General features: G+C 34.5%; 4 protein-coding genes and 1 non-coding gene across 7 annotated transcripts in view; 3 read left to right on the top strand and 2 right to left on the bottom strand.

Moving 5' to 3' along the window:
• LOC112734361 (homeobox-leucine zipper protein ATHB-6) overlaps positions 1-2,226 on the bottom strand; it is a 2,392-nt gene extending 166 nt beyond the window's left edge. The window contains exons 1-3 of one of the 2 annotated variants that reach the window (XM_025783634.3): positions 1,448-2,226; positions 777-1,153; positions 1-695 (exon numbers count right to left, since the gene is read on the bottom strand). The exon at positions 1-695 is cut by the window's left edge and continues 166 nt beyond it. In XM_025783634.3, coding sequence (XP_025639419.1) covers positions 117-695; positions 777-1,153; positions 1,448-1,517 — 1,026 coding nt within the window. In that variant the 5' untranslated portion in view covers positions 1,518-2,226 and the 3' untranslated portion in view covers positions 1-116. The remainder of the gene's footprint in view (positions 696-776; positions 1,154-1,447) is intronic. The other variant, XM_025783635.3, reaches the window with a different exon arrangement.
• Positions 2,227-21,477: 19,251 nt separating this feature from the next.
• On the top strand, positions 21,478-23,202 carry LOC112734360 (uncharacterized). Its single transcript, XM_025783633.3, has one exon. The coding sequence runs from the start codon at positions 21,953-21,955 to the stop codon at positions 23,075-23,077; it is 1,125 nt and encodes a 374-aa protein (XP_025639418.1). The 5' UTR covers positions 21,478-21,952; the 3' UTR covers positions 23,078-23,202.
• A 556-nt stretch (positions 23,203-23,758) lies between these two features.
• TRNAQ-UUG (transfer RNA glutamine (anticodon UUG)) lies at positions 23,759-23,830 on the top strand. The gene has a single exon. It is a non-coding gene; the product is annotated as a tRNA-Gln (tRNA).
• Positions 23,831-24,132: 302 nt separating this feature from the next.
• Positions 24,133-27,791, bottom strand: LOC112734359 (uncharacterized). 2 transcript variants are annotated; one of them, XM_025783630.3, is made up of 7 exons: positions 27,512-27,791; positions 27,320-27,436; positions 27,027-27,253; positions 26,730-26,941; positions 26,308-26,410; positions 25,862-26,232; positions 24,133-25,784 (listed from the first exon to the last, which is right to left on the bottom strand). In XM_025783630.3, exons 1-7 carry the CDS (start codon positions 27,663-27,665, stop codon positions 24,155-24,157), a joined length of 2,814 nt encoding a protein of 937 aa, XP_025639415.1. In that variant the 5' UTR covers positions 27,666-27,791; the 3' UTR covers positions 24,133-24,154. The 2 variants fall into 2 exon arrangements, with proteins under 2 accessions (XP_025639415.1, XP_025639416.1); XM_025783631.3 differs by lacking the exons at positions 27,320-27,436; positions 27,512-27,791 and having other exon boundaries at positions 26,730-26,933; positions 27,027-27,156.
• A 37,337-nt stretch (positions 27,792-65,128) lies between these two features.
• On the top strand, positions 65,129-68,171 carry LOC112734357 (uncharacterized). The gene is made up of 2 exons (XM_025783628.3): positions 65,129-65,744; positions 66,512-68,171. Exons 1-2 carry the CDS (start codon positions 65,664-65,666, stop codon positions 67,604-67,606), a joined length of 1,176 nt encoding a protein of 391 aa, XP_025639413.1. The 5' UTR covers positions 65,129-65,663; the 3' UTR covers positions 67,607-68,171.
• Positions 68,172-72,089: the final 3,918 nt, after the last annotated feature.

Raw genomic sequence — 72,089 nt, 5'->3', positions numbered from 1 at the left:
TTATTACCATATTACCCTTCTCTCTCATTCGTGCCGCCACCATCTTCCACCATTTTCATCTTTTTCTTTATACATACATCATCTTACATCTCTTATTTCTCTCAGTTCCTTCCCCTTCAACTCCACTCTTCCGAACAGTACCACTGAAGGGTTGGTGCTTGTTCATCGGAGAAGAAATTGCACGTCTCATCTGCACTGAAGAAGTTGTGCTCCTCCATCTTCACGTACTGTGTGGCCTGGTACGCCTTCTGGAACTGAAAGCAGCTCATGGATGATGGCGACTCGTCATGCTGAGACATCAAAAGGTTCGAACTTTGCAGAACCCCACCACCACACGAAGATATCGCCGCGTTGTTCATGGGGCTACAGCTGCTGTTGTTATTCTCTTCGTTCAAGATCGCGCTTGAATCGCTATCTGAAGAACCGTCTTTCAAGTCCCCACAAGGGAACAGCGATATCGATGCTGCTCCTCCCACACCATCACCGCCCTCACCGTCGCCCTTGCTGTTGTTGTTGAAGCAATCGTAGCTCAGGTCCTTGTTGGAGTCCGATCCAGCAATGGCGGCAGCGGTTTCAAGATCGCAAGGGTTCTCCTCCGAGTCTTGCAGCGTTGTTATCATCTCCACTTGTTCCTTCTTCACCGAAGCATCGCTTTCGGTGCGTTCGTCTTGCATCCTTGATTTCAATCCCTTAATCTGCATCAAGGTTAAGTGTGATTATTATATGCTACTATTGGTGATAAATAATGTTTGGCCATAATCGAAGTTGGTGGGTACCTCTTTATGCAAGGCTTGGTTGTCTTGTTGGAGTTTTTCGAAGTTGAGTTTAAGAGCTTCGTAATTGGCTTTGAGAACGCCGTAGTCTCTTTCTAACTGCTTGGTTTTCCACCTGGCTCTGCGGTTTTGGAACCAAACGGCAACTTGTCTTGGCTGCAACCCCAGTTCTTGTGCCAGCTTCACCTTTCTGTCCGGTTCCAGCTTGTTCTCAACTTCGAAGTTCTTCTCCAAAGCCTTCACTTGTTCCACGCTTAAGCGCCGTTTCTTCTCGCCGTGGTGCCCCGATTCTTCGATGCAACCGTCTTCGTCCAGTCCGTCCAACATCGATTGGAACTCCCTTCCGTACACCTGCTGTTTGTTCCTTGGACTGTGTTCTTCTATATCAATGCAAATCCGAGACAGCATGGTTAGTGTAACAGTACTTGTGTTTTCAAACAAACATCACTATTGGTACGCAACACCCCAAAAAGGAAAACAAAGCACGATTGAACCTTGTGATTTGGAATGCAATACCCAAGGAAAACAAAAAGGAACAAGACCGAATCAAACACATCTCAACTTATAGTAAAACACTTTGAATGCTTTTGACAAGATAAAAGCACAAGCACACGATAGGCTATGGATCTGTCTGAATTACAAAAGTAGATAACAAAAAAAATTTAATAATTAACCTGTTGTTGATGATGGACAAATTGTCATGAGAGCGCCCAAAGAATCATCGGAGCTGCTAAGTCTCTTCATGATGAGTTGTGTACTTAGGAAAAGCACGGATCTTTAGAATTAGACCGATCAAGGTGTTTCTTTCTTTTAAGATTATGATGATGGGTGATCCCTTTTATTTTCTTTTTGCAGTCAAATGTATGTATATTAAGATGGCAGAGAAGATGAGATTATAGAGGAGAAAAGGGGATCTTTATGTTATATTTACTTAAAGGGTGCCATTGAAGAGGAATTGTAGTGTCTCAAAGAGAGCCACAAGTGTAAGAAGCAGCTACTATACGAGAAGCTATCTCCATAAACACCAAAGTAGTTGTCCTTCTTTCTTGCCACTTCTACTTCTCCCTCTTCATCACCCATCAACCCCACATACACACAAGCACAAGTAATTTAATTCATACAGAAACACGAGTGAGGAATGATCTTAAATTCAGAGTGCACCCTGGTCTCTCTCTACCATCATTACAACAATCAAATTTTGATGGGCTAGAAAGGAACACAAGATAGAAGATTACAGAGAAGAAGTGAGGAAGAGAAGGAGAGAGAGAGAGGGGTGAACAAGTTCAGAGCCCGGGTGAGTTGTGAGTTTCAGTGTCTTTAAATAAAGCAAACCATAGGGATGGGTTAAAGTCTGACTACTGGGGTTAGGTGCCTCATACTCGGGTTCGCTCCTCTCTGAATATGAAAATGAAATGAAAACTCAAATTCAATGCAAATGCAACTTTACTGCTATACACGGTTGCCGGTTGCTCCTCCTATTTTTATTTTCGTGTACAACTGTACATAGTGACACTTGGATTTAGGATCGGCGCGCCTTTCCTTTTAGCTCTCTTTAAGCCGACTAACCAACATTTCTCTTTCCTCACACTCTCCGTTCAGGCCGGTGCACTCATACTTTTTTTTTTAAAAAAATGAGGGAGGGATTAAATTGAAATTAGAGTAAAAATAACCAGCTATAACTAATAGATAGAGATATAGCTCAATAAACACTGGAATCACTATCGCCTTCGGCTTAAACACGGCTACGCTTCACTCTATCGCTAGTGAAAGAAGATAGCAATTTCTTGTCACTTTCAGTCTAACCCGAATTTACTTAGTTAGTCGGAACTTGCTTCTTAGCGTGTAGTGGATCCACCAGGCTAGCTTTCCTGTAGTAGAGTGCGGGGAGAGTGACCATCAGGGCTTTGAATAGTTTATGAGGATCTTGAAATATACAGTGCCCTAAGATCCCAATCCTCAAGCGAATGGCTTATACTCAACTTCAATTCATTCAGTTAGGGCCCCTTGGTGTATTAAACCACCAAATAATGATAGCTGGGTTTGTAGGAAACTTTTTCAGGTAAAAGAGTTGGCTATAAGATATATTATACTAAAAGTTGGCAATAAAATTAATACATCTCATCTCTCTGGTATGACTTTTGGCTGCCTATGGGTTCTATAGTGGAAAGTTATGTATGGTGAGCAGATCATGGGGGAGTCTTTTGTTCCCCAAAATAAATGTAAAAGTTACAAACATACTTTTTTTTTAATTCCGGATGGTCCCTCCCTACAGTTGCAAATCAAGATCCGCAAGAAATTGGGGAGTGTATCAGAGCCATAAGGCCCTTGAACAGTGAGCAATAAGATAGAGTTATATGGATGCCTGATCACTCAGTTTTCCATAAAAAACACCTGGAGGTTAATCAGAGCTACTATGCCTTGGTTGAATTAAAACCGGAGATCTTTTTGAGAAGGAACTCAGTCGTGGACTGATTCCGACCCTTTACCAGAAGAAAACGGAGGAGCGGTATGGTTTCTATTAGAAAGGCTATTTCTTGAGTATCCAGAATAGTCTGTAGCGAAAAGCCTTCCTCATAGCAAGGCAGGAGCTAGAAGCAACTCGCCAGACTCGAACTGGCACGGCTCGCATCAAGCCTATTCTTCCATCAATAGAGTTTCTTTTGTTACGCAGTTCGAAAGCCTAAGCCTTTTGACATCTGTGGGCCCGCCGGCTAAACGAAAAGAGTCCTCTTTCTGGACTCTCCCTAGACCTCTGTCTGGCCTAGGGGACATCTTTAAGCTCTAGAGCTCCTGTCTCCTCACTAAAAGCGTAACTGGCACCAATCTCCCTTTCATCTTAGGGGCGACTCTATACCTTCCCGGCGCATCATTACATGCCCTCATTAACCTTCTGTAAGGCAAGATTCCTAATGGTGGGAGAGCCCTCTAAACCCACTTTCCCCCTCCCCCCGCTTAGCGGGGGGCCTCGCAGTCGCCTTTGGCTCGAGCTACTTTTGCTTTTCGGTAACAGATAGCTTGCTGCCCAAGTCTACCTCCGTAAAAAAACCAATCACCTCTAACACTTACAAAGACCTCTGAAGCGATCTTCTTATAGTAAGTAAGTTTAGATTAAGCCAACCTGCTAATCCCTAGATCTAGAGCTAGAGAAAGAAAAAGCAAGGCAACTTCCGTGACGAGTCAATTCGGATTGGATTAGAGTCTAGATCTTGGTGGGAAGTCCAATATCCAGTCATTTTGAGATGTAAGAAATGTCGCGCCATAAACTGAAAGGATATAATAAAAGGTGTATCCTATAATAGCCAAAGCAATCCATGATGTGACAAAGTGGATAGAGCTTTGAAGAAAGATAACACTGATGCTATACTATACATTGATCTTACCGCAACGCCTTTCCTTGCTTGCCTAAGAGTTCTTGCTTCAAGTTCACTTGCCTTGCTTCTTTCTTCCTTGGATGCTGTTGCATCATTAGATAGGACTTTCTTTGATCGTTCGCGCACAAGAAAAGAAGTCCGTAAGGTTGAAAAGGGATTTGTTTTTAACTCTAGCTCTGACTCAACGTTGGGATTCTTCCTTTTCAACAAGTTCTTTCAGAATCTGTTGATATGAGATTCAACCGATAGCGGATTAATGAAGTGCAGTCGATGTGACACAATACAACGTCAAGCGAATCTGCTCTAATCTCACGGGTAGGTACTTAACAGGAGAGAGGGATCCGCGCTAGCCTATTTCGCGTTGGGAAACTCTACCGAAGTGTATGTGTTAAGGATATAGTCATTTCACCGATACGGATAACCGACTTGAGGAGGAAGACCCCTTTCATTTTTGAAGTACCTAGGGGTACTAATACTAAACAAAGGCAAGTTGGGAAGGATGTTTTTCCATTACCAAAGAGCCACAAAGGCGGATTAATAGCCGTCGGAATCCAACAAAGCAGTGTAGGATTAGGATAAATAGCTCCTAAATCCACTAACTCAGGAAGAATGCCATCAACTCCCTCCATCCAACAGCCGGTAAGCAAGGAATATTCCCAGTCAAACTGCTATTACCTGCTCGTCTATCCTCCAGGACAATAAGTATTTTCCCATCAACAGCCAATACAAAAAATTTCCATGATGGCCGAGGCTGCTAACAACCGAAAGAGGGACTGATAGGAGTTTGTTGCCGAAACCGTCTCGCTACCACATGTTTCCCTTACCTACTGGAATGAAATACAGGAATTAGAACCAGAAACTGCCGGGATGAACAGATGGAGGTATTCACCCAATAGTAGCTACCCCACCACTGGGTCTTGTTCCCCTACAACGCAGTGGTTAAGTTCTTTCTTTCCCCGATCTACTAGCTACACAGGGATTCACCAAATAAGAGCTACACTACTTCGTTGCCCTTATTGAATAGCCCTTGGTGCCTTAGGAATTTCGTATAGTATAAATCATCCGCATATCCTCGATACTCAATTTACTTTTACATCTCTCGTGCCACACAAACGGAATTTACTTAACTCAGTCAAAGAGAAATACAATTCGAAATGAGCGCACCATGAAAACGTTCTAATCCAACTCTGTCTGCTCTAAAGCATCCAGGCCATAAGCCAAGCATTGAATTCTTACCCCTTGGCTAATCCAACTCTAAACCTAAACTTCGGATTCAATCCAGCCCCAAGCCGGGGCTACCCTTTTTTTTACCTACCGGATCCAACGATTCGAGGTCTACCCGCCCTAATGACCGAATGCGGTGGTCATTAGGGCGGCACCCCGGTTTTCTGAGTGCCACCCGTAAACAGTTAAAAACAGAAAGTATCATGATACGTCGTCCACGGGGTTTGGGAAGTGCCTTTGCTCCCTTTCCCAATCGTGGACGCGGTGACCTAATTCCAGATCGAGTCTGAAATCTCGACCTTTAAGGCTAGAATTCCATTTCATTTGTTCGAGAATTCTTAAGATTTGCTGCAGTTTGAGCGGAGAAACCGTTTCCAGTCTAAGATCGTCAAAAAGCTTCTGGAGCATGTCCTTTCTTGGTTTCCTACCTTTTATTATAAAGAAAACTTTTTCAATGCGGTTTTTCAACCACATCGGATCAGGGGCTTCCGGCACCCCCATGGGGGGATTGGGAGCCTGTTGTGATGTGTGATGGGCCTACCACATTCTCCCCTACTCCGGTAGCGTTCGCCAAATCCACTCGCTGCCTTACCGAGGAAGGCCCTATTTCTTCCCTGGGATCACTGTCTCGTGCCTCCGGGTTTCTTGAAGCGGGCTCGGCTTTGCTATTTTCCGTACCCTCACCTGATGGTGACCGGTTAAAGTATTTTAGCCAACTCTCCGAGCCACTGTTCCCTGAATTTGTCCCAGTTACCATCCAAGGAACCACAGAGGCTCCTTCGGTAATAAGGAACCTAAATCCTAAACAAATAAGGAAGGAAAAACACCCGGGGAGTACCAACTGACATAATGCAAAGGAGAGGGACCGACCCCCCACCCTTCGCCTAATTCTTTTGAATCCCGGCCCGGTTTTTCCCCACTAACCAATTACGTTACGACCACTTAACAAACTTGGTTGACGAACATGATTTATGCGCCGCTAATGTAGCGGCTTGTCGAGCATTTGCAAAATTCACACCATCCATTTCAAATAGGACTTGTCCCGTAGACACACGAGCAATCCAACCCGTAGGATTTCCCTTTCCTCTTCCCATTCTGACTTCTGTAAGTTTCCTGATAATAGGGATATCCGCGAAAACTCTTACCCATATCTTACCATTTTTTCGAAATTGTCCGCTCATAGCACGATGGAGGTGTTTTTCCCGGTTATTTTTTAATTGACGTGTTTTACATGCATGTGAGAATTTTTTTCTTTGATTTAAATACAATCTGTTAGTGATGTTTTGTCAGAAAAAGATTTAAAAAAATGAGTAACATGTTAGAAAAGTGTAATTTACTAGTAACATTTTGTAAATTTTATTGCATCCTACAACGGCGTAAAACAAATTTTTTGGGCAACTTTCGGGATTACCCCCCTTTGGTAAAATATTTTAAGAAAAAGTTGGTTATTTTCGTAGTAAGGAAAAATACATGAAGGTGTAGCAGGTAGTTTTAAATCAAATAGATTCTAAATACAATAAACACTACTACTCTTAATAATCTTCCTTTAAGAGTACGTAGCCAGCATATCGGTCATGTTTAATTTCCAGGTGCATGCATTGCCGGAACTTGGTAGGGCTGGAGATGGCAGCTATTTTATCAAAGGTTATAATAGTTTTATTTGTCATAGCCAAATTACCTTGCTACCCTAAGTTTTTCTCCATCATCCGTCACTGGGTGCCTGCGAAGTTATCTTTTTTGAAACCATGAAAAAATAAAACATGTATTGAATACAATCTTATATATCTTTTAGAAAGAATAAAATAGTAATAAAATTATTATTGTTAGTTCTAAAATAATTTATCATGCAAATGTGTTGATATCTAGATATCAAACTTAAATAAGCTTAATAACATCTATCTTCGGAAAAAGGGTAACATGTAGAAAATATTTAGGTTTATAAGGCTCTTTTGTTGAAAAATCAACCAAGTAATCTTTTAAATTACTATAATTATCTTTCTTTTTCTTCACATTTGTTCTCATCCCAAGTAAGAACTAGAATAAACATAGCGGGAAAGATTCTTTTAGTTTCGATTAAATATAACAATTAGTTGAACTTCAATTCAAGTAAGGTGGAAACTCAGGTGAAGTCGACTTTACGTGAAGTTGATAAGTTGATACCTGAGAGTTATTAGATGATTTAACTGATTTGACTAAATTTTCATCCAACGGCTCTCAAGTATCAACTTCACGTGAAATCGACCTGAGTTTTCACCTAATCATACGTCTTCTTTGCTATATTGATTTTCGCATCAAATGCGAATTCAAAGTTCAACCCCATCAGCAATCGCTTGAGCTTGCAAGTAAAGCCAAGTTTTTAATTCAACGCACAATGAATCGTCATCAGATTCACCATATGAGAAATAATGGGGAAAAATTAGATGTGTTCTGAACCCTAGTATAGCTAGCTACCCAACTAACGTATTAGACTTTTAAGCCATAATCAAATTTCCACAAATTAAATTAAACTGTATGTTGTCTAGCTAATTGAAGTAGCTTCCTCGGTAAAAGTCTAAAATTCTTATCACGTATTACTATCGATCATGGTAACTGGTCCAGGTTGGAGACATTGCTAGTCACAGCCGAAATTTCTAGTGCTGAAGGAACCACCCTCGTTTGACTTTGGATCGTCTATAAATCGTAGCATCCTCTTATCAAGTGTGACTTTGAAAACCTTATACTCTAATTACTAATTACTTATCAAGAAGGTTGTCTAATTTTAAATCGTAATAACTTAATTGTTGGAATAGATATCTTGTCTTATCTGACTTCTATTAAAAAAAATGTTCTTCTTCTTCTTCCACATTGCTGCCAATCTTATTAATTGACTAATCTTCACGAACTAACTTGTACCCATTGTCAAATGTATATTATTATACTCGTTAAAACAGATCTCTAGTAATAGTATGTATGTTATAGGTCAGTAGGCATATCATTTTTTATGATAAATAATGTTCTTTCAAGTGAATTTACTTTCAAATGGCAAGTAAGCACGTTCAAGAAGGATTGGTTGGGTTGATAAATTCAACCCTTAAGTTTCAAGTGTTGAAGAAAAAGAGTTATTTATAGCATAAATCTTTGATATCTAGTAATTGTTTTGTGTAGATGTGGGAGGTGATGGGAGAAGAAGTAAGCAGGCATGAGAGGGAGGTGATGCATGGACAAGTGTCTGCAATTGGCAGGGGCTTTGAAAGCAGTTACCGACCACTTCAGTGACAGAGAGGGTAAAGGGTAGGGGTAGGGGTATGGCCGTCACAATCACTGACCCCACTCCCTTTCGCAACAAAACAAATCCTCAAAGACAATTTTGTGGCTTCTTTTCTTTTAATGGGCCCTCTTTTTGTTTCAATTGCAACAACACGTGTGAAGCGGCCCTCATTCATCAATTCATCAACCCCACCAAAAAGCCCACCTCTTCCCCACCAATTTATTCATATCTCTTATCTAAATCCTTCTCATTTTTTATGTCAATAAAAATTGCTTCCACTTTTTTTATCACTCTATGTACTGAAGAAACCACGTACGTTTCTTCTATCTCTCTCTCTCTCTCTCTCTCCCTTCTCCATCCAAATCCAAGATGGGACTTGAGTGGAATACAATGTTACTTAAAACTGTACTCAGTAGCACAGTTAAAGCTCATAATTGCTCTCATAAAATCCCAAATCTGTGAAAACATCTAGAAAACGTGGCAAAATAAAATCCTGGTTAGGTAGCAGGATCATTTCATATATCCAAAACGAAACTAGCTACTCTAATAATAAATCCGATAAGGAGGCACTAACATGTAACTAACTAACTAACTAACTAACAAAAGATGAAATGTGTCAGAGCAATATGCATGGATATGCATAGTTTTGCAGCATTCTCTGTCTCACATGCAAACATTTGAGGTTGCGGGTACTGAGGGGATTGAAGAATGATGATGAATTGAAGAAGGCCATGTTATGTTGGGGGAACAGACATGTCTCAATCGTAGACAGCTATAATAAGGGAAGAGTCTCCACTCCCCACTTCACAAATCACAACCTTGTTCTTCTTGTGCTTGTGGACCTATCATTTTATGGAAAAACACCCTTTCAACTTTCAACATTATTACATAATTAATAACAACTCATAGGCCCTTCCGAGAAGGTGTCATCACTTGTACAAATACAATGACATGTCTTACAAAACCCATGTGAGCTTGATATAGATAGACACAGTGAGAGGAGAGCCATATCCTAAGAATATGGATGGATTCAAAACTCATGGGACACACTCATTAGTGTCGCTGACTTTCACATAAAGGCATCTCCTTAACAACATAACCCTCTCTTTTTATTTTTCTTTCATATTTTTTACCCTCAAGGGATATCCCCAGGAATAATCAAACTTTTAATCTTCCTTAACACATAGATACAACTTGTTACTTTCAGCAACCTAATAATTGCATACAAGACCAATGCTAGAAAATTGATGCATATGTGACTTAAAAGATTTTCATTATTTAAGTAAATAGAAGAAAAGAAGTTTATAGGGGGTGCAAGGTTTTCAACGCTGCCAAGGCTGTATTCACACCCGGCAAAATCAAACAAGAGAAGAAAATCTCATGAGGCCATTAGTTTCAACTTGTTATGTGAGGAAGACATCTAACTTGTTGGACCCCACAGGCCACAGCCATTCAAATTGGTACAAATTGGTAAGAAAACTCGTGCAAAAAATTTTGTCTACCAACCAAACTGAGAAGACAGCATGAGTTTAACCCGGAGTGCAACTATTTAAAAGATCAGAAGAGAACAACTCTGAGTTGTCAAATGCATGAATATAAATTTTACAAGTGGAGCTAATTAATTAAAGCTAAGGACAATTTGATACACAAGCATCTCGCGTTAATACAAACAAGGACTATACTTAAAGAGTGTAATGTCGGAAGTCTAACTTAATAACTACATGAGTGACCAATAGCTGATTCCATGAAAACTAAACCAAAATTAAAATAAAATAAAATGAGAGAATGAGACAATCACATGGCTTTCACAGAAACTGTTGTAATTAGTAGCAATGGCTGTAGAAAGTAAGAAAGAGATGGATTTTTGTTTTGGTAGCTAGTAGGGGCCTAAGAATTGAGTTGCTTTGCTTGTGCTATAGAATCCAACAAATATACACAAGTAAGAAACAAAGAGAGAAAAACAAGAAGCAAGAAAAGAAAAGTTAACAGAGTGGAAAATTAAAAATGAAAAAGGAAAAAGGGATTTGATTAGGTGAAAGGTTTCGTCTGACAGCGCATAACCCCTAGTGGTAGGCAGCTTTCTCTTTTGTTCTTTCCTTTTCTAATTCGTGAGTGCTATCCAAAGAATATAACAAAAAGTTATAGGGGCAACAGAATCTTGACGATGACCTCCTTTTCCACTACTATGTCTACTTGGTACTTTTTTTTCCCCCCAACACACAAAAGTACAGAACATCTGCTTAATAAAACTGTTCCATTTGGATGAAGCAGGTTTGCTTAGGTAACCAATGATTACCACTAACACAATGCCATGCTACTGCCACACGTCTAGATCTCATATCATGGCTAATCAGTGATCAATAAGACCAAGACTTTGTGTCATTCCCACTAACTGTGCTCTATTATAACTTGTAAGTCATATGCGGGGAAATGTTACACATTCTATGTTTGAATATACAGCTACTATAGGAAGAGGGATGAACCTTGATACTGAGTTGTATTTGTGACAAAGGCAAATAGAAGCATATAGCTTAATCATGAATTATATCATATGATGGCAGACATTAAATATATGCATAATGATGCTAGTGGAGAATGTTTCATATTGTGTAAAAAATATGGCAATATATATATATACAAAACTCGACATTCCTTTGCAGTTTGTGCAATGTCACTGCCAAAATAGCATAGCCTCTGTTGGTGGTGTCGCTCTCTGGTGTTGAGTCTTCATATCCAAACTTGTGTTGATCCTTCACCAGACATACATTCTTTGTACATAGCGCGTCTCCACTCTCCACTTGCTTCAATTGGGTTAAATCTCCCATTGATGATGACACACAAAGACAATGCAGAAAAACTCGAATATGGTTTTTCAAATCATGATACCAAGTTAATAAAGAAACAAACAGGGAATGTGTGGTTTGTTGATGTAACTGTGGGAACAACTTAGAGCTTGCAATGAAACAGAAGGCAGGGGTGTCGGAGGACATGAACTAGGTAAAAGCATTGCCTTCGGCCACAAGCTACCTACTTATGACGTGGCAAAGGAATTACTACAGCACTCCCTCCTGATTCTCGTGAATATATATGGTGGTATTGGAGCACAGGTAAGTAGATAATGTTGTTTGTTGCTTGTGTTTCTTTCAAATGAAAAGATTCCAATAGCAGTTGTAAGATTCCTTCTTATCCGGCATCGACTTCTGACCATCTTATCTAGAATATTTGAAATAATTGAGAAATATGCTTCTTTGTTACAGATATTACGAGATTTTTGGGAGTTCATAGAGTGAGGCTAATGCAAACAACTCGAGAGATCATTGGAAATTAAGCATTTCAAAATTTGCTACGTAATTAAATGATATTATTATGAAGGGGATAATTAATGAAATAGCGCTCAGTTCTTGATGCTGTGATGGTGTGATACATGGTATGTCTCAAGTCAGTGCCTTAATTTTTTGGGTAAATTGCATCTTCCAAATTTATTACTTTGGGTTAGTAATTAGTATTAATAATTGTAAATTGTTAAACAATAATTTAGTCAAATCTGTAAATCATTTAAAGATTCTCCACTATCAATTTTATACGATCTTTTACCTTAGTATAATCATGATATGATACATTAATCAATTCCTGGTGAAATTTGTTTCAAAGAAAAAAGATTGAAAATCTGCCATTTATCCTTGCAGATAAAATGTAATGCTTGCTAATCTGATAAAGTGATGCATGGCCCCTATTGTTACACATGTATAAGGAAAACTTGAACATCTCTGAAATAGTTGGTAAGCGGTAGACTTTAATATATATATATAAGATTTTATAATTGTTTGACTATTGAATAATAAATTATAGGACTTAATTTTTATATGTTATAAAAGTGTTACTTTTATTTAAAGTGTGATTAAACGAATAAATCATACATTTTAAAAACAAAGATCATCATAAAAATATGTTTTTGACATCTTTATTGGAATAGTTACCTAGAGAGACAAAAAAAACCAGCAAGAACTTGCCTTATTTAGCATTCATTAATTGTCGCAACAATTAATGAATGCTAAATAAAGCAAGTTATGGTTGTTTTTGATTAATTTTCTTTGGTTACTAAATATTTCCGATATATAGGCACAACTCCGTTGGCCAAAAAAAATATAGCTAAAGATGATTAAATATTAACCTTCAAATCCAAAAGTAACATGTGTTAAAAATTACGGATATATGTATAAATTTATTTGGCTATTTATTTGAACATTGTCATTTTGCAAATTTGTAGCTAAATTTTTATTTCTTTAGAAAATAAGAACTACCAAAATATCGTTTTGCTCGAATGTAAGTTGGCACTATTTACTTGCAAGGAGTGTAAATGTTTTTTGGCATTGAATGAGGCGGTGGTCTAGCGTGATGAGGGGATACAAGTTAATGAATAATTTTTATTTCTTTAGAAAATAAGAACTATCAAAATATCATTTTGTTTGAATGCAAGTTGGCACTGTTTGCTTGCAAGGAGTGTAAACGTTTTGTGAGGTTGAATGAAGCGGTGGTCTAGTGTGATGAGGGGATACAAGTTAATGAATAATTTGTTATTTCTTTCCAAAATAAGAACTACCAAAATGTCATTTTTCCCGAATACAAGTTGACACTGTTTGCTTGTAAGGACTAAGGAGTGTAAACGTTTTCTAATGTTGAATGAGGCCGTGGTCTAGTGTGATGAGAGGATACAAGTTAATGAATAATTTCTATTTCTTTTTAAAATATGAACTACCAGAGTGTTGTTTTCCCCAAATGCAAGTTAGCACTATTTGCTTGCAAGGAGTGTAAACGTTTTCTGACGTTGAATGAGGCGGTGATCTAATGTGACGAGGGGGTACAAGTTAATGAATAATTTCTATTTCTTTCTAAAATAAGAACTACCAAAATGTCGATTTTTCCGAATGCAAGTTGGCAATGTTTGCTTACAAAGAGTGTAAATGTTTTTTGGCATTGAATGAATGAAATGAGTGGGATGACGGGATATAAGTTAATGAATAAAATATAAAAAATTTAAATGCATGTATTATGTATATATACTTACTGTGGTGTAAGACAAAATTTAATATTTTTGTGGACTTGTGGTGGAGCATAGTCATTGTTTTGAATTTGATCGATAAGTTATTGCGGTTTATTAGTTAATAATGGTGTTCGTAATTAGATTGGAAACGCTATATTACCAACTACAACAATATCATTAATCTTTCATGTTTTGCTCATATTTGTTTGTTGGTGTCAATGTTAAAATTAGTCAAAACTCAAAAGTGTTGTGAAATAAATAAATAATAAAAAAAAATATAAAATAAAAAAGTATAGATATAAGATTTTAATGTTGATATTCACTAATATTAATATCTTAATATAATAGAAATAATGATTCATATATATTTATATATATATATAGCAATGTGCATAGAGACAAAGAAAGAAGAGTATTTTTATATTTTATAGTGTGTCACATTGCCTCAACCTAGACTTCTATTTATACAAGTGCAATATTAACTTTTTCAAATCTTGAAAAACTTGCTTAGTCTTCCATTCAATGTTTATACCATCCAAAAGCATTTGATCGGAGAAACAAGCTATGCTGAGTGGATGCTTAGTAGACATCTATATTGTAACAATTCCTTTTGGAGGTCTATTAGGAATATGCCTCGTTACAATTTTACTAAAAAAATTCAATGAAAAAAATAATTTTAGTAAAGAAAAAAGAGTACAATATCCTTTGTAATGAGTACTGCCCCATTAAAAACATTGTAAAAAAAAAAAACTATTAGAGACAAAAACCTGACCAAAAAAAAAAGTATAACCTCACCCTCTTGTCGACATTATTTAATGTATTGGAATTGACGCATCTCAATCCGATGTACCAATTTTTCAAAGGAGGATTTTAGAAATGACTTTGTAAATAAATCTGCCAGAGAGGATCTGTTGAACATCAATTGTTTCTTGATTTTGAAAGTCATGAGTGAAGAAGAATTTAGGAGAAATATACTTTGTTCTATCACTTTTGGTGTATCCACCCTTAATTTGAGCAATGCATGCTGTATTATCTTCAAACAGAATATATTGGATTAAATTCTTGAGCAAAAAACACTCGCAACTAGCTTTATGTATCACTAGTATTTCTGCATGATTAGAGAATGTTGCTGCAATTGTCTGTTTCGTGGACCTCCATGATATAACTGTACCACCATATGTGAACAGGTTATCCTGTTTGAGATTTTTCTTTGTGTAAGTCAGACAAATATCCTGCATCTGCATAACCAACTAGTTGTGACTTGGATCTATATAGATAAAACAATCCCACATCAATCGTTCTATGAAAATATCGAAAGATTTGTTTGATTACATTCCAGTGTCTTCTGATTGGAGAGAAAGTATACCATGCTAAAAAATTCACAGTAAATAATATATTGGGTCGTGTATTATTAGCAAGATACATTAGCGCTCCAATGGCACTAAGATATGGTACTTCAGGACCAATGATATCTTCATTTTCTTCTTTAGGACGGAATTGATCATTGGGGTACTTAATGGATGTAACTTATCCATATAAAATCTCTTCAAGATCTTTTCTGTGTATGTTGTTTGATGAATAAAGATACCATTTTTTATATGCTCGATTTGCAGGCCAAGACAAAATTTAATCTTTCCAAGATCTTTCATCTCAAACTCTTCTTTTAGAGCTTTTATAATTGTTGGAATCTCTTCAGGGGTTCCAATGATATTTAAATCATCAACGTATACAGCAATTATAATGAATTCAGATGCAGATTTCTTTATGAAAACACATGGGAAGATATCATCATTCTTAAATCTGTTTTTGGCTAGATACTTAGTAAGACGGTTATACCACATTTGTTTAGATTGCTTTAGACCATATAAAGATTTTTGTAATTTGACTGAATATAATCCCTGCGAATATTCATTGGATGGTTTAGATGTCTTTAGTCCTTCAGGAACTTTCATATAGATATCACGATCCAATGATCCGTATAAGTAGGTTGTTACCACATCTATTAAATGCATATGTAGTTTATGATATCGGATAAACTAACCAAATAATACAATGTTATTACATCCACTACAGGACAATATATTTCTTCATAATCTATATCGGGTCTTTGTGAAAAACCTTGTGCCACAAATCGAGCTTTGTAGCGTACAACTTCATTTTTCTTATTTCGTTTTCTCACAAATATCAATCTATATCCAACAGGTTTTACATCTTTTGGTGTACGGACTACAGGTCTAAAGACTTCACGTTTTGCAAGTGAGTCTAACTCAACATTGATAACTTCTTCCCATTTTGGCCAATCATTCTTTTTCGATATTCTTCGACTGTTCTTGACTTAAGATCTTTACTTTCATGCATGATATTTAATGCCACATTATATGCAAATATTTCATTGACAATTGTCTTATTTCGGTCCCATTTTTCTCCTGTAAAAACATAATTTATTGAGATCTCGTCATTTTCATAATTTTCAGGTACCTAAACGTTTTCTGGCGTCAAAACTATATCAAAATTTTAGACAATGAAGGTGACTTTACTATGTCTTTAGCTTTTTCAACAGGAATAGTATTTACCTCTTTTCTTTTTCGAGAATTTTTGTCTTTGGAACCGACAAGTCTACCACTCTTCTGGCGTGAATTTATTTCAGTGGCTACTTGTCCAACTGGTACATCAATTCGAATTGGGGCATTTTTAGCTGGTATATAAGATTTAATTATCCTCTTTGTATTAGAAAATGTATCAGGCAATTCATTTCCTATTCTTTGCAAATGTATAATCTTTTGAACTTCTAGTTCACATTGTCTTGATTGAGGATCTAAATGCATTAAAGATGATGCATTTCAATTAAGTTCCTTTTCAAGAAGCTTATTCTTTCCCCCTAATGTTGGAAAATTTGATTCATCAAAATGACAATCTGCAAATCGGGCTTTAAATATATCTCCAGTTTGTATCTCAAGATACCTTACTATAGAGGGAGAATCATATCCAACATATATCCCTAATTTTTTTGGGGTCCAATTTTGGAGCGAAAAAATGGTACAATGGGAGCATATATTGCACACTCGAATATTCTTAAATGGAAAATATTTGACTGTTGGCCAAAAGCTAATTGCATAAGAGAGAACTTATGGTAACTTGTTGGCCTCAAATGAATAAGTGTTGCGGCATGTAAAATAGCATGCCCCCAAGCTGAGGTTGAGAGATTTGTTCTCATAAGCAAAGGTCTTGCAATTATCAAGACCCTAATTAATAGAGGCGTTTAATAAGTGATTCTGCTAACTCATTTTGTGTGTGAACATGAGCTACTAGATGTTCAACGCTTATTCCTTTAGCCATACAATAAGCATCAAAGTCTTGGGAAGTAAATTCACCAACATTATCAAGACGAATTGCTTTGATTGGATTTTCTGAAAACTGTGCTTTTAATCGAATAATTTGAGCAAGTAATCTCGCAAACGCTAGGTTGCGAGAAGACAATAAGCACACATGTGACCATATCGAAGATGCGTCTATTAGTATCATAAAATATCTAAAAGATCCATATGGTGGATGAATAGGTCCACGTATATCGCCTTGAATCCTTTCTAAGAATTTAGGGGACTCAAATCCAATCTTTACTGGTGATGACCTTAAAATTAGCTTTCCTTGAGAACATGTAGCACAACAAAATTCACTAGATTTAAGAATTTTCTGGTTCTTTATTGAATGTCCATGGGAGTTTTCGATAATTCTTCGCATCATGGTTGTTTCCGAATGACCCAATCTATCATGCCAAGTTATGAATTCATTTGGACTAGTAAATTTCTGGTTTACAATGGCATGTGATTCGATTACACTAATTTTAGTATAATATAACCCAGATGAAAGTGAGTGTAACTTTTCTAATATAATATTTTTTTAATTATGAATTGTGATACATAAGTACTCATGATTTTCCTCCTTCATTGTTTCAATATGATATCCATTTCGGCGAATATTTTTAAAACACAAAAAGTTTCTTAGAGACTTGGTAGCGCATTGTTTATTATAAATTTTGTTCCTCCAAGCAACAAAATTATAGCTCTTTCGGAGCCTTCTATCACATTGTCTGAGCCAATAATAGTATTAACATATTCTTCTTTTGGCACAAGATGAGTAAAATATATATTATTTTTAAAAATGGTGTGCAAACTTGCACTATCCGCAAAGCAAACATCTTCATTATATATCCTTGTCATTTTTTTCAAAGACAAATAATAATAATAAAATGAGTAGCAGTACATGCTCAGTAAAATTGTATTCCTGGTTGAAATTATTTTTCTAAGAAACACTGTACATAAAAATAGTGTCATATACTAAAATTTTATTGTCACTACTATTATTATTATTTTAAAATTTGACACATTTAATAATTTTAAAATTCTTAAACATAGAGATTAATATTTTATTAAACATTATTTATATACATTATACTTGAAATTTAAATACATTAGGAATAAAACTTAATAAGAATTTTTTTTTATATTATTTATTTACATGAGTACTTTAATAAACCCAGATATTAAACTTTTCTATCATTAATCAAATGGCCAATATTTCCTTCAGGATTCTCAAAGAAATCAGATACTTCATAATGAGTGGTGTAATTTTCAGCAACATTCTTTGAAACAAATTCATCTCCTTTCCTTTGTCGTCCTTTTTCAAGGATGCTTGATAAAGATCAACTAGGTGCCTCGGAGTATGACAGGTACACGACTAATGACCCTTTCCACCACAACGGAAATATTTATCCTCTGTTAATTTATTTTGTCCATTATTTCTTTCTTTATCCCGTTTCTGGTGAGATCATTTCTTGTGAACATCATTTTTCTTTCTACCATGATTTTTCTTGTTACCAAAATTTTGTCATTTACCTCTTTTGGGGTAATGATTTACCGCATTTGTTTCAGGAAATGAGGCGGTGCCAGCTGGACGCGCTTCATGATTTCTTAAAAGCAACTCATTGTTGCGTTCAGCAACAAGAAGGTAAGAAATTAGTTCAGAATATTTTTTAAATTCTTTTTCTCGATACTTCTGCTGCAAGAGCACATTCGAGGCATGGAAGGTCGAGAAAATTTTCTATAACATATCATTATTAGTTATCTTTTCTCCACATAATTTCATTCGTGAGGTAATTCAGAACATTGTTGAATTGTATTCATTTATGGATTTAAAATCCTGTAGACGTAAGTGCGTCCACTCATATCGAGTTTGAGGAAATATCACTATTTTTTTATGATTATACCTTTCTTCAAGGTTTTTCCACAGATCTGCAGGATCTTTTAACGTGAGATATTCATTTTTCAATCTTTCGTCAAGGTGACAACGAAGGAAGATCATAGCCTTGACTTTATCCTTTTGGGATACATTATTTTAAGACTTAATGGTATTTCCAAGATCCATTGAATCAATATGAATTTCGACATCTAGTATCCATGATAAGTAGTTGTTTTTAAATATATCAAGAACATTAAATTTAAGATGGCTGAGTTTTGACATAATAAAAATTTATTATCTGAGTCTTTCTAAATTTTGATCAGAGTCTCGTATTGATAACATATTGTGAAATAAATAAATAATAAAGAGAAAATAAATATAAAATAAAAAAAGTGTAGATATAAGACTCTAGTATTAATATCACCAATATTAAGATCCCAATTTAATAGAAATGATTCATATATATATATATATATATATATTGCAAACGTACATAAAGACAAAGAAAGAAGAGTATTTTTATATTTTGTAGTGTGTCACATTGCCTTTGCCTAGATCTCTATTTATACAAGTGCAATATTAATTTTTTCAAATCTTGAAAAATTTGCACCATTTTCCATTCAATATTTATACCGTCCAAAAATATTTGATTGGAGAGACAAGCCATGCTAAATAGATGTTGAGTAGACATCTATATTATAACAAAAGGTTGCTTTTCGAATAACTGTATTTGGTATTTGTGAAAAAGAAGAACGGTGTAAATTTAAGATAATCGGGAGTGAAAAAATTAATATTTTTTTATTTTTTTATTTTGATATTTGGAGAAGATAATATCCTATTTTCTGATTTAATTTTTAAGATCAGTTTTGTAATTTAAATTTTTTAAATATTTTTGGGTTAATTATATGTGAACTACGTATCACTCTAAAACTCAATCAAAAATATATTATCCTAAATTATTAATAAATAATATATATTAAAGAGAATTTAAAATTTTAAATATTCAAAAAGAAAATTATTTTTATTACAGTAAACGAAATTTATTTATACTTTTTAAGATCTGATATCTTCTGTTTAGGACTGCATACGGATCGGATTTGATATAGCCTATAATTCTATCCGATCCGCACTACACTAATTGGATCGGATACGATATCCACATTTTTCAGGTCAAATCCGATCCGATCCGCATACTTGCGGATCGGATCGGATATCAGGTAGATCCGCATAATTCAAAAATACTGTTTTAAGATTTTGTTTGGCTGTTTTTACAAAAAATGTCCAGAAAATCTGTCTTTTTTTTTTTTTTTTTTTTTTTTTTTTTTTTTTTACATATTTAAGCCTATTTACTCTTAAAATATTATCAATAAAAATTCTATTGAATAATAAAAATAAAAAAATAACACAAGGTCTAAGTTTAATTATTCTAAGTTAAAGTACAACATAAAAAATTAAAAACAAGATATCATAAAAGAACACACTAAAATGCATATCACATTAGGATTTACTTTCTTAAACTATGATGTGAATCCGCGGATATCACGACCAAATTCGCAATCTGATCCTACCATAGTGCGGATCAGATCTGATCCGATGGCTCTGCAGATCGAATAATATTCGCAAAATTTAGATTGGGATGCAGATAATTACCGCAAATATGCAGATATTATCCGATTCGTCCTACTTCTATTTAATAATGGTCAAATACCTATGATGCACGGACACTGACACGGACACGAGACATGACACGACACGGGACACGCCGACACGCGAATTTTAAAATCTTACATGACACGGGGAAACGCATATATATAAAATATAAAGTATTTTTTAGATAAATTGTAATGATATTTTGATATTTTATTGATATTAAAATATAAAATAAAATTTTTAATTATTTTTAGTGTCTTATTTTAATTATATCAAGTATTTAAAATATTTTTTGTTTTAATAAATAATAATATATACTATATCTGAATTTATTTTAAGAATATATGTTAAGAATAAGACTAGACACGCAGACACGTGATGGTATTTAGGTGTGTCCAGCCGTGTCCGAAAAATAATTTTTTATTTTTTATTAAGACACGGTTGGACACAGCAGATACGCGTGTCGGTGAGTGTCGTGTCCAAAATGTGTCTGACACGCGGACACGATAACTCAGCGAAGTGTTCATACTTCATAGTCAAATGCTAAGACCTGAGGTGACTTAATATAATGGATTAAATTTTTTTAAAGTAAAAAAATTAATAAAAATAGGTAAATAGAAAAATTAATAAAATTAGTAAAATAATAAAATAAAAAAATAATCACTTTAAAATTAATATAACAAAATATATATTTCAAAAAAATTATAAAATTAATAATAATTAATCTTTTATTTTATTATTTTTTTTTTACTTTAGAGAATTTAAATTATAATATAATTGGTTGTCAAAGCATAACCATATATAGACGGAACCTATATACATATATATACGTGTGCATAACTTATGTATATATTATTTTATATATCTTTTATTTTTAATATTAAAAGTAATTAATAAAAAAATGTATTTTTGATATCATAAAAAAAAATATACAAAAGAAATAAATACAGTTTCCTTTAATAAATCAAATGAAATGTAAACATACATATAATACTGGGTAATCACCACACTAGTGATATATTTTAAAGCATGTTGTGTGTTGGTGGGTCAACTAGTCAAACACACTATGGTAAGTAAAGAGTTGTGGAGTGTCCAATAAGGCAATAGCAGTTACTACTTAATAGAGTTAGTCACTCCAGTAGCAAAATAGAATCACAATCACAATTACAATCACAATCACAATCACAAACACTAATGATATGATAGGATAGGATAGGAATCTCTTAACTGCCCACCATGATTTAAAGTTAAACGCGTAAACGCCCTGTTGACTTTGGACGAAGAAGGAGATGAAGCTGTGTTGTGTATTTGTAAAGATAGATGTTTTTACGCAAAAAGATAACTAAATGTTAATAGTCATCCAATTCGCCAAAAAGGAAAGCCGCTAAATTCCAATTATGTTGGTCAGCTAATGAAGCCACACTTTATGCCTCAAACGTTATCCTCTGTTTCGCCGCTCATGGGTTTTCTTCCCAGAAAACTAGTGCTACTGCAACTGCAACATCAGAGTGAGCATATGATTATGAACACAGTATCACATAGCCCTAGCCCTAGCCCAGGCCCAGGCCCAGGCCCAGCACCTTCTCCTTCCCCTCTTCAATCATCACTGTCACTCCCTATCCCCATCCCGCCAAAGTTCCCTTTCCCTTTAATCCCTATCCGTGATGAAGGGTTTCACGTGCATCTTCTTCAACTTGGCATGATTATCATGGCCGGCACCGTTGGAATCGCGATGCTTCTATGTGCCGTCTCCTTGATCCGAAGGATCTGTTGTTCCTGGAGGCATAACCGCACGGGAGGAAACACGCCCATACTGTTCCATGTTAATGGAGATTCTGCTGTTTCAGGTTCGGATTTCGATGATGATGAGGGAGCCTTGGTTGATCACCCTATATGGTTCATCCGCACGGTGGGGCTGCAGCAATCGGTTATAGATTCCATCACAGTGTTTGTTTACAGAAAAGGCGAGAGGCTAATTGATGGTTCAGATTGCTCTGTTTGCCTCGCTGAGTTCCAAGAAAACGACTCTCTCAGGCTGTTACCAAAGTGCAGTCACGCCTTTCACATCCCTTGCATTGACACGTGGCTTAGATCGCACAAGAATTGCCCTCTCTGCCGCGCACCCGTTCTTCATGATTCCGGTGCCGCAACTGCTATTAGTACGGATGTGATAGTTCCCGAGGCTGATTCAAATGGTTCTGGTGAGAATCAAGAAAATGGTGAGAGTAGTTCAGTGAGGAATATTGGAGATGAGGATGATGGGGGTGAAGATGGAGAAACCCTAGAAAAGATGAATAGGCACAGAGATGCTTCGATTACACAACCAATGAGGAGGTCGGTTTCCATGGATTCATCATCCATGTTTCGTGATTTGAATTCTGATGATCAAGATGACAAAATCACCAATCCAAGTTCAAGAATATACAAACTGGCTTCAATAGCATTTCAGAAGAGGCCTAGAAGCCCTTTTTCACATAACAGGAAATGCTCCACTTCTACACACTCTAGGAGCCACAGTTCAACTCTCCCTTTGTAGAATCTCCTCAGCAATAGTTAGAATTAGGGTATCAGAGTTCATCCAAACCACTTATGTTCTCTCTACATATATATGTGTCTATGTTTCAATACAATTATACACACAAATTTTAGTGTTTGTGCCCAGATCCTTCTTTTTCCTCTTTTTTTTTTTTTTTTTTTTTTTTTTTTTTTTGTGCTGGTGGATTCCTTTTTCTTTTTTCTTTTTCCTATTAACAAGAAAAGTTAAGAAAAGGTAGATTATTGTTTAAATTGCATCAGCTGGGAGTTCAATCCAGACATCTGAATTGGCCCAGAAACACATGTGGGTTATCTCTGTTTTCAATATATTTTGATAAAACAGAAATATAACTGTTCTGAACGATACTTTTTTTCCTTGTTACTTGATCATTGAATCTCTTTTTTATATAAAGTATAACCTCCATGTATACTCGTATAAGTAACTTTAATTTACAAGTAAAAAGTAATCTGATACCGTTTAAATTAAGTTGACTCGAAAAAGTGAAAAACAAGGTCACTTTCAACCACATATTCCCCAGATCACTGACACCAACACCTTCTTTTAGTCATTTCTAATGCATCAAATTATACGAAGAAAAATTATAAGATATTAACTAAGAAAATCTTGTTCATTTTATTTTAATTATTATGAAAATAATTTCGAAGGCAGTTTAACACATCTGGTTCTATGGTGTAGTGGTTAGCACTCTGGACTTTGAATCCAGCGACCTGGGTTCGACTCCCGGTAGGACCTTCATTTTATATATTTGTTTGACTATGTCATATTGTCATGAGTTTTTAAAATTTTGCTAGCTGTCATGCACTCATGCTTCATGCTCTTTTGAATCCCGGTGATAAAGAAAAGAAAAAGATTTTGTTTTGATTTTACAATAGAGAAGTAATACCTAACTAAAAAATTTAAAATTCCAGAGCTTGTTAGCTTTTACCTTGGTTTTTAACTTTTAATCTAGACCTATATAGGGATGTATAAGTAGCAGTAGCAGGGTACAAGTGCAAGAATGTATGTGGAATGCTAAGTGTATAGATATTCTCAACTTGGTTGAAATGTTAATATTATTCAAAGCCATCTCTTATAAAGCAATATGTAAAGTCTCTTAACGAGCTGGCCAAGTACAAAGTATCCAAGAAAAAGAATGAGCAAAAATCCGAAATAGGAGAAGGGTAGAAGCGTGAATTCCATTATTCTCCCAATAGGTGTGAACGGAAGTGCAATTCCAATTGCAGATATGACAAGTGTGGAGCACATGACAGGCGAAGAAGCAATGTCCTGTATGAAAGGAATTTTGTCAGTTCTGATCAAGTGAATGATGAGAGTCTGCATGAGGAGGCCCTCAATGAACCATGCTGAATGGAAGAACTTCTCATCCAAATCAGCTCCGATATTGTAATAGAACCAAAGGAACAAGAGTGCTGCCACGTCACAGAGAGTGCATACTGGCCCATTCCACAATATGAACATTGGCAACCCTTTCTCTGACCATTTCTGAGGACTCTTGACATACTCTCCGTCCATTTTGTCCCAGGGGATGGCGATTTGTCCCACGCTGTAGAGCAAGTTCTGTGTGAGGAGCTGTTTAGAGGTTAAGGGCTCATACTTGAGGAACAAGATTGCTATGAGAAGTGAAATCACGCCTCCCAGGTTTGCAATAACTGACATCTTCACATACTTCATTGTGTTGCCAAAGGTGAGTCTACCGTGCTCTACTCCTGCAACCAGCACATTCAGATCCTTCTCAAGTAAGATGATATCTGCCATGTCTTTGGCTATGGCTACACCTGAGTCCACTGAAATGCTAACATTCGCAGCATCAAGGGCAAGAGAGTCATTCACACCATCTCCCAAGAATCCAACCACATGCTTTCCAACTGTCTGCAACGACTGTACCACTCTCAGTTTCTGAGTTGGCGTCAAGCGTGCTAGCACCGTGGCGCGTTGAACCGTCTCATGGAAACTTTCTTGGTCAAGTTGCTCTATCTCTGGCCCTGTTATCACATCACTGGTTCTTATGCCAACTTCAGTGCATACCCTTGTTGCCAATGACAGTGAATCACCTGTTAAAACCTTTGCTTCAACTCCTTTTTCTGCCAAACGCCGCAGTGCTTCTTTCGCCGACGCCTTTGGTGGGTCGAAAAATGTTATTAGGCCAAGGAATATCATGTCTCCCTTCTCACTTGTATTTATTCCATTACTTGCTTCCTCTCCAAGTTTCTTTATAGCTACTGCTATAACCCTTAATCCCTCATTGCTTAGTTCTTCTGAAAGATTTAAGATTCTCTTATAGTCTTCTGAAGAGAAGATCGAGATTCCTTCTTTTTTGTCAGAATTCGCAATGTAAGAACAAACTCTCATGACTTCTAACAATGCTCCTTTTGTTACCATGAACCTGCCAGAGAACTGTGGCTGTCTCTCATTTGTTTCTAAGATTACAGACACTCTTCTTCTTATGAAGTCAAAAGGAATCTCATCTAGCTTTCTCCACTTGGATGGCTGAAACTTAAGTCCATTTGTATATACGTATGCAAGAATTGCATCATCCAATGGATACTTCTGCTCAATCTTGAAGTAAGAATTGAGAAATGCAAAGCGTAGAACTTGTTCTTGGGGCATCCCTTTGCTGTCAACATGATTAACCATAATTGCACGATTCATTGTTAGTGTGCCTGTCTTGTCAATACATAGAATATCCCTGCAAAATATAAAGAGTGAGTACAAGACAAATGAGTGATATTTCTTTTTTGGTTGATAATGTGACTACATTCTTACATGGATCCCATCTCGCGAATAGCGGTCAAACTTTTAACTATACACTTGTCTTTAGCCATAGCAAGTGCTCCTTTCGCTAGACATGTATTCACAATGAGGGGAAGCATCTGAGGATTGAGGGCAGATGCAACTGAGATTGCAAAAAGAATGCTGTTGCTCAAATTAAGTGATGTAAGGTAATCTGTCAAGAACATAATTGTAACTAGCACTAGCATAACTGAAATAAGCAAGTAAAATATCCACTTGAGACCCTTTTCAAAGTCATCTGGTGGCTTCCTCTTCCCAACTTTTGAAAACATGGTGCTCATATAAGTATTGGATCCTGTCGATACAACCAATCCTGTTCCAGTACCTGAAACCACGCTCGTGCCCTGCAGTTGAGTTTACTATTGGTTTAGTATTGGTTTGGTTTGTAAATATAAAGTCTTTGGTTCATTTCAATTCACCATGAAGCAGATGTTCTTTAAATCTAATAAAGGAGTGCTTTGATCTTCTCTGATATCAGCAGTTTTCTCAGTTGTCCAAGATTCCCCAGTTAGTGAGGCCTGGCTGTTGAAAACGTCACAATGTAAAATTTAGTTAGCTTAATTCACGCGCAATTATGATACGAGCAATTCTACATGACCAGTAAATATTATTATTTTTTGTCAGTAATAATTTGCACCTATATTTACAGGCATGAATCAATATAGTTTACACTTTACACCCATGTTTTCCAGAGATTGTACATATGAATTAGTAAAATTTATTTATCAAAAACAATTTAGTGCTTGTGTTAGTCGAATGATGGTCAAAAATACTAAAAGTTGCTGCATCACGAATTTCTCTTATGATATACAAAAGGTAGTAGATTTTGAAGTTGGCATACCTCACAACAAGATGCTTTGAAGATAACAACCTAACATCACCAGGAAAGAGATCACCAGGTTCAAAAATGACAATGTCGCCGGGAACTATATCCCTGTGATCAACTTGAACTATTAACTCTCTCTGCACAACTCTACCAGCGCATCTTTGCACTTTTACTGGGCACCTTACCAATTCAGAAAGTTTCATGGCTGCTTTTGAGCTGCTGTATTCCTAAGAGTCACATTTAGTTTAGTGAATGCATTTATGATTTATATATTCATTCTTGATGAACAAAGAAGGTGAGAGCCAAGTATACCTGACAGAAACGAAGGGCAACACTAATGAAAACCAGTATAAGCATGATGCATCCATTTGCATCGTCACAAGCAATGAATGACATTGCAGATAAAACAATGAGGATCATGTTAAAAGGATGGAAAAGAGAATTCCACAAAAGATGCCACCACCTTGGAAAAGAATACTCAAGTGGAACATTTGGCCCATTTTCCTTTAGCCTCCTCTCTGCTTCAGTGAAACTTAGACCTGCAAACACTTTATTAAAAACATTTTCTAGGAGCAAATTCAATATGAAAAATATTGTTGACTTGCCTCTTTCGGTGGAAGCAACATACTCGAAGGCAATGTATTTCTGAGAGTGAGCCAAAGTGTATAACCATGAGCACACTCTCTCTTCTTCCTTACTTTGTGAACCCCCATCAGCTTCCTCTACAATTCAACTCAACCATCATAATTAATAAAAGCATCATATTCTAAAAAGTTGTTGTTTTCTAAGGAGCTTACTTGAATGGATGAGGCGGCGCAGTAACAGTAGAAGCTTAGTTGGGAATGAACATTGGTGGGTGGTAGTACTAGGAGGATTCTGTACAAGAACTTGGTTTATGTTGTTGGAATCAGGTACCATGTACGAAATTTTGGATCTGCCCATAAAAAACATTGAAATAGGAGGGTAGCAACCATTGAGATGGAAAAAAAAAAAAGAGTATCTTTGTTGAATGGTTCGAGTGAGAGGAAGATCAGAGGTTTATTTGTCTTTTATTTATGAGTTAGTTGTTCACTTACTACTTCTAATTCCGTATTGCATGCTTCTAACTACCATGCCACCAAAGAAAGTTAGGTGACTACTTGATTAATCAATTCAATTCCATTGTTAACTAACATTCTTACCTGGATAAAACAATAAAAGCAATTTCATACACCTTACTTCAAAATTCTCAACATACTTCTAAATTAAATCAAATACATTTTTTTTTTGTGAAAATCAAACACATTTAAAATTGAATAGCCTCCACCTCCAAGAAAAATTTATATTATATACATTAATCAAACTTGTTTAATTTGTCTCTAAACTTGGACATACATGTATACTTGTCTAAGCGGTATACATAGATTGTTTTTTAGTTCATTATAGAAAATGTTATGAGCGGTCAATTATGCAATGGAATTCTAACTTTCAACATGGACTTTATGAAATTAGAGTTGATAATAAGGGTTGATTTAAAATTAATGTAAAAAGAATAAACTATTATACATTTGACTATTAATACACATGTTAGTTTGGATAACTGATTTTTTGTGTATATATAATATAATTTAATTTAAAATTAAAAGTATTCTTTTTGTTAAAAAATTAAGATATCCATATCCATTTTATAAAGTAGACTAGTTTCTTAATATATATAAAAAGTCAAAGTAATAATTATTTTGAAATAAAAAGAATACATTGTTAAGTAGATGGGAAAAATTTATTGGAGAAGAGAAGGGTAGGTTATTTGGGCCGTTTGTCAAGCCTTCAATTGATAGGTTTTTAACAAAAATAAATAAAAGAGGATTGAATTTTGAAAAAAAAAAATCATCAGTTGTTTTGCTTACTGGTCAATGATATAGTCTTTGGTTAAACAAAAAAATATTGATACTTTTTTAAGTTTTTTTTTTTAACTTTTGCATTTGTTGTGTTTAGATTTTTATAAAAAAAAATTACAATAGTAATATTTCTACTTTCTATTTCAATTCTTTTATAAATAAAATTAAGATAAAAGAAAAAGGTGAATGCTAATGCACTAAAAAAAAAAGTAAAGAGTGTATGACTCATTGAACTCTAAAATTTAAATCACCAACTTTAAATCATAAATTTTAAATAATAAATTTTAAATTTTAAATTCTAAATTTTAAAGTCTAAAATTTAAATGAAGAGCTACAATTCACTTAATTAATGAAGAGTAGTGTAGCACTTCTTAAAAAATAAGTAAACAAAAAAAAAAATACTTAAATTGTTTTATACCTTTTACTTCATATATTTATAGAGTTCATGCTCGAAGGGTAACCTTGCCGTTATTCCATGACGTTGGTTATGGTCTAATTAGTAATTGCCATTTGAGTTATAATTCATTGGCTAATTACTTCGTCATTTACGTTCTCTTTTTGTCGAGAATATATATATATATATGAGACCGAGATTGTGATTTTTAAATTTATAATGACACTCTTAATTTAATAAAATTTTATTGTTGATATGATTTGTTGTATATGTTATCTATTCTTTTATTTATTATCTGTAATATATTATTTAGAAAAATATTGTATTCTCTACTCTACCTGAATTGAAAAAATAAAAATAATATTACGAAACACCTGACATATTTACATACTAGACTTTTTTTTGCTAAGAGACAGAAGTATGGGAAAAGGAGTTTTGGAATGTTTCTAGATAAAGGCATACTTAACGATCATTAAAACTAATTATTTTATTATTATTATTTAATTATTAATGTTTAAGAGTGTGGGATAAAGTATGTTTCTGATACCCTAACATTTTTGGTGTAAATATACAAAGGCATGCGCATGGTAATTACTGCTGAGGTAGACCACACCTTGATTAGCACATACAGTTCAAAAGTGGAAAATCATTTCTAAAAGCTTTCACAAAAAGATGTATGTGTGTCATCATCATGCAATGGATCACCTTCACCTTGACCTGAAAAAGAAAATACTAAGCTCCTGATCTACATCTCCTTCTGGATCAATCAAATGGAAAGATTCGCAGTCCCTTGATCCACGCACCCTTCTAAACTCACCTTTAAGGTAAGTCACTTTGGCTGCTTCTTCTTCTTCTTCTTTAACACTCTCATCTTTATTCATCAACTCCTTCATTGTCAACACACCAGTGCCTACACCAACCGAACCCATCATGTGCAGAGCTTGAAGATCGGTTTCCGAAGGCTTGCGTTTCACAGCATACCCCACCTTCTTTCCATTACAATACATTGTCCACAAAGGCGTGGAAAATAGTGATGATGACGATGACACCTTGCTCTCTAGCAAGATTCTGAGCCTTCCCCTTCTCATCTCCTTCGCTAACGTGCTTGCCGGAAGTGCTAGTTCTAATAGCAGAATTGGGTTTCTTGAATTCGAGTTGCTCTCGATGCACAAGCTAACCTTACCCTTATTATTGCTATATCCAAATATAGTGGCAGTGATGATGGTGCTGGATGGTGAGGAATAATAATAATAATGCTTCTGGTTTTTTATGCACTCCTTCTTTTGTGCTGTTTCATCTTCTTCTTCTTCTTCTTTATCTTGTATGATGCAAGTGGTGCATGTGGGGATTATTAGGTGCATGAGAGAACGTAACAGACTCCATGATCGAACTTGTTTCTGGCAATCCACTGATGTGGTGACAGCTATTGTGTCCATTCTCTCTGTAATTATATTATGCTGCTGTTCTTTTTTGTGTTGGATCTTATTGATGCACCCTCTGCTCTATGCTATCCTATGCTTAAATACTCTTTATGATTGGATGAAAACGACAAAGAATCTTTTATTATTTGTCTTTTTGTTTAGTTTCAATCCATAGATATTTTTTATAAAAGTCATATATACCTAATAATCTCTGTTATTAAATTAACTATTATATATATATATATATATATATATATATAATTTAACTCATTTTTAATGTATATTTTATATTTTAAAATATATTTTATATTCATGATAATTTATAATTAGTATTGTTGAATTTTTATTATTAAATTGTTATATTTATCTTATTAAACCTATTATATGTACACTAAAGATTAACTGATAAATATATTAAAATATATTATTATATAAAACATATGGTAAAATATAAATTATATAAAAAATAAATTTAATAATATATATGTTTATATATAAATATATAATGACTCGTGTAATGAGAGATTTTTTATATACAGATTGTATTTTATTGGTCTATTATTAAAAATTTGGCTAACTTGTCTTAACATTTCAACAATTTTCACATTGTTAATAACCACATACAGCATCACTATTTGTTGCTTTTATTCATGCATAACATAATTAATCAAGTGTTCTATAACAGTATTAAATTAAAAGTTTGCATTGATTATTGATGGACTAGTAATAATAAGCTAGCTAAGGAATAAAGGTTGAGGAATAAAGTTTCCTTCTCTTGCATATATACAATAACTGTTTGACTTCATCTACACTTTATTCATCAAAAGAGATCCACAAATAAATAGTGAATTATGAATTAAAGGCATCATGATAATAGTAAGTTATTAGATAAATGTCGTATATAAATTGTTTGGAAAGAAAAATTTTCCACTATCTTAATTTAAACGCTTTTTTATTATATATATGTTTTTCTTTTTTTTTTTTTATTTGTATAAGCTAAGCATGGTTTGAGTACATAAAATAAGTAAATACATAATTGAGCATAATAATCTTTTCAGATTGTTCCGAGTACATAAAATTAAAAATTTGATATATTATTATCTATACCCAAATTAATTTAGTAAATTACTACATGTGGAGTAGCGATTTAAAAAGCTGTTAGGACAACTGGGAGATTTTTCATTCCAAACAATTTATATGTCATTTAAAGGATAATCAATACTTTTGTAATGCCAACTAAAAGGTTTAATGAATCTGATGCAACTGATGAGTCTCTAGATTCTAGCACAACTCACGCAGCACAGAGCAATAGTTTATTTTCCCTGCTTATTTGGATGCTTAACCTCTTTATTTATTCTCTTCAGGGATTCTTTTCGTTTGTGTGGACGTAAATCAAACAACTAAAGCATGGTGATGGAGAATTGATACAAGTAAAGAAAACAATTAGCGTGTTGTCTTCACATATAATTGTTTTGTTTTTAGCCAATTAAAAATATTAAAGTTTTGGATGGTGATTTCTGCTACCTTCCAAATCCCATATCATATGATGGATCATTATTATTTGAAACATCATATTTTTTGCCATAAAACTCCAATAATACAACTGTTCAACTTGACAATTATATATATTACAGTATATATCTTTGTGCATATAACATATACTAGAACGAGTGATCTTCATCATCTTTTTTTCTTTAGCTTTTTTCTCAATTATCGAACCTACATCACGTAAATTAAAAGAGAAAAAAACAATATGTCGGACTTATATTATTACATGTAGCAGACCCACAAAGAAGCACTAATTAAAATTTATTTTATTAAATTTTTTTATAGCATGTTGCACAAAACCATGTGAGATGAACTTTAGCTGCAAAGTTTTAAATGGAAAAAGGTGTGGTTAGTTTTACTCCGTACGAAATCACCTGCCAAATGTCTTGTATTACCATATATAACAGTGGTAATAGTTCACACTAGTATATATAATCATTACTTATTAGTTTCATGACCAACTTAATTAGTCATCCATAATGAAGTTCCAAGCAAAATTTAGTGCCATCTCAGAATTATAATATTCGTGTGCTGTATAAATAGTATGAAACAACGCTTAGATAATAATGTGGACAGCAGATCATTCAAGTTTTACACTTTTTGCTCAAGCATTATTCAATGCCGACAGCATGTTTTTGGCTATACAAATCACATCACTGGATTTTGCAGCCTATTTATGGTATATGGACGAGAATCACCAGACACAAACAAGTCTGCAGATTTTAATTTGGATGCATTATATTCCGCTGCGTTTCAGTACGTGTATGATACAATTTAGTTGCAGACTAATATTTTTTACCCTAATAATATTACGGAATTTTATGTTTTTCAAAATAAATTGTATCTTAATATTTTATTTTTATTATAAAATTTAAAAAATTAATAATTATACCCCAATTATTTGCAAGTTTTAAATCATTATTTTTCATCAGACCTTCCTACTATGAAGGTTGATCCGATGCTTTTTGGTGATCTCAAATGTCCCTATGGTTATAATATAGATGAGAGTGTAGAATTATGACTTTATACAAATTTTATGGAAAAGTATGAGGTATTCTACAGTGCATACAATAGGATTAAATTGAAAATTAAAATATATTATGGGTAATTAATTAATTTTAAATTATTTTTAATTTAAAATTTGAAACAAATTAAGATTACCATCAGTTATAGAATCAAAACAAGAACCCCCTCTCTCAATACGCCATTACCTCTATTTTCTTCATTTTTTCCGAGAATCTTGCTGGTGCAGTGCGTCCACGATCACTGCTTGCCAGCCGAATCTATTCTCCCTATTTAGTACCCAATTTATCTCCCTCGCACTCTAATTCTTCTTTGTCAAACCCTCAACGTCGCGCCACCTTACTCATAACAACTCGACCGCCACAGCCACCGCCATTAACGCAGGAGGGGACGTGAAGAGCAGCAATATGCCGCCACGCTGCTGCGCCATCGCTTCTTCTCTACCCAACCCTTATCTCTCTTCTTCGTTTTCTCAACCCAAATCACCGCAACCATCACCCCCCAGCCAACCAACTCCGTCAAATCGTCCGCAACCACCACCGGCGACCACCGTCGCCCACTCTCTCTCTCTTCTCTTTCTTTCCTCTTTCCCCATTTCTCCCTGCCGTGTTCGCTGCCCTACGCCCCTGTTCGTGTCTGCCAGCTCCAGCGAGCAACACCCTGGTGCAACCCAGCAGCGGCTAAGTTTTGTGCCGCTGCGACACCATCACTGCTCCTGTTCTTCTTTCTCTCCTTCATCAATGCAGGTTCCATCCCTTTCCTTGTCCCCGGTTCTTTCTATTTTATTTATTTCATTGCTTTTAATTCTGGTTTCTGCATATAGATTAGGCTTAACACTAGTTAATATCTGTTGTTAGATTGAATGTGTTTACTGGCTGAATTTTATGGGTTGATTGCTGCTTCCATTGAACTGAATGCTCTATTTACACATGATGCACACCATATGCCCGATGAAATGCCTAAATGAAATCTTTTTGTTTAATTATTATGTATGGCCAGCATTTGACTTAAATTTTATTCTCATGAGGCATTATAATTTACAATTATGCAATTTTATGTGATTTCTAATGATGTTTGAGCTTGAATTTTGTTATGCACTTGTTTGTGATTTTTTATCAAAATACCAATTTGGTTAAAAATTCAGATGTTATCAATTGTTTGGTATATTTTTAAGAAGTGCATACCATATTTTATTGAGTGATTTGAATGAAATGGTTTATTCATGTTGGTTTTGAACATAAATGATCACATGCATTATCACTCTCACTTATGTGTGTATATCTTTTTTTTGTGATTTTACAATGTGTTTCCAATAATAAGTGATGTTCCTTTGTGGGATCATAGTACCATATATCACTTAATTCCTTTGGTTGGCTTTTTTCATTTGTGTTCGATTGCAGGTTGTGGAACTGACCGAGCTAAAAATTGATGAGACGCAACCTGATCATATTGTTGAGTTGGATTTAGTTTATCATTCACTAAATTCAAGTATGCTTGGAGTTATTGCAGTTAGATATAAGTGTTTAAGTTATAATAGACATGCTATTACGTTGCTAAATCCTACTTAATTATGTCATATTCCATAATGTAAATTTATCACAAAGTGTAAATTTTTTCAATTATAAAACATATGCCGTTAGTATCATGAATATGTGATTAAGGAGAAGTTTAACCCAAAAGTGTTATACGTTGTGGTCAATGACGAATAATCTAGATGTTCATTTCACTACGTTAGCAGATGATTATTTCTATTCATACGTGGATAGTTATTTAAGTAATCACATGTTAAATATACTGTTTTTCAGTTTAATATGGATTTGGATGGTTACTTTCATAGACAAAATAGATGGTTATTTTTGCCGCCTGGTAAGTATGTCATGATTAAAAGATATTCTACCAATACATTCAGATAAGTTCAGAAAATGAATGAGCAATCATATATTAATCTTCATCAAGTCTCATGAACAAAACCTCAATACTCCAACTAGGGAATTAGCTTAACAAGCATTTTGTATTGGAAAAAAAATTCCTGTTTATAGATATAATAAACTGGATGGTCAATTTCATATGGAATTGGATGGTTACTTTCATAGACAAAATAGATGGTTATTTTTTATGCCTGGTATCGAGGGCTGAAAGGTAATGAGGGAGATGCGGTGTCAGTCACAGCACTGCGGTGAGATGGTTATCGGAGCTCGCGAGGAAGAAGGTGAGAGGTGTGCCGTCCTTCACAAAGAAGAGATTGGATAAAATTTAAAATAAGGATTGGGATGTTAGAATTAAAGTGAAACTGAAGGGTTTTGTTACACTAGGGTAAAAAGTGGGTAAATTTTCAATTTTAATTTAAATTTGGCCAAATAAACAGTCCATTGTACGCATTGTATAGATATTCCATTGGCTTCCTAGCGGAATTCAAATTTTATAATATAGTCGTATACCTAGCCATCAAGAACTATAGCATTCAGAAAAATGTTGAATAATGGGTTATTGAGCCTGATCGGATGAAGTACCATTGTCGGTCAAACAATATGCAGCTGGTTGTAGATGAATCATCTAGGCACAACATATGTTTGACAACTATATCTTATAATCATGCACAACTCAATAACAATATTATCTACAAGGTAATCTTTTTCATGATAGAAAGTAATCTATCTGTTTTAATGAGGGTGCTACAAGACGCTGTGGAGGAAAGTTATAAGTTTAATGCATCGTATAAGAAGGAATCAATAGCAAAATAGAAAGCAATTGTTTCAATTTGTTCCATATTATTAAGGTAATTTTTAGGACTTTGACTCGATGCAATTTGATAAAGTATTCTAAATGTTTCTTTTTTGTCTTTAAGCATTCAAGCATTGTAAATCTCTTATATCTAGGGATGACAACGGGTCGAATCCTCATGGGAGCGGATTAGAGACATACACCCCGCCCCGCCCCCGCCTCCATTACCTGATTTTGTCTTCGCCTCGTCCCCGCAGATATCTGTGAATTTAAAAAATAAAAATTAAAAAATTAAAAAATTAAAAAATTGAAAAAAATAAAAATAATTCTCAATTATCATTACAAATATAATTTTTATAATCTTCAAAAACTTAAATAGCAACAACTAACAAATATTATTTCCATTCAAATACTAAACATATTCGTAAACAACCAAATATATCCAAAAACTAAAAAACATAATTCATCACATTGTAAAAGTAAATTCTCAAGCCTTCTTTCATCTCGTAATAGTAGATTCTAACTTGTTTGAATCCTACATCGAAAAGAAAAAAACAATTAAAATTAAAATCATATAACAAATTAATAATAATATGAAAAAATAATACCAAGTTCATTCCAAAGTTTACTTATATCAACATTTTCTTCAATGCTATGATTTGTGTAGCACTCAAACCCTATATTAGTTGTAGTGTCAAATTCATTTCAAAGCCAATTTGATTATACATTAAAACTTTTAAGGTATCAGAATATCAGGACGCAACCTACTATAATGTCGTGTAACAAATTGACCACCTATACTAAATGAAAACTCAGAGACAACTGTAGAAATAGAAATTGCCAAAAAGTCCCTGGCAATAACTTGCAAAATGAAAAATTTTGCTCCATTTGATTTCCACTAATTTAATTAAGATATCAAAATCATGTTCAACTTGTGTTACTGGTCTCTCTTCAAGATAATAATCCAACTATTCAAGATAATAATCTAAATATTAGTGGTGGCGGTATATCTGATTGAGCAGCTTAGTCTCTCTCTTCCCTTAGTAGCATATTCCAAAACTAAATATTGCACTACTCTTTTCACTTAACCAATTATAACACATCTCTTCGTCTCACCATATGTTTTACAGAAAAAAAATTTAACAAATACATCTTGTACTTAGAATCCAAGAAAGTCTCAATAGCTATAACTATATTATAATAATCACACCTTGATACTTTTCAAACTTAGCTATCGACTAGTAGCCATTAGTTCAATTATCTCATTTTTACAATTTTTTTCCTCCATCAAAGACAACTTAATCACATAAACTTTAGAAAAAATAAAGATTTGATGTAGAATAGCTTGTACCAAAAAATAATTTAGTCACATCATAAAATATTCTCAATCTTTGAAAAACTTCATCTGCCATATCCCAATCTCCATCACTAGGCAAAGATTTATATTGATTCTCACACATTCACAATCTTTTAAAAATATATTTGTACATAATTACAACTTCAAGCATAAAAAAAATGAATTCCACCTAATTTTGCAATCAAGAAAAAGATTTTTTGTGTAGTATTTTAAGTTGCGCACATATTTTCTTAAATTTTCTTCTTTTTTAGGTGTTGTAGTCCAATAATGAACATTATTCCTCAACCTTTTTATAGCATGTGAAATAAGTTGTAACCCGTCCGTAACAATCAAATTTAGTATGTGCGCATAACATCATATGTGAAACAATCTACCACCCAAAATAAAGTTTTTATATGATATTTTAGTCAAAATATTCTCAATCATAACATTATTAGTACTGCAATTATCAACAGTCAAGGTAAATACTTTTTTATATATCAAAATTTTAATCCATCAAACAATCCACGAGAATCTCTAAAAGTATATCAGCCATGTGTGGATAGGCACATATATAAACCTACAGTGATATTATGATAATTTAGTATAAAAAGAAAATTAGAAGGTATTATAGTTATAAACATTTTACAAATTAAATTATAACAAAATTAAATATTTAATATTATTACCTCACAAGATGGTTTTGCAATTTTTAAGAATCATCAACATAATGGGCCATGGTAGACATATAACATTTATTTTGGTTGATTGCTGTCCACATATCAGACGTAATTACAATTTGACTTTTATTCCTCTCAAAAAGATTCATTGTATTTGATCTCTCATCATTGTAGAGTTTTAAAATGTCACTTTTCAAAGTGTTGTGAATAACGAACCACCTTAAAAGAGAGGTTGTAAAACATTGCAAAATCGTCTTGGTCGAATGTATATGCACCAACCACAACTGTTTTTCATTAGTTGTTGGAGTTGTGTCATGATACATTGTTGTATATTTCTAATGGTGCATAGCTTGCAGGTTTTGAAGTGATCACGCAAGTACAAAGTTTCTTATTTTGAGTCACCAAGTAGCTTTGATTTGCAATAATTACCTTCAACCTTTAACTTTTTCTTGATTTTCACTATCTTGAAGTTAGGGCTGGAAGTGAGTCAAGCCAGCTCATGAGCCAGCTCGAGCTCGACTCGTTAACAGCTCGATAAGCTAAGCTCGTGAGCTGGTGAGTCAAGCTTGAGCCTGCAATTGAGCTCATAAATTAAATGAGTCGAGCTTGAGCTTGGATAAGCTCAGCTCATTAGTTCGTGAGCTGGCTCGATTATATATATTATAACAATCTTAATTATTTAATATTTATATTTATTTTTTACATATAATTTTAATATAGGACATAAATAAAAAATTTATAATTTATTGATAGATAAACAATATATAAAATTGATCTTTTCAAATATTTTTAAAAATATATAAGTTATAATTTATTGATATAAAATTATAGATTATGTATCTATGTTTCTCTTATTTGAGCCAACTCGTGAGCTCGAGCCAGCTCGTAAGCTTTTGGTGAGCCGAGCTTGAGCTTAAGAAATAAGCTCGATTGTTAATGAGTCGAGTCATGAGCCAAACTCAATTTTCGTGAGCCGAGCTTGAGCTTAGTCTAACTCGGCTCAGCTCGGCTCAGTTCCAGCCCTACTTGAAGTGCTTCTACATTTCAGAGGTTAACTTCCTCTTTTGAACACCACTTGTAGAGTTTATTATTATTATTATTATTATTATTATTATTATTATTATTATTATTATTATTATTATTATTCGCCACTATTATTATTACAATTATAGTTATAATTTTTACTATTAGTGTTAAAAGTATGGATGTATATAAAAATATGAAGAGTACTACAGAAATAATCTAAAAATATTTAGAAAAATGTGGTAGGTTAGATATTTGTAGGGAATGTTCTAGACACTTGATTTGGACCATTGATTAGATTCAATCATAATTGTCCATTGAGAAGGTAGATGACTATAAATAGAAGTGAGAATTTGAGTTGGAGGTGTGTGAATTATTTGAAACAAACACTTGAGTAATAAAATATTCTTTCCATCTAAACTTCCTTTCTCTTATATTCTTAACTTTCTTGCTAAATATTGAGGGTTAAGCTAACTTGATCTTATCTCAAAAGGTTGAATAAGTACGAATTCTATACAGTAGCATTGAAATGTGTTCAAGGTCGTAACAACATGCTCTAGTAGTAAAATAATTGTGCATTATGGTGACATTTTTTTCGTGCGTATTTAGAAAAATAATTATTTTTATATATTTATTTGTATAAAAAGTCCAATTATATAATAGTTGTGAGAAGGTTAACTCTTGGATAATAATAATAATACGGTGGTTTATCTCACACACTTTAATTACATATTTCTGATTATCCACTATCATCTTTGATTATTGTAATCATGATCATCTTTCATTAATATATACTACTTGAGGCAATAAGTTGGATATGAGGAGCGAAAAAAGAAATGCGTGATGTGGTTTGTGTTGAAGACGACGTGCAAATGTGAACAAAGTAAAAAGTAAAAAAAATAACTACTCGTGATAGGAGCCATGCTAGCAGCGCCCAGGAGAGCTAGCACAGTGTGGGGGAACACAGCGCAGGGAAGGTATAGTGCTTCAACCAGACTGGCGAAGGACCCAAGAGTTTGGAATCGTGAGGAGTACGTGCGATTGGAGCGGGACTCGTTCAGTGTGTTCGTGGACAGATTACCATATGATATTTCGAAACGGGAGTTATTTGATCGATTCTCTTGGACGGGACGGATAAACGATATTTATCTTTCGAGGAAGATGAGGAATGGAGTCGTTTACCTGTTCGCGTTCATAAGGTACACTACGAAGGGAGGAGCTCTGAAAGCGATTGCGGAGATGAATCACATGCGAATTAGGGGATCGGAGATTTTTGTAGGTGAGGCTAAATATAGGAGAGACGAATCGAAGGGGCGGGGAGCTCCTGTTGAGGGGATGGCTGGGAGTCGGATTCAGACCGAGCCGCAGGGGGTCAATACTGACAAAGAGGTGCGTACTGGGGAATTGATGTCATCTGAGCAAAGAAGTCATGGGGTAGATTAGACACTCTTAGTTACTTCGCCCAATGCCCTCATAGAGGATCCACATGTGGTGGGCATGAAGAGACTGGAGGTATCTGCATCAATGAATAACTTGGAATGGCTGAATCGGAGCATTGTTGGGAGTACCACAAGAGTCATCAACGTTACATCTTTGAGTGAATCAGTCCGGAAGGTATGGCCTCAAGTTGTCAAAATATGTGACATGGGAAAATATAAGGCTTTGTTGATCTTTGAGAATGCCCGGAGTGCGGAGGAGGCGCTGGAATGCTCTGGAGATGGGATCCCGCAGATTTTTAGTCATGTCCGGCGCTGGAAGGAACAGGAACGCTGTGACAGGAGAAGGGTGTGGCTTACGTGTTATGGGGTTCCGTTACATGCTTGGACGGTAGATACATTCTGTGCTATTGGAGGCCAGTGGGGAGAAGTGATTGAGATAGATGCTGAAACACGCTCGGCCATGTCGTTTTGGGCGGGACGTGTGTTAATTGAAACGTGGAAGTTCGATACAATCTCTGAAAGCCTCCGTCTAACTGTTGGGTTGTGTGACTTTGAGATTCATGTTACGGAGATGGGCAAGGATGCGTGTGAACCATCGGGGGACTTGGCACCTATTGCTGTGGCCCAACATCATGAGATCAATGCTGAACCGCCAGACTATCGTTGCACTTCCAGCAAGGTGGAGGGAGGGGGTACGACGGCTGAGCTGGTGGCCATGCCGCATAGGGAGGATGAGGTCCAGGAGGATAGAGCGGGAATTGGGCCTGAGATTTTGGATGAATGGGGTAACAACTTTTTGAATTTGAAATTGGCAACGGAAAGGAGGGCGGATTCCTCTCCGAGAATAGTAATGGCTGGTCCTAGTGGGGGTATGATAGTACATGATCAGATGCTGATTGGGAATGGGATAACAAGCAGAGTGCAGGGAGGGGTGGAGACTGATGGGCCGGGTAAGGAGTGTAATGGGATTGGGGCCCAATTGAAGGTGTCTAAAGAACCAGCTGCTAATTTGGAACAAAATCCACAAGGCCCAACTATTGAGGCTACTGATGGGAGGAGAATGGGCCTAAGTGATGGGCCTCAAATGGAACGGATTGAAGAAATGGGGAAGGGGGCAAAGCGGGCGGGTCGGGTTGGAGGAAATGCCGCTTTGGAAAGCTGCTGCGTGGTTAGAGCGAAGAATGCTGGCATCAACGGCGCGAGCAGGGTGGGGAGTAGCAGACTGACTTGCGACCATCGGGGTTCAGCGCTCACGACGACCAAGTTGAACACGGATGCCAGATCTGTGGCGGTGACGGATGGTGTTGCGATGAAGGGGCTGGCGGCAGGGGAGTCGGACCCGGCCAAGAATCGGTCTGATAGAGATGAGGATAGGCTGGGATCGCTGGGTCTGGCACCGATTAGTTTGGGCAGGAAGAGTGGGAGGATGAGGCTCGGGGTCACTCAGCCTGGAAGTCAAGGAACGCCACGGGAGCCTGAATCGGGTGGGACGGGAGCGAGAGACAAGATGGGGATGGATGATGGGTTGGTGGTGGTGCTCTCTAATGGTGGATCGGAGTCGGGAGTGGCTGCGGGTGGTACGGCTAAAGACTGCCGGGAGGCAGTGGTTTGCGGTGAGTGGGTCGAGGAAGGGCTAAGTTTGGGGAACCCAAGGCTGGAAATAACGTTGAATGGGGGTGGGATGGGGACGCGAAGGGGTAGATCAGGGGGAGATGCTTGTGGGAAGGCTGGTGCAAAAGGGGACTCCAAGGGGGCAGTAGGTTCAACATCGGGGGTTGTAGGGGAGCACCTGGTGGAATTGACAAATGACCCTTCTGTGGCTGGGAAAGCGGCCGAACCGGAAATGTCCGATAATAAGACAAGAGAAGCTGAAATGAAGGAAAACCGGGAAGCTTGGGCGCTTGCTGTGGAATCCGGAGCCGAGCAATATGATGAGGAAGATGACATCATGGAAATACTCCAGGCTCAGAACGAGGCACTGGCGGAGAAGAAAAGACTGGCAAAGCAGAAGGAGAAAGCACGGAGGAGTAGACCGAAACTTCAGAAAAAGGTGTGTGGAAATGCTTTAAAATGATTTTTAGTTCCTGGAATATTAGGGGGTTGGCGGGCGTGGGTAAACTAAGCATGATAAAGAATTTTCGTAGGAAGTTCAAGGTAAATATGATAGGCTTAGTAGAGACAAAAAAAGAAGTTGTGACAACCTTTGATGTAGTGCAACTATGGGGTGCTGGTGCTGCTAAATGGGAGTATGTTGGGTCGATTGGTGCTTCTGGAGGGCTGTTATTGATATGGGATGAGACGGTGTTTCAGATGAATAACTGCTATAAGGGTAGTCGTTGGTTGTGTGTAGAGGGTGTGTTGCTTAGAAATAACTTTTCCTGCGCTTTCTGTCTGGTTTATGGCCCGCATGAGAGGGGGGCAAAGCTTGCTACATGGGAAGAATTGAGTTTCCTGTTTGGAATGTGTCAGGTTCCGTTTTGCTATCTGGGAGATTTCAATGAGATAACTCAGGTAGAGGATAGAAAGGGAGCTGGTTCTTTGACGGTGACTGCCGTGGAGTTTAAATCATGGATACAGGATATGGAGTTAGTGGATTTGGCAATCACTGACCGGTTGTTCACCTGGTTCAGAGGGCAGTCCTGCAGTCGTATTGATAGGGTTCTGGTGAGTTTGGAGTGGTTAGAAATGTTTCCGGAAACTCGGCTGCGGGGTGGACCAAGAGGGTTATCTGACCACTGTCCGTTGATCATGGAGGTCTCTCGATTGAGAGGGGGGCCAATTCCATTTCGAAGTTTAGATTCTTGGTTCACGCATAATGGATTTCTCAAGATGGTAAAAGAAGAGTGGAGAGCTCTAGGCGACAGGCAGTTTATGGACAAACTGAAGGCTTTGACGAGCCCTTTGAGGAATTGGCATAAAAAGAACTTTGGGGACATGGATAAAAAGATTGCACAGATTGAGGATGAAATAAAAAAAGTGGATGATATGACAAGCTTTGGAATGGATGATGGGACTACTGAAGCTAGGAGAAAGGCGCTTGTGAACTGCTGTAAAAAATGGTACATCCGCCAGGAATTACACTGGAAACAGATGTCAAGGTCTCGCCATGCAAAGGAGATGGATAAAAACACACGCTACTTCCACACCTTAGCCTCTTCGCGTAGGAGATCCAATCGGATTGATGCTTTAATGATAAATGGGAGATTGGTAAGGAATCAAGCAAGGATAAAGATTGCTATACGGGATTTCTACAAGGACTTGTACCATCAGGAACAGTCGCCGAATATTGGGTTTAGGGATGGACTAGTAAAGCGAATTCTTGAGGATGAGGCAAGGGAGCTGGAGCTGATGCCAACACCTGAAGAGATAAAGGAGGCAGTTTGGGATTGTGAGTCAACAAAGGCTCCAGGCAGCGATGGATATAATTTGAACTTTATCAAGAAGTGTTGGGGGGAATTAGGCGGCGAATTCACTGGAGCGGTGTTAGGTTTCTTCCAGTCCGGTAAACTGCCTAGTGAGTCAAATGTCACTTGGGTGGCGCTGGCACCAAAGTTTACTGGCGCAAGGGAAATAAAGGATCTAAGGCCAATCAGTATGGTGGGGTGTGTATATAAGGTAATATCTAAGGTTATGGTTCGGAGAATGAGGAGGGTAATGCCGGATCTTGTAGGTGAGACTCAAAGCGCGTTCGTGAAGGGTAGGAAGATACATGATGGAGCTTTGATCGCTTGTGAGACTGTGCACTGGTTGAAATCAAGGAAAAAGAGGTCTGTGATAATCAAGCTGGATTTCCAAAAGGCTTATGATAGAGTCAAGTGGGCATTTGTGGATATTGTGTTGCGTAAGATGGGTTTTGGTCAGAGGTGGAGAGGCTGGATCAGGGAATGTGTTTGCTCTGCCTCCATGTCGGTTCTTATCAATGGATCACCATCGAAGCCATTTAAAATGCAGAGAGGGTTGAGACAAGGAGATCCGCTGTCACCTTTCCTGTTTGTTTTAGTCGTGGATGTTCTGCATAGGATGATTGGCGAAGCAGTAAGAAACGGACGAATCTCTCCGCTGTTGGTTGGGAAGGATAATATTCAGTTGTCTCACTTACAGTTCGCAGATGATACTATTCTATTCTGTCCACCTGAAGAGGCGACCATCAGAAATTATCAGCGCCTTCTGCGGTGTTTTGAGCTGATGTCTGGCCTGAGCATAAATTTTGAGAAGTCCAACATTATCCCGGTCAACTGTGATGGGCTGTGGGTCCGTAGGATGTGTCAGTTATTGGGATGTACGGAGGCGTCTCTACCGATCAGATATCTGGGCATCCCACTGGGTGCAAATCCGAAAAGGGTGAAGACATGGAAACCAGTAATTGACAAGGTTGAGGGAAAGCTGAGTTTGTGGAAAGCTAAGACTCTGAATAAGGCAGGCAAGCTGGTCCTAATTAAGTCGGTGCTTAATAGCCTCCCTATCTACTATCTCAGCTTATACAAGATGCCAAAGGCAGTGGCTGAAAAGCTGATTTCTTTACAACGGCAGTTCTTGTGGAGTACAGATGGGGGGAAGCAAGGGATACCCCTTGTAAAATGGGAAGTAGTTATGGCTCCAAAGAAAGCAGGTGGACTGGAGGTCGGGGATGCAGTTATTCGAAACTCTGCGTTGCTGTTTAAGTGGTGGTGGAGGTTCTCAAGGGAAGACTGTCCCCTATGGAAGAAGGTGGTCTGCTCATGTAACAATATGGATCCCGCGGTGATGCTGCGAGACCAGCCTGCGCCCACCCGAGGAGGTCCTTGGAGGGATATCTGTCAGCTTCAAATCTGTGAGCCGCGACTGAGAGAAAAGATGATAAGTGGCTTGTCTATGGAGCTCGGGAACGGCAGAACGATCCGATTCTGGGAGGATAGCTGGTTACCTAACGGGACGTTGAAAGATAAGTTTCCTAGACTCTTCTCGGTCTCAGCCCTTACCGGCGCTTTTGTGGGGGAATGTGGGTTTTGGGATGGATTGAACTGGATTTGGAGCTTCCAGTGGAGAAGGGAGTTGTTTCAATGGGAGCTGGTTCTGGTAGGACAACTGCATGAGACATTACAGTCAGCCAAGCCTACAAATGAAAGAGAGGATACGGTGACTTGGAAATTTGATAACACAGGTGTTTATTCAACGAACTCCTTCACACAGTTGATGCAAGCAGAGGTCCTTCCGGCTGAAGTTACAAGCTATAGTTTCACGCGTGCCATCTGGAAAGGCTTCGTCCCTCCAAGGATTGAGCTCTTGTCTTGGTTTGTGCTGATTGAAAGGGTGAATACTAAGGATCGACTGCGTAGATTACGTGTTATTGAGCAGAATGATACGCTATGTATGTTATGCTCTAAGTCTGAGGAAACTGTGTTCCATTTGTTTCTTGGTTGTGAGATCACCTGGCAAGTGTGGTGTGCTTGGCTGCATGCGTTTGGAAGGAGTTGGTGCCCTCCCGGTAATCTCAAGGACCACTTCGAAAGCTGGATAAACATGGCGATATGGCAGGTTGAGAGGAAGAGGTGGTTTCTTGGGTTCTTTGCTGTTGTCTGGACTATCTGGTTGGAAAGGAATAGCAGGCTGTTTCGAAATCACAGATCCAGTTTGCGGGAACTTATAAATAAGTCATTTGCGGCTGCAGAGGAATGGGTTGGTGGTGAACCCTTTGGTTGTTGACACCATGTTGAAGTTACTAAGGAGTTGCTTGTAATTTATGTTTCATGACCTTTGTTTCTTTCTCTGCTCCACCCTATTGTGTTGAGCTCCCTTTAATTCAAAAAAAAAAAGTAAAAAGTAAAACATAGGTGGCCATGATGATAGGATGTGATGATGTGATGAGCTTCATCAACATACAATCAAAACCCCAAGTCTCCATCTCCAATCTCCATGGCTCTCCCCCATATACCTAATTAATTAATAAGAATCAATGAATCATTCATTTATTCATCTCAAATCAAACTGATCAAATTGAACTACTAATCAAACCGATCATTCATTATTCATTTGTTGTTTGAGTGTGGTGGTGAAAGTGAAAGAAGAGAGGTTGTGGAATTGGGTGGCAGAAGTGAAGGATGGGATTGGAAAAATGTTAGGAAATGTTTTCTAGATCTGCCAGGATTCTGAGTTCCGATCTGGAAGGTTCTTCTTGTAGCATAATATGTACCATATCATATATGTGTATAAAGTTTTGGTTATTAGGATTATTGAATATAACATTAAAATTGAATTGTTGTTAAGATCTGTGAGCCAAACTGAGGAACAAATGAATGCATGACCTTCAACTGACTCCACCGGGTTTGATTTTAGCATTAGCCAGAAAGGAATCCTTGTGGGTCAGCCATGGACCTCCATCATTCCAGCACTATTTGCATTTAAATAATTGTTGTAAAATATACGAGTACTGAATAACGTGAGTTCCAGGAGTAAATATTAATGTAAAATTGTACTGTAAATATAATAATGGATCAAAAATAAAATCACACGTATTATTTGGATTTTGCATCCCAGGGATAAAAAATATATATCTAACTTTAAGAATTTTAATTTAATATATATATTAACGATTTTTTTTCTTTTGGTGACATTATTATATTACATTAGTTTTGAAAAGGGCACTATCTTTCTTCTTTGTTTTTTTCATTATGTACTAGCACAAATCGTTATAACGATATTATGTTAATTGTTAGTTGGTGTATTAAATTTAATAAGTAGTATACGTACTATATATGTTTTTAAAACAATGGCCAAGCATATTGAACCGAGGAGTAATTGTATTGAGTGCATTACCGTAAATATGAAGTTTTTTTATTTAATCTTTTTCTGAAGATTATTTAATTAATATTATAATTGTTTGGTCATTATCAGCTGGATATGAAATTATGAAGAGGAAGTTGAAGCGAGTCGTTATAGCCACGAAGAAAATTAGAGGACGCTTTTTGAATGTGTTCCAACTATATGATGATGATGTTATGGCTAAAATTAAGGAAAAATATAGGGTTGGATACTCACTGGAAAATGGAAATAGAACTTGTTTATATGGGAGGGTCGTTCATTTTGTGTTTTTGCACTATTCGAGGGATTAGTCATTAGACTTCAGGCTTAATGGATATCCTGGTGCAAACCAAAAAAATAAAAAATAAAAGAAAAATATAGGATACCAATATATTATTTGTCAATTTATTGTCAATAATAATTAATTATTATATTTTAATTTAATTAGTATTGACATGTATAAAGAGACACATCTACAAAGACACTTTTCATTAGATACGATCATAAAAAATATATTTCTATTAGACACATTTATAAAGATACTTTTATTAAATACAATCATAAATAAAAATTGAAAAAAGTTGGTAAAGTCTTTATTGATTACGTAGCGGGATTGTAAAATTAATCACTCGTTAATATCGACCAAACTAGTATATTACTATATGAGCTTATAAAGCCTAACAAAAAAGATAATCAAGAGCTATATACAAGTAAGGCAACTATTCAAATGAAAATACTAAAAATATCTTTTTATAAAGATTTTTGTGTTAAAAGTGTATTTTGTTTGTTTAGTTACATTTTTTTGAAAATAATACTTTTATAACATATTAAAATCAAACCTTATAATTTATCATCTAATAGTAAAAAAAGACTCATCTTCATATGAAGATAATTATAAAATCTCCATGTGGTAGTATCTACCTAAAAGTAATAACTTAATGAGAAATGTTATTTGTACACCAAAATTAACCACTAAAATTAGCCACCAATATATTTGTGTATAAATACATGTGTGGTTTAATTTATTTTCAATGTGTATTTATATTCTAACATGTATTTTATACTGGTGGCTGACTTTGGTGGCTAATTTTGGTGTACACGTAACATAACCCTAACTTAATATGTTACTAAATTATGACATTAAAAACGAAAAAAGAGCCACTCAGATAAAAATACCTAAAATATTTTTTTAAGATATTTTTTAGTAATTAAAATTCAATACATATAATTGATTAAATTGTGTTATTTTTGTCAAAATTAAATTAGACAAATTAATTTAGTCGAAAAATCGGTGAACCAAATATTAAATCGGTCTAAATTAATATTATTTTTATAAAAAATGACTATAATACTCCTATTATAGAAAACAACTAAAATACTCTTATATATATATATATATTAATTTTGAAAATTTTAAATCCTAATCCTTCTCTTCTCCTTATATCATCGTAAGATTAAGATTTAAGATTTTTAAAATTAAGTATAAGAGTATTTTAATTATTTTTTATAATAAAAATATTGTAATTTTGTATAAAAAAAATATTAATTTAGACAAATTTAAAATTTGGTTCATTATTTTTTTTATTAAATCGATTTATTCGATCTAATTTTTTAAAAAAAAAATCTGATTTAATTGATTATATATTAACTTTTAATTATTAAAAAATATTTTTAAAAAAATATTTTAAATGTCTTTATCTAAATGACTTACAAACAAAAAATGTTTACATAATCGGATGTTATAAAAAAAACGAAAAATACACAATTTTTTAATTACCACTCAATTACACTACTCACTTGAAGTATCAAATGTTTTGTAGTTATGTTCCCCGTCTGAAACTAACACAACTTGGATTAAGTGCATGTTTGGGCGCCATTATTTTGTTAAAAAAAGATCTTTTTTCAATGAAAAAAGATCTTTTTTTATTTTTTAATGTGTTTGGCAAATTTCTAGTAGTAAAAGTAAAAGCACTAGTAAAATAAAAAAAAGATCTTTTTTGAGAAGCTGTAATTTACATCTTTTTTTAAAAGATCTTTTTTCCTTAAAAAAAAGATGTTTTTCGTGTAATAAATGAACAAAAAAGTACTTTTATATTGTTATACCCAAACATAATTGATAGATAAAAAGACCTTTTTACATGAGATATCCAAACATAAAATTACTTTTACTTCTCTATAAGATCTTTTAAAAAAAAATAACTCGAAAAAAGATCTTTTCTCAAAAGCTCACTCAAACAAGCCCTAAAATTCCTGTAAACTCATAAGTTTGGAAACCCTACTTCAAGTACGAACAGATTAATTATGGATGGTTCTGCGTCTCCTCCGCGTAGACATTTCTGCCATTTTGACTCGTATTAGAGAGTGGACCTCATTATGACTACTTTTCAAGCTTCCTTAATCTTCCTGTGAACTTCGTTCAGGGTGCTATGCACGTTTTGCTGAATTTAAACTTCCCCTTTCCGTCTAGATTAGTGTTATCATTTTAATTTTTACTAACTATCCCCTTCATTATTATTAAATTATATGAGTGTAAATAAATTATAGGTGCAGATTCTAATTGCAAAGTGGAATAATTCCACGCTGTTTCCCACGTGTTATCGGTGTAATTATTCTGCCATTTGCATCATTATTGGAATTGGACCATATAATAAGAATATCAATATCAACATTAGTAACATTTAAGAGGAAGGACATTTGTCAACGAGATATAATATATAATAGACATAATTATTTTATATTTATTTAAAGATCGTAAGTTCAAATTTCATTCCTAATTAAAAAAAAATATTTGTGTATAATTAGTGATGACACTGATTTTAAAATGTGTTGGACAAATTTAGATCTAATTAGACTTGTTCCACACTAAATTTATTATTTCTTTCTAAATTTGGATAAAATTCTTTTGATACGAGAGAGTGAGATTATTGATAAAATAATGAGTAGAGATTAATTATTCTTAAATTAATATTAGAGTTTAATTTTAATACATGCATAATATAAAATATTTTATATAATTGTATAATTATATTTATCTTTTTAAATAATTATTTATATAATTTATAAAAAAATATTTTTATTCATGTATATTAAAATTAAATTTTTAAAATAATTTAATTCATATATGATAGGAATTATAAATTTAACAACGATTAATCAGTTATTTTTTTATTTTATTAATTTTTTTACTTTAAAAATCTAAATTCACAATGAGTTGCTGACATGGTAAACAAATATAGTTTCACTTATATCTATTTATACTACGGTTTTGAAAACCGGACCGGACCGGTCGGTTCAACCGGAAAAACTGGAAACCGGTTACCTGGTCGGTTCGGGTAATCTCCAAAATCGAGTGGCAAAAAATCGGTAGAAAAATCGGTTGAACCGGCGGTTAATCGGCGAACCGGAAGAACTGTCCGGTTTTTTGACGGTTTAGTAGTTTCGAAATTCAGAAGCCAAACGACGTCATTTTGGCTATTTAAAAAAAAAAGAAAAAGGCATACGCGTTAACCAGTTAACCCTAACGAACCTAACCCTAATCAATCAGCCTTCAGCCATCCACCAAACCCCCGAAGCTCTCAGCCAGTCAGCCTCCTCCCCTTTCTTCCCCCCTCATCCACCAAGGCCACCATTGCCATTGCCCACCAAGCTCCAGATTCCAGCAGCGCTCCTCATTCGCGACCCAGCATCGCTCCCCATTCGCCACCCAGCAGCGCTCCTCAGCAGCCGCGACCACCACCGCGTTGAGCCCGCCTCCTCGTCGCCGAACCTCGACGAGCTCGCCGAGCCCGCATCGCATTCGCCGGTAAGACTGGTTTTCTTGTCTTCTTGATTTTGAACATGCTTCCTTCTAGCTCGCCTGTTCTGTACTTCTGTTTGAAAAAAAAAATAACAGGGCATCTGATTCTGTTTGCTGGTTCATGGATAACATGCTGATCTTAATTTTTGTTTTTGATTCTCTATGCTGCCTGTTCTATTTGCTGATTCTGTTTGCTGGTTCATGAATATGCTCTATGCTTCTGTTTGCTCTATGCTCGACCATTCTGTTGGATTATGCTTTTTGTTGCTTCTGAATGGAAATGGTTTTAAATTTTTATTTTACCTGAATCAGTTGATTTCTGTGACTGTCAAGCTGCATGAAGTTGATCTATGCTGCCTGTTCTGTTTGCCGGAATCTGGAAATAGTTTTTGATTCTCTATGCTGTCTGTTCTGTTTGCTGGAAATAGTTTTTGATTCTCTATGCTGCCTGTTCTGTTTTTGATTGTTTTAGATGGAACAATCACAAAGTAACTCACAGCCACAAGATAATGCTGCTCAAAATTCTCAAACTGGTTCATCTAGAGGTAAATCTGATCCAGCTTGGTAGTATTTCACAGTGAGGTATGACAAAAATAACAAGGCTCAATATACATGTATTTTCTGCTTGAATACTTATAATGGAGGGGGGATATATAGAATGAAATATCATCTTGCAAAAATTCCTGGACAAATTAAAGTTTGTAACAAAGTAACTGAAGATGTTGAGCTTCAATTCAAAAGGCTTTTGGAGGAAAACAAAAAAAAAAGGCAGAAAAAAGAAAATTTACATCTGAGTGTTATGATGTGGAAAGTGAAAGAGAAGCGGAAGAAGAGGGTGAAGCGTCTAATCCTTAATTTTTTCTTGGTTTTCTATTTTATTTTATTAGATGGAGGAGATGTGGAACTTGATGTGGATTTCCCTAATGTTGCTGATTCTTTAAATACAGCTTCTTTTGGTGGTACTTCTGATGATGGTGGCTTTGGATTACCTGTTTATGATGGAGATGTTGGAACACTTAATGATAATTATGATTTTTGATGAGTTGCATCTTTGATTAGTTGAAAACTTGCTAGTAATTGTATCTTTTGAATGTAGAACATTATGGGTTTGTCATTATGTACGTTTTATTTTTTGTTTAGTTATAAACTTTGATGTTTGAAGTTGTTTGTGAACCTCTAATATTAAGTAATTGATAATTTATTATGTGAAATATTAAATTTTATTAAGTTAGAAATTATTGAATTTATATACTTAAGATTATTTTAAATTTTTTAATAATTTTATTTAATATTTAATTAAACCGATTGAACTCCAGTTGAACTCCGGTCGAACCAGTGAACTATTAAACCAATAACCTCACCAGTTCATTGACCGGTCCGGTTCTGGCAACCTTGATTTATACCAAGCTTCCGAGAAAATTAGCAGGTATGAAATTGGGAACCAAAGGTTACATTTTGAAAATTTTGACAGCGTTGGCCTTTAATTAATTATGTGTTGCTGCAGATGGACTAATTTTAATTAATTGTTCCCGTTGAAAGAGTAAGAGAGTGCATATGCGTAGAAATTTATGCATTGACTCGGAGAGTGTGCTCAGTCATCTTAGTTTCTTTTAATTATGCGATGTGATTTGGAAATGAGTAATACATGGGGGATACTATACTATTCACATAATATTATAATAAACTTGAGACCACTACAATGTATAACAAATTATATATGGACCGATTCAGCCATTACTTTCCGACCATGCTTACTTTTGCAGTGAAAATTCTTCATTTCTGTTTTCTGGTCCTATATGTGCGTATAATTGTATATTTGTATTTGGACTGGGACATTCTCCGTAAATAATTTTAAATGGACTAGTTAATTGTGGAGTGTCTTTGAAAAGCTTTTAAGGTGAAAATCAAATCAACATCTATCAAACAAAATAGGTAGTAAACACAAAATTATTAATCTTTTCTTTTTTACGAAAAACCCTAGTGATAACTGGGGAGAGAAATCTGGAACAAAGAGGAGCAGTGTAATAACCTATTTATTAATTCATTTTTCTTTTTATTATTTATCTTATGGTACAGAAATTTTTTTTATGGAAAATAATTATGTGTTGTACAGTTATATTTAATGGTAAATTTTATCATAATATAAAACTACAACATTTCTTATACCAACACGCTGGTAACATATTGCATGAAAGTAGGACACTTGGCAAGTCTTTGTCAACACACATGTACTGTGATATATGCGATGAAAGTAGCTTTTTTAATATTGTTGCTGCGTGTTGTACTAGCTTTTGATTCGTTTGCTTTTTTTTAAGGAATCTGTAGCTTTTTAGAGATTTTTTTGCCAACACATTACTTGTATGTTGGGGTGGTAAATGGGTCTAAATTTGCTGACTGCGTAACCTATCAAAAAATGTGGGACGAATTGAAAAATTGAAATCGCCAAAGAATAAAAATTCACCTAACTTGCACCGCTTAAACCTTTGATCTTGGCGGGGTAGGGCGGGATTCTCCGCCAAACTTAGTTTTTTTTAGCAAATGGTATTTTTGTATTTTTTTTACCAAAACCCAACTTCTCCCAACCCAACTTACAAGGGTATGAAGATGAAAATTGAGTGGTTTGCATTATGTTTATGTTGCTTTAGAGACAATATTTATAATTATGTTTTGGATTATATTTATTTTGCTTTGGAGACAATATTTACAAAGACTTTAATATTTGTGAATATAAAAAATATAATTTTTTTATGCCTTTAGAAATTATAAATTTATTAATATGGTTGTGAAATTATATATATTATTTAGTAGTTAATAGTAAAAAAAAAGAGGAGTTTAGGCGAGCTTAGCCCGCCAGCACGCAGTTAGGCGGGGCGGGGCGAGACAGGCGGAGGTGGGGATTCTAGGACCGCCTCACTAGACGGGACGGGGCGGGATTCTGGTGGGGCGGGACAGGTTTCCCCGCTTGCCACCCCTATTTGCATGGTGCTAGAATGTTTGCATGTACGAGCAACTACAGCTCCGAAAACACACGAAGACGTAGAGATTGGCCTTTAAAGCCTCCCATTCAGTGATCCAGCTCCCCTCCTCACTCATTCAACACATTGTGAAGAGAGTTGAGAAAGTGTTTAGTTCAGTAAATTTTAGAGTATGAGTGTTCTTTTGAGAGTATTATAGTATATTAGGTGTGAGATTAATACATAATAAATTTTAAATGTGTGTTTAGTAAAAATGGTACGTGATTATATGTCGATGGCAGAACATATTATCAACTATTTAGGACAACATAATTATATAATTTTATTATTTTCGCTAATTTAGAGCTTATTATTTGGTTAATATGTTAAATATATTTATTTTGGTAAATATTATTATTAGTAATATTAGTGTAACACCCTAATTATTCTAAACTTTACCTCATGCCGTAAAGTACAGGTTAATCAAAGGTTACGACAATTTTAAGGCTTATACAATAAATATATATATATATATATATATATATATATATATATATATATATATATATATATATATATATATATAAGTAGAAAGGATTAATAATACGAGAAGCCCGATGAAAAAATAAGCTCAAAAATAGAGTTACAAAGTGCGAAACGTTCACACGAAGCTAAAAGCAATAAGGCACAAGATAATAAGGCATATGTAGATATAAAAGTATAATAATCATAAGACACTAGTCTCAGCTCGCGGAGTTTAGGCCGACTAGTTATATATAGATATACAGAGTTTTGAAAGTTAAAACAGAATACAACATATCTCTCTCTCAAGGTAAGCCTCTAAGGCAAATATAAATACAAAATGTGAGAGTACTAAACAAAATATCTAAAAGACTCCAAAAGAAACTAAAGATCCTCCGCTCTGTCACCATCGCACAACTCACCGAGATAGGTTGCAACCTGCATTTGAAAAATAACAACAAAATATGGAATGAGAACCAGAGGTTCTCAGTATGCTAACAGTGCCTGGTAATATAAGATGTAAGATTCTGGGATGCTAGAGGCAATCCTAAAACTCCATATCAATAAAAAATATTCAAGCTTATAAAACAGATAAATAAACCCTTAAACAGGTCAACTAACTTAGAGAATTTCTAACTATCAGTTCATCGTTGTCCCACAACCTTCACCAGCCTAACCTCCATGCGATCCCATCGCCACCGCCTTCCAAACCTCCTCAATCCTAGTAGAAAAGACAAGTAATATCAATGCAAGTAAAACACAAGTATAATAATGTATAGCAAGTAATTCAAGAAACAACTAAGTATGCTATACAATTAGGCAAATAATGCAAGTCAGCAAAGCAGGCAAACATATAAAATATGCACATGATGAATGTCTGTCCTATTTGGCTGTGATATCACATTGTCGGTTCAACTGCCAACCCGATACATTCCCATGGGAATGTCGCCTTTCGGTCACGAATAAAATGGGAACCCCCTGGGATATCGTGCTCGGCACACGGTCCAAGATATAGTGCATGCACACTCTTGTGATTCCGAAAGGATGCAAGTGGAATACTCTGCTATAGACCTCACATCTCAACGTAAGCGAGATTAACTACCGTTCTTACGCCACCGCTGCAACCTCGACAAGCGGAATCAACCACCGTCCTTGCCAGGTGCATAGCGTCTCAACAATCTCAATATAAAACAACATATCAGTGGTTTTAAAAAACATTATTTTCAGTACACAGTAAAGTCATCATTTTAATCTCGAGTCCTAGACTCGTCTCAACCATCAGCGGTCCGTAATTCCACAATCCATCACACAGTCATCATTACAGTACTTCGCCATCTCACTCAACTAATCCATCCTCAATACTCTAGAAACCTAAGTCTCCGTCTTTTAGAATCATATAGAAATTCACTAAATTAAATCACTAACTCATCCTCAGGAGTATTAGGGCCTAAGTACTAGATAGTACTCCTAAACAGTACTTAAAGAATGTTTGAAAAGCTAGAAAACCTTAAAAACGAGAAAAAAAATGATTTTTCAGCAAAACAGGGCCTCCGCGTATGCACGCATAGTATCGCGTACGCACGGTTGTTGAAATTTCCCATGCCGCGTACGCACGCGTGTGCCGTGTACGCAAGGAGGTAAGGCAGAAACGATCGCCCGCGTACCAGGTCATGGGGTCACATATGCGTACGTGAGTTTTGGCCCATCCTGCTGATGCATGTGCATCATTGGTAGTTTTAACTTGTTATTTTAGTAGCTTTTAGTTTGTTTTCATGAAAATTTAATTAATAAACAAGTGGATTCATGAATATCCCTGCATGCATTGGTTCATCAAGCATTAGTGAAATCGTGATCATTTCATAAAAATACAAGAGTTATATAATGCAAGAAGTGGTGTTTAAGAAATAGTTTGATTAAGTGAACTTCATTGCATTTAGATAGGATAGAAAATCTTGTATGAAATCATGAACTATCAAGCTTTGATGCATTTCCTTGGTTAATGATAATAGTAGAAGCAGAGAGTGAGAAACAGAGCCATGGAGAAGCAAAGGTAGCGCTCAAAGTAGCGTCCAGAAACCAAGCGCCAGTAATGAAGTAAGGACACCACTCGAAGTGGCACTCAATTACTCAACGTTAGGAGAAAACCTGGAGCATATCCTCAGTGTTCAGAGTGGCCCTCACTTTGGCGCTCATTTTGCAAGCGTCAAAGATCACCCCTGGAACAAGTCCTGGTGCTCATTTGGGCGCTTGTTTGCACGCTTAGTAACTCAGCGCCTTCGATTATTCACTTGGAAAATTTTATGGTCACGCGTACGCGTGGGTGACGCGTACGCTTGAGGGTGAAATGAGCGCCAGGATTGAACGAGCACTGAGTTGGGTGCTTGTTTACTGAGCGCCTGCGAAGAAGGCCACGCATACGCGTGAGGATGTGAATTTGTGCCCCTGGAGATGAGACCTGGTGCTCAGCTTGGCGTTCAGGTTAGCGCTTGTTTACTGAGCGCCTGCAAAGAAGGCAACGCGTACGCGTGGGTGACGCGTACGCGTGAGGGTAAAATGAGCGCCAGGATTGAACGAGCGCTGAGTTGGGAGCTTGTTTATTGAGCGTCCTCGATAAGGGTCTCGCGTACGTGTGGACGACGCGTACACATGACAAGGAAAAATTGCCAGCGCTTGTTTGCACGCTCACTTAATCCAGTGCCAGCATCCTAGGAGGACCCAGCGCTAGATTGACTGACTGCGGATGGAACCACTAAATTTTCCACGACTGTCTCCCCTCCCCCATCGCCATCCTTGTCCTCGTCACCGGCTTCGTACATAGCTTCGAACTCCTCTTCGCTACCATTGTTCATTCCTTCGTACTCTTCATCTTTGTCATCTTGCACTCTTAGTCATATTGAATTTCATTGGCATCTATATGTTCAAATTCAACATACAACTCAATCATTGGATGTTGCACTTGAATTTGCTGGTGGATATGAAACATTCGTTGAATACTTGTTTCGTCAACGATCGACATAATCTCAAACTGTATTAGGCTGCCAAATACGATAACCAAACTCCTGTAAAAAATATTACTAACCTTCTTTAAAATATCACTCTCTATGCTTTGACAGAGACTGTATTGTAGTTCTACGAATGTCATAGTGTATGGAATCATAAACGAAAATAGATTCTCATACACAAAGCTCACCCCATCATATGTATTTCATATAATCTCACAGTTGTGGTAAACCATTATATTTGCAGTGCCCTCCACAACACCAACAAAGCACTAAAAACATAAATCTCGCAATGAAGTAAAATGGTAATGAGTTTCGATTTTATAGGCAGAGGACCCACCTCACATGTTACGTATTGAAATCACAACAAATCGGCAATTGATACGTGTACAACACGCATGTAGTGTGTTTTCCCGATGTCTGCCACGTGTGTCCAATACGCATGTAGTGTGTTGCCCGATGTCTGCCACGTGTCCAACAAGTATGTATTGTGTTGCTCTTGATGTTGTCACGCGTCTAGCACGTTGCATGCGTGGTGAGTTAACACGTTTTTTGGGTGTTGGGCATGTCATATCTACAGCATTCACCACCTAGTATATACACCAAAGAAGTTCATTTTAAACGAAAATACACATATCTTTTTTATATTAAAAAAATGAGCCTATAAAAATAGTTTTTTTTTTTCTGCGGTATCCTTCAACTCGCAAGGTCAAAGACTAATCCTTGACACTTGCTGATACGTGCTTCGAAAATTCGTAATATGAAGATTTCAAGTTATTATTTAAAAGTTATCAGTTTATGTTTTCATGATATAAAAATAGTTTTTTTGTTTGTTTTTCGTGGTATTTTTCAATCTGACAGGTCAAAAATTAATTTCTAACATTTGCTTAAACTGACTAGTGAACTAACTATTAGACTAAAAAAATTTTATTTATAAAAAGGTTAATGAGAAATAATAATAATCAATATAAAAACTAATAAGATTTTAAAATTAATTATTTTCATAATCAATGGCCAAGATGTAAAACCAAATTAAGTATCTCAATTCTCTTTAATTTGTGTATAAACATAAATTATATCAATGGATTTTGGATTTTTTTAAATAAATAAATATTTTATTTATAGATATAAGTAATTTGTAGTTTTTTTTTTATCGAAATTCCTGAGTTGCACTGTGTTGCCAAACCCAGCCTCCTTCAAGTAAGAAAGCATAACGTCCGATAGTGTTAGAGTGTGGCTCACTCGCTTAGGGAGAAATAGGCGAGGACCTCTCATAAAAAAAAATAAAAAAGCTTAATAACAAATCTATTTGAAAAATAAACATTTAAATGTCGAAACAAAAAGATAAAAAAATATACTAAACAAATATTTCACATTTCATAATTTAGTTGAAAACAGAATAATTAATCTTTAAAAAGCAAACATCGAAAAAACATATCGAACAAATGCAATAAATATTAAAACATTTAATAACAGTTAAAAAATTATCTACCACAATCAAAATTAAATTTAAATATATAAAATTCAAATTTAAAGAAATATAAAATGTAATAAACATTTACTTAATAAAATAATTAATTAATACATTAAATTATACCTATTAATTAACACTTACTAACAATACATTCTACCACCTAATAGATACTACATTTATAAAAGTATCCTAACCATGACTATAACTATATACTTATTTGACTTAAACAGGAAAATAACAATACTAATTTGAAAGTGATTGCTTCAGCGATATGTCACGTTGCGTTCAGGTAGTTGATGTCATCATCTCGTGCATATATATGCACCATAATCTTTGACTGCCTCAATAATATAAATAGAAATGGCTATAGGTGAGAGAAAGTAGAAATGATTCAGAAGTGACTTCAAGTCACGAGATAAATGAGTTCAATATATAGATGCAGCTATTACTTATCTTATTTACAGTGTAAACGAAATAATACTGTGTATTTCTTATTTATACTGTAAATAAGATAAGCACGTTTCACACCATGTGTGCAAACGTAATACGTGCATGTAAAATTCTGTCTTATTTCACTTATAGTGTAAATAAAACATACACAGTATTATTTTATTTACATTATAAATAACATAAGTAACAGAATGCAAATCTATAATAACGTTACAAATTACTTATATATGTAAATGGATCTCCCAATTTATTGTTCCTTTATTTTCAATATGTTAAACTATTTATTTTCAACTATTTAGTGTTGGTTAAATATTTGTATAGATTCAAAACTTAATCCCATTTTTTTCATCACTAATTGTTGATCGAAAAATATTTTCGATGAGAGTGAATCGATTCGGAGTGAGTCAGAAATAGTTTCTCGAGAAGATGTACGCGTAAGCATGAGGTTGGAAGTGATTGGCGCTGATTTGGATTTCGATTGACTTATTAATTAAATAAGCCTAATCGAGTGAGAGATTCGATTTGAGCAATCGAGTAAGACATTCGATGAAGTGCGAGTACCAGTTTTCTAGAAGTGCATCAAAGCGTCTCCGATTAGACAAGTTTTTACAATAAAAATAAAATAAATTTGTAGAATATTAAATATAATTCGGAAATCAAAGTTTTCAAAAAGTAAAGACATGGTAAATGGAAAGACTTGAACCAAAATCAAAAGAAAACAGTAAAAATGCCTTAAATTAAGTCAAAGAACTTCGAAGTAAATGATAGAATTCTGAAAGATAAATTTAACAGAGAAAGTAAAGAATATGAATAACACTTGGTGAATAAAATTAGAAACAGAATTGAAATTAAAAGAAAGAAGAAGGTGGAAGGAACCCTATAGAAAAAAAAAAACTCGATCGCAAACTCATGGATACGCTGGGATGTGAGAATGCTAGAGTGTTTTTTTGAGTAAAAGTTCCAACCCCCATTCCCTAACACTTCACAGTATTTATAGACTATCTTTTTTTTTTGGTGACTTTTTATAGACTATCTTACGTAACGGTTAATTTGATTACAATTAATTACAATTAAATGAAGAATTATAAATTTGAAACACAACCACTCTTGATAACTGTTTCCAATGCGTGATTGTAGATATTTCTAATATTTTTCTCGTGTGATAAAAGCCACAAATTTTTCCGCTTTCATAACTATTTGATCAGTTTTTCGAAAACCTTCTTCAACCTTTCGAATCAAATCTTCTCTTCGATTCTAGCTTATTCGATTGACAACATAATTGAAATCCACATCAGCACCGATTGCCTCACTTCAAGCTCGCGCGCACGCGTCTTCTTGAAACACCATATTTTTTTATTTCGATCTGACCCACTCTTATCGAAAATACTTTTTTCGATCAACACACTAATATAAATCTAACGCATAACATTATTATGTGAAACTTTTCCATATATAATATAATTCTTAATCGATAATACTTTTGTTGACCGACCTAAATATTTTAAAGTGATTTTAATTACTTATCATTTATGCCTAATGGATTTTGCTAATGATTAAGTTAAAATTTAAAAACTAGTTTGTCAATGAGGTTTATATGGATGTCTTGACTATTGAGAGTGTATTTTATTTACATTTATAAATGCACTCAACTTTTATTGTTTGTTAATTATGACAAGGATTTACCAATTTGGCTATTTTGTATTTTAAAGGCATATTTTAAGATTATAATGCTATATTTTTAAAATTTTTTATGTATTTAATGTATTGAAAATATAAAAAATTATTTTTAATAATTTTTAATAAAATATGTTTTTATAATAATTTTAAAATGTGTTTTTAGAGTATATATTAACAAAATTCTTTTAAGAAAAAATATAAAAAAATTATAATTGTATAATTCTTTTAGAGTATATATTATCCTAATAATAGGATTTGAGTATTAGTTAATAGTTACAAAGTTTCACATAATAAAGTAATCAAGTTTTGGGGCCTGTTTAGAGACGTTGGTTAAAAGTATGGCATGGTTGGCAGTTGGAGCGTTGGCCCACATGCGAACAAATTGGACGAAAACATTGGGAGAAGCTCGTGGTGGGGGCCCACCTCACAGCCCAGCTTCCACCTCATTGCTTGGCTGGGTCCACACCCAAATGTGTTCCACTGTTCTGTTCTGTTTTCTTCCTCCTCCTAACTGTTGCAGATGCTGATAGTACATTAGTAGTTGAATTGAAATGTTTTCCTTCTCTGCCTTCTCGTTATCCCCATCAATATTCACTTATACTCTTTGCTAAAAGCCTAGAGGTGTTTGTAGTTGCTTTGGATGAATTTTGATTTCAGTGTTCAATCAAACTAAACACTAGGTATAATTGCAATAGTTTATGATATGTTAGTCGAGTTAAATCTTAAAGTAATTTCTAAAATTGACTGTATGTATCAATAGTTTTTAAAATTTTAATTATATTAATTATGTTTTTTAGATCAATAAAAATATATTATGTTAATTAATAAATTATTTTTTTATCAAATGACACATCATTTGAAATTAATATAGTGTATTTTTGTTAATTTTAAAAATATAATTAGTAAAAATAAAAGTTTAGAAATTATTTTAATATATATGACTAATCTTAACAGTACTTTAAGATTTAACTCTATAGTAATAACTTTTTTACTAATAAAACTTAACATATGAAATATAGCATTTGTTTCACTTGATTTTTGGTAATCTCGACAGAGTGTCGAATCAAATTTGTATTAAGATCTCAATTCTAGGGGTGTTCAAATCCAAACCGATCCAAATTAAACCGCTCATCCAATCCAATTCAAACCGAAAACCGATTAAAACCGCACTAATTCGGATTTGATTGGATTCTATTTTTTGCAAACCGCTGGATTGGATCGGATTTCGGATCTACTTTTCATAACCGATCCAATCCAATCCAAACCGCACAATGTGCTATAATATTATTATTTTATTATTATATTTACAATTATATTTATAACATGTTCAATTTGTTATACATTTTTCTATTATTTATGTATTATTATTATTTAATAAATATTTTATGTTTAAAATATTATTTATTTATTTATTTTAACTAACCTATAATTTTATTTCTATTGTTATGTTATTGTCGGTTTTTTAAGATATGTTAAGACTTTTTATGTCATTGTTGATTATTTAAAATTTGATGTTAAGACTTGTTATATGTATTTAATTTTTTTTATTTAAAAAACCGCAAATCCAAAAACCGATCCAAACTGCTTGTAATCGGATCGGATCGGATCGGATTTTCAAAAAAAGTTCATCCAATCCAAACCGCACCGCACATAAATTAAGCATTCGGATCAGATGAATTTTTTCCTTAAAACCGAACCAAACCGCACCGCGAACACCCCTACTCAATTCGAAAAGTATGTACGGTTTTAAATAAAAAAAGAGTGTGTTTGACCCAAAAATTAGTTAACGTAAGTATCGAAATTGTGTATCTCAAAATATTTATAATAAAATATAAAATAAGAAGACAAATAAAGCCAAATAAAAACTTGGAAATAAAATGCTGGAAAGAAAAAAGAAATAAAAAATGATAAAAAAAATAAATGAAATAAATAAGAGCTGGAATTGAAATAACAAACAAATTGAAGTTTAAAATAATAGAAGGAAAAATAAAAGGAATTACCAACGACAAATAAAAGAAAAAGTATAAAATAACAAAAATAAAATGAACAAAATTTTTTTTGATTCTATACACTTATATAAACTTGCACTCCATAAATCTCTTTAATGTCAGTATAATTTTAAATTTTGTAGAGTTTGATGTGATGTAATAATAATGTCCAAATTGAAATTTCTTTTTTATTTTTGGCTTTCTTTTATTTATAGATCACAAGGGTAGATTTGAAGGGTATTCTTCTTTTTTCACAATCTAATTTTCTCTGTTTCTCAGGTCACTATATTATTTTGATCATAAAGAATTTTGACTTATAAATTTGACATTTCACATCTTTTTTAACCTTAATCTTCAAATTATTTTGATCATAAAGAATTTTGACTTTTAAATTTGACATTTCATATCTTTTTTAACCTTAATCTTCAAATTCAACGTTCGTACAATTTATTTTATTTTAATTTTTAGAAATTACCGACTCAACTTCTTTTAAAATAAGTTAAACTCTTGTATTAATACTTATAGTATAATTTATGTTACGATACTTCCACCTACATTTTTATGAAACAATTCACATATTACAATATTTCGATTTACACGTTATCAAACTATCATGATCGAATTATTTAAACTCTTCCAATTTTGTGTTAATAGTATCAAGTTAGATTTTGGTTGTATTGACTTTAAAACACAATTTAATTTTTCTGTCATGTAATTTAAAATTTGATCAAAATCATACTGGTGTCAAAAATAAGATTCAATCAATTTTATTTCAAAAAGTTATATTTTTAACCGATTTTAATTTAAATTGAATAATATTATATTTTAACTATCTTCATTGAATTCTAACTCTCGTATATGGATAGATTAATTGGGAAAAGGAAAAAAAAAAAAAATCCTTGCCTCGGCACTTTCCTCATCGTTGCAACTACCGTGCCACTTTTGGATTGGTCGATTCTTATTCTACACGCCGGTGCATTCAAAACCGACCTTTGCTCCATACAAAACGACGACGTCACCAACTTTTCTACCCCTAACCTAACACAGTGTTTGGTTCGAACGAATATAAGAGGAAGGAAAATTCAGGAAAAGAAAATGAGTGAGGAAGGAAAATTCAGGAAAAGAAAATGAGTGAAAAATCAAGTTTTTCTTTGTTTGGTTTATCAAGGAAAATGCAGAGGAAAAGAAAAAAAGGGAATGGGTCCATAAAATACTTTTCTCTTCGACTAAAAGATAAAAACCAACAAAAAAAAAAAGAAATAATGATATAATTACAAATTTATTCTCTCTTTATTTTATTTTTTTAAATTTAAAAATCATCTCTTCTGCTCTTTTCAATTTTACAGTACTATCAAACTTTATCTTTTTTTTAAATATAATTAAAGAGATTAATAATATAATTTATGAATAATTATTTATTTATAAAATTATTTATTTGTATATATTTAAAAAATAATGATATATTTTTTGTTTATCATATTTAAAAAACGATAAAAGAGATATATAACTCTAAAAAAATTATTGTTATTAATAAAAATAATATGTTAAAATTTTAAAATACAATTTGAATTATTTTTTCTATTAAAAAAATAATTTAAATATATTAATAAATTATAATTTATATATAATATAAATAAAGATATTACTGTAATTTTATTCTAATATAATTTTTTTTATTTTTTTTTATCTAAATAAAAAATAATTTTCTTTCTATTTATTTTCTCTTCATTCAAACAACAAAAAAATCATCAATTTTTTTTTATTTTCTTTCCTCTTATTTTCTTTCCTTCCCTTCTTTCCTCTTATTTTTCATCTTTTATTCAAACAATGCCTAAGTCCCTTCACCTAAGTAATCTTCAATATGATGAAGATTATTAAAAATTAGAATAAGATGAATATTATAAAGCAACTCCGGGCACCCATGAGCTGGCTGCCACGTGTCTTGTTGGACCCCGAAAAACAACGAAATTGTCAAGAGAATAAATGCCCCTGGTTTACAATTTTTTTTAGTTATCTTAATTATCTAATATAATCTAATCTAATGTTTTTTCTTTATTTTTTTCATGATCATCTTATCTAAATTCTAACTGATAATTTGCTGCTACTAATAGCATTTGTCAACGTGTGTTGGCTATAAATTATAAATTTAATTTTATCTAATCTAATTATTATTTTCATTCATTATCATTAGACAAAATATTTTATCCTGTAAATATATCAAAATTAAACACTTAACTTTTATACCGTCGGGCAGTTAAAATTAAAATCATAAATTTATACATTAAAAGAAAAACAAATAAAGAAACAACAGCAATATACACAAAGAACCAGTTGTCGCGATCCCGTCAATACAACGCGTGAGGGAGGGACTAAGTAAGAGATATCGTAAGCGGAATGACAATTAAGCCCCTAGCATAGGAGACGCGATTCCAGGTTAAGCGAGTGCTTTTGCGTAATTGCGGGATGAATAGCATATGTTTATATAAATATTTGGGGTGGCAATAAGATAGGGAGAATATCAATAATTATAATTATAAAAATTGAAAAGCGGCATCGAGAACATAAACATCATAGGAAGGAGAGAGAGGAGGGGGTTGTGTAATGTAACGGAACTTTTGAGAGTGTGTGTGGAGAAGACAACTGCCACCCGTTCCAAGGAGACAGAAGAAGAGAAGAGAGTCACCTCGTTGTTTGTTCCTCTTTTATATTCTATCAATCGCGCCTGCAAGATTAGATAGTATAATTAACTTACCCTCTAATTTGTGTGTCTTCACGAGTTGAGTTTTCCTTTCGAGGCCCTCATACGGTAACTCGATCTGCTTTTTGTTCATCCGCAAACCCTAACACAAAATGTGGTGGATGATGAACGAGACCGGGGGCAACTACTGCTCTAAGAAGAGCGATGATTTGTGCAGCAAAGTTTGTGGCCAGGTATCTATCTATATATCTTCAATTATACTTTTCTTTTTAAAAGTTTTCTTTTTTCTGGTTCCATCAAAACTTATAAGTTGCTTTCTTTTATTTATTTATTTATTTATTATTTTGTTCTTGCTGTTCCGAATCGCGCTTTATGGTTTCCGCGATTCTTAAAATTAATGATAATGAAAACAAAAATAAAATCGGATGCAGATGGGTTAGTGATTTAATCTCTCGGCGGGTGGTTATGGAATTTTTCGCCTTAGATTTACTATTTTTTCTTTCTCTTTTTGTTCTTTTTTTCTACGACATATTTGTGATCTGAATTTGGGTCCAGGATTAAGGTGGTGTTTTTTTTAGGCTTTTAGTATATGCCTTTGCTAATTTGGGCAAATCTGGTGAATTTTTTGTTGGTTTGTATGCAAGGGCACCTTTTTTACCCCCATTTCCGTATTGTTCCTATCTTTGGGCTTGGTTTCTGAGAGGGTAGAGATCTCTATTGCTGCCATAGTTGGATTTGAACTGCTACTTGCATTTTCGGGATCTTTATTCTTGCATGTTCTAATCTCTTCATGATGATGATACTAGTTAACTTGTATCAGAATTGAAAGTTTTGGCCAAGGGAGAGGGTAATTAACAATTTTGATTCATGATATGGGTTGTTTGTGTTTGGAGGGTTGAATGAAGCTGCATTGTGTAGTTATTTACCAGTTTCTTTTTTTTCTTATATAATTCCTTTTAGCTTTGCTGGTTACATAGATATTTGTTTCTCAATTATGCAGGAATCAAGTCAAGTTTCTGGCATGTCAAGAATCCGCTGCATTTTGCGTGGCTTGGATGTAAAGACCTACATATTCATATTTGCTGTTATCCCAATGTGCATATTTGGAATATACCTGCATGGCCAGAAAATCTCGTACTTTCTGCGACCCCTCTGGGAAAAACCACCCAAGCCATTCCATGTCATCCCCCATTACTATAACCAGAATGTGTCCATGGAGAATCTATGCAAACTTCATGGATGGGGAGTCCGTGAGTTTCCAAGGCGTGTTTATGATGCTGTGTTGTTCAGTAACGAGATTGAAATACTTAACTTGCGGTGGAGAGAATTGTACCCTTACGTTAATGAGTTTGTGCTCCTTGAATCAAATTCTACATTCACTGGATTGCCTAAGCCTCTGGTTTTTAAGAGCCATCGTCACGAGTTCGAGTTTGCAGAGCCCCGGTTAACTTATGGAACTATTGGTGGCAGATTTAGGAAAGGAGAAAACCCATTTGTTGAGGAGGCATATCAGCGCGTAGCATTGGACCAGCTCCTCAGGATAGCTGGTATAACAGATGATGATTTGTTGATCATGTCTGATGTTGACGAGATACCAAGTGCCCACACTATTAATCTCCTGAGATGGTGTGATGAAATTCCTTCAATCATTCATCTCCAGCTGAAGAACTATCTATACTCATTTGAGTTTCGTTTGGATGATAAGAGCTGGAGGGCTTCGGTTCATAGGTATCAGACTGGGAAGACAAGGTATGCTCATTATCGCCAGTCGGATATCTTATTGGCAGATTCTGGGTGGCATTGTAGCTTTTGCTTCAGGCGCATCAGTGATTTTGTTTTCAAGATGAAAGCCTACAGCCATTATGATAGAGTCAGGTTCTCTCATTATTTAAATCCAGATAGAATCCAGAGTGTTATATGCTCTGGGGCTGATTTATTCGACATGCTGCCTGAGGAGTACACTTTCAAGGAAATCATTGGCAAAATGGGACCGATACCCCATTCCTATTCTGCAGTTCATCTTCCTGCTTATCTCTTGGAAAATGCAGATAAGTATAAGTTCTTGTTACCTGGAAACTGCATGAGAGAGAGATGATCCTGGAAACTCATCCATGAGACTGATTTTCTTGCTAAGCTTTTTGTAGCTTGTGCAGCAGCTTAAGGTGGTGACTCCTCTCAGGTGTGTGAACTGAGGTTCTGTTCTGGTGATTGTGTGTCACTTCTATAGGGCTGTATCATTGTCCAGTGAGATATTCTTTGAGAAATTCCTTGAGTTCAGACAAATTCTTTTGACTTTGAGGTGAGGAACTCTTGTACATAGCTTAGAGGTGCACCTCATTCAAGGGGGGGAGCAGTATCTATTCTTCTGAAGAGCGATTTGAAAGTGCTGTTTAGGAACATGCTTGCCATGATTGAACTCCGTGTTTATTTGGTATTTTAGTGTGGCTGTGATCCCCAGATATACCATAGAGTAGCTTAAAGTTTCCCCACCTTTTTCCCGGTTGGGAATTTTTGTTCTGCCAGACCAATTCATTTTCTTCTATTCTTTAGTTGGTTATCATGTTAAATATGTCGCTAATCTGATTGCTTGTCCTATATTTTACAACAACACTGACTCAGTTTTTCTGAATTATTTAGTATAATTCATCGTTGCTATCAAACTTGCATCAGCTTACTTGCTTTGATTCTTGTTTGGTGAAAAGTAACAAAAAAAGACGCGTTTAGAATAATTCAGTGTACTGCAAGAAACTAAATAGAGAGAAGTAGAAAACTCTAGATGATAGATATGCTTTAACTTGTACCTGTCGCAGTGCAGCAGAAGTTGGTATCTTATAACGAACCTCATGCCGGCTTCTTGAATCTCAGCCACAAGTACTGCAGTTCCCTTCTTTCCTTCCTCTCTTCTTTTCTCTCTTTCTTTTTTCTCCTTTGTTTTTTGTGAAATATATCAATTTAAAAGAATTTACACAAATAGTAATTTTTATTTTGTCATATTAACAAAAGTAATAATAAACTATTTTAAAATAATTGTGCTATGCGAACATAAAAAGATCAGTGATTTATATAAAATATATATTAAAATATAAAATATACATTGAAAATAAATTAAATAATAAATATATTTATGTATAAATATATAATGATTGATTTAATAATTAATTTTTTGTGTGTATATAATATTTTTACTTAAAAAATCATATGAATATATGAATTTTATTAGATGCTCGTATAAAATTAAATTATATTTTTAATATTCTATCCGTAATTAAATTAATAAATGACACTGAAAAGTTACCAATAGAATAAGCTATTTGAATTAGATTAAATCTTTTTTAAAAATTTGATCTAATTCATGCCTTTCAATTTTTTTCAAAGAGGAGCCAATATTATTTGAACTTGTTATTGACCAAATTTAAAAGGGTGATTCTATTTTTTTTTATTACGCTACGGTGTTGACACTAATTATAGTGCCTATAGCGTTTTAAAATATCAATTATTCTTCGTATATAAACTATTTTATTATACAAGTTCAAATACGCCATTTTTTTTAAATCACTCACGCGTATGTCTTACGCACCCACATTTCACGCACGTCTTAATTTAATAAATTTTAATCAACGCGTGTATGTTTTTGCTGCACGTTCTTTTTCTTCTTTTTTTTTTTCGTTATTGTTGTCACCAACACCACCACCACCACCTCCTCCTCCTCCTCATCTTTCTTTTTTTATTAGAATTTCTTCTCATCCTTCTTTTTCCTTCTTCTCCTCCTTATCTCGTTGTTGAAAATAATGAATAATTCAAGTTCAGATTATCAATTGAACCAAAACGAAATTGATTATTGTTTTGAATCCAATCAAGTAGTTGAGGTGTGGTTCGATTCTAATTAATTTTTTCATTAGTAGTTTATGATTCTGTAGGTGAATAATGTTTCATCGTTGATGGTTTGAATTGAATGTAATGTAAAAGTTATGTATTAAGGAAAATATTTTTCTGTATTTGCAGCAAATTTGGATATAACACGAAGATATTTGGGTGCATTCTTTAAGAATTTTTGGTGTATATGCTGATAAATTTTACATAATTCAAAACTCTTCTTCTTCCTTCTCATCTTCTATTGCTTCTTCTTCTTCTTTTTCATCATCATAATATTCTTTTTTTTTATTCGTCTTTTTTTTCTTGTTTTATCTTCTCAAATTTCTTCTTGTTTTACTCTTTTAACAAGAATAAAAACAAAAAAAATTAAACAAAGAAAAAGAAGAAACACATAATGGTACAAAATTATTTAGAATAGGATGAACTTACATTCGTTCAACTAAAAGAAAGAAAGAAATAAGGAAGGATAAAGTATATTTTTTGTCTCTGAAGTTTGACAAAAATTTAAAAAATATCCTAAGTTTTATTTTGTTTCAATTTTGTCCCAAAAGTTTTCGATTTGCATAAAATATATCCCTGAAGGCTAATTTTTCAAAAAATTTAAGACCAATTCAACAACAATTTTATAAGAATAACTCTCAACACAAGCAAATCAAGTATAATTTCCATGCATTGTTGTTAGATTGGTCTTAAAGTTTTTGAAAAATTAGCCTTCAGGGGTATATTTGATGTAAATCGAAAACTTTTGGGACAAAATTGAAACAAAATAAAATTTAGGGGTATTTTTAAAACTTTTGTCAAACTTTAGGGACAAAAAATATACTTTACCCAATAAAAAAAAGAAGAAAAAAAATGTAGCATTAGAGGAAACACTTTTCTGTATTTACAACAAATTTGGGTATAACACGAAGATATTTGGGTGTATTCTTTAAGAATTTTTGGTGTATGTGTGCTGATAAATTCTGTATAATTCAAAACTCTTCCTCTTCCTCCTCCTCATCTTCTGCTGCTTCTTCTTTTTCTTCATCTTATTTCATATTTTCATAATTCTTTTTAGGAGGAAAAAATCAAACAAAGAAGAAAAAAATACATAATGTTGCAAAATCAATAGAAAGAGAAGGAGGAAAAAAATGCAGCAACAACAACAGTGATTAAAAAAATGATAATGAAGATGAAACACGCAAAGAAAAATGAGAAAAAACGCAAAGAAAAATGAGAAGAAGGAGGAGGAGGAGGAGAAGGAGAAGGAAGAGGAGAAACGCGAAGCGCGCTATGAAAATCGTTGAGTAGGGTGCGTGTTAACACGCTCATATGGGTGAGCGTCCTTTTTGTTAGGTTTAGCTCAACTTGTATGATTTGTAAACTAAAATGACTTATATGTGTAGCACTTCTCTTAAAATATATTACTAAAATTAAAATAATATTTTTTATCATTAAATAATATTTTTTTAAAAATATTCTTAAAAAAATATTATTAAAATATAAAAAAATTTGATTTTATTTTTAGTAATATTTGCATAACCACAATAGCATTGGTATACTAAAATTCACTGTTTAAATATCGCTAAATCTAATGATATATTATTAAAATTTTTTTGTACGGTTATCATTTATCATCTTAAAGTTTCAGAAATGTAAACACATATATTTGATTGATATGATGACCGTTAATAAGTAAAGATTTAATTCGGTTTCTGTTATTTTTTACAAAAACCAAAGTAATTTTTGTCAAAAAAAAAATAGATATTTTGGTCTTTAATTTTTTTTATTTTAAGATAATACGTTTTATTTGTTAAAAAATCTGTTAAATAATAAAAAAAATAGTTTTATGAGAATTTTATTAAATTTTTTTGAAAAAATGAGGAGCCAATATTTTTATTGTACAATGCATACAATAGGAGTTTAATTGAAATTAATATTAAATTATGGGTACAATCGTTAATTATAAAAATTTGCTAATTTGAATTTTTAAAAAAAATTAGAATTAAGTTATTTGAAAACAAAAACCACGACCATCTCTCTCTAAACGGTGAGGACAGACCAATAACGCAGACTCTCTCACCGACGGTGGTAATTCATTTTCTCCTTGGCTCGTGTGTTATCACCGGAAGTCGTTCCGTCTGACGTCGAAGTCCGCACCGGTGAACGCCCAGCAGCGCATTCTGATCGTGTGGCTCGTTCTGGCGGCACCGCATCAAGTCCGCCTGCGACGACTCCGTCGCAGCCGGCATGTACCTTCCTCTGTCCATTGACGATACAAGATAAAGGAGTCACGAGTATCATTCCTTTGATACGTCCATCACCGCGTAGTAGTTCGTAGATGGCGTGCAATGTCGTGCAATCGCTGTGTCATGTTCCATCCTCCATTGCTGATCACAATTCATCAAAGTCGCATGAAAACGCTCCCGACCATTTTGCGCCGACGGTGAGCAGTCTAATAAGGTGAGAATGGTTCGTTGAATCAGTGATAATGGATGGTTATTTTCATAAGATTTGGATGTTCATTGTTAGTGCAAGTGGAGTGTTTTATTGTATGTTAATTACTTACTTAGATGGAACATGAATATTATTCAATTAACCATATTTGTGCTGGTTTTAAATTCATGGTGCGCATTTATGTATGGAGGATATGCATGTGTTAATCAGTCATGGAATATGGATTTTACTTGTGATGAAATAGTTCTCTTGTGGAGTATCCTATATGG

Source organism: Arachis hypogaea, chromosome 3, assembly GCF_003086295.3.
Source record: "Arachis hypogaea cultivar Tifrunner chromosome 3, arahy.Tifrunner.gnm2.J5K5, whole genome shotgun sequence".
Classification (NCBI taxonomy): Eukaryota; Viridiplantae; Streptophyta; class Magnoliopsida; order Fabales; family Fabaceae; genus Arachis; species Arachis hypogaea.
This window is presented reverse-complemented; position numbering and strand designations above follow the sequence as displayed.

What these genes read in the sequence shown, in the direction of transcription:
- LOC112734360 (XM_025783633.3), top strand. Translation starts at nt 21,953, where the DNA reads ATGAAGCCACACTTTATGCCTCAAACGTTATCCTCTGTTTCGCCGCTC.
- LOC112734359 (XM_025783630.3), bottom strand. Translation starts at nt 27,665, where the DNA reads ATGTTTTTTATGGGCAGATCCAAAATTTCGTACATGGTACCTGATTCC. An exon ending in TGTTGCTTCCACCGAAAGAG is followed by an intron (nt 27,254 to 27,319) that starts GCAAGTCAACAA and finishes AAGTGTTTGCAG; the next exon opens with GTCTAAGTTTCACTGAAGCA. An exon ending in TAAAGAACATCTGCTTCATG is followed by an intron (nt 26,233 to 26,307) that starts GTGAATTGAAAT and finishes ACTCAACTGCAG; the next exon opens with GGCACGAGCGTGGTTTCAGG.
- LOC112734357 (XM_025783628.3), top strand. Translation starts at nt 65,664, where the DNA reads ATGTGGTGGATGATGAACGAGACCGGGGGCAACTACTGCTCTAAGAAG. An exon ending in GCAGCAAAGTTTGTGGCCAG is followed by an intron (nt 65,745 to 66,511) that starts GTATCTATCTAT and finishes TCAATTATGCAG; the next exon opens with GAATCAAGTCAAGTTTCTGG.